We start from the raw sequence: 66,556 nt of genomic DNA on the forward strand, positions 1-66,556 counted from the left end.
AACCAAAGCATATATTAGTTATCATACGATGAAGAAGCCCCATTCTTCACAAATCTTGACAAGATCGCGGACGATTTGGGCCCGCTGATCAGGAGAACCAGAGATGAGAAGTGACATATCAACAATGGGAATAGCAAACTCAGGGTCATTTGGATCAGCTTCATCATTGGGGTTTATGTTGAAGGCGTAAGCGGAAGGGACAGAGCTGAGAGCTGGTGACTCAGCTAGTGATTTGATGCTTGTGACGTTTGAGGTCTCCAAGGCTTGAGCAACTGCAGCCATCTTAATTGCGAGAGAGATGACAGAACAGACTGGGAGAATATACTGAGAGAGATATATGAGAGGAACTAGGAGAGGCTGTGTTGAGTAGTTGTTATGACCAAAGAAATGGTTTCAATTTATAGGCACTCGGCAATAGAATTTTTTACACATTGTTATTATTATATGAAAATTAATAAGAAAAATTCCAAATGATGCATTGGGAACTAGTTGAACAACTATGTATCATAAAAAAAAAAAAAATTAGTTGAAGTGTTGAACAGCCGCCTACCACATATGGCCGGACATAAATTATTTGCAGACGATCTAACTAGCTAGTAATTTATTAAATTGGATATATATATATATATATATATATATATATACACACGTCAATTCCATCACATACAAACTAAAGGAAAACCCAGATTGGAAAAAGCTAGAGCCCCTGGTTCTAGAGCATCCAGACTTCAAGTTTATACAACATATTTTCCCAAAGCAATTACCATCATCATCAAAAGAAGAAGCATTATTTAGCTGGGTTTTATATATATAAAATTCAATATATAGTAGTTAAACAATGTTGTTTGTGGAAAATTCTAGCATATGTTGACGTATGCCATACATCAAGTTTTTTGAATATTTTAGACCGTTAAATTTAATTAAAAGTTGAATATATTTAATGGTCAGAAATATTCAATAGTGGTGACCTGCTTACCAGGTAGCCTTTATAAACCTTTTTTTTTTTTTTTTTTTTTTTTTTCAAAATTTTGAATTACATATCTACAATGAAATTTTTTTTAAAAAAAAACCCTAAATTGAAAAAGAGGAGAAGACGAGGAAAAGAGGAAGAACGACAGTTTGTTCATTACAAGTCATCAGCCTTTATCGCTGCCAAATTATTGATTCTGGGCTTGAAAGTTTGTCTAATTCTTGCTCAACTTTGAAGGATGTGAATCTCTTGTACTGCCATGCTATTTCTGACTCTGGTTTAAGGGATCTTTCACAGAGGTGTCGCCAGCTTCAGGCAGTTAGGATATCAAATTGTAAGGGTGCCACTGGTATTGGCTTTCAAGGTTGTTCCTCGACTTTAGCTTATGTAGAAGCTGAATCTTGCAAGCTTGCGCTAGAGGGCATTTCGGGAATCGTCAGTGGAGGTGGGATTGAATATTTGAACCTATCTGGTTTGATTTGGCGTAGTGGTGGAACTGGTTTGGGAACAATTGGAAGAGGGTTCGCCCTTAGGCTTAAGATTCTTAACCTCCGGATGTGTAGAACCGTTGGCGATGAGTCTATTGTAGCAATTGCGGAAGGTTGTCCACTACTTGAAGAATGGAACTTAGCACTGTGTCATGAGGTCAGGATAGTTGGGTGGTCTTCTATTGGGACAAACTGCAAAAGTTGGAAAAACTTCATGTGAATCGGTGTCGCAATCTATGTGATCGTGGTTTGGAGGCATTGCGAAATGGTTGCAAGCAGCTCTCTGTTATGTACATGAACGGTTGTGTTAAGGTTACATCTACAGCAGTAGAGATATTCAAATGTTATAGGGGTGATGTTACTGTGAGGTAGAAGAAAAGATGTGTATACGGCCTAGCTGGTAATTATGTGTATGATTTATTTGACATGAAAATGTCAATATTCTCAAGACTTGCTTGAACATGATGTGTCTTTGAGTTAGTGCTTTGGTGATCAACAACTTGAGATTTTCACTTTACTTGCACTGATGATTGATGAAAGCAATAAGAGGGTGTTTGGTCTGATGGTTCTATATTTGTACATGTATTTCCAAGTCTAAATTTAATTGTCTCATTCAATTAGAGTTGTTTGTATGTGTTTTCTTGTCCTCTCCTTTTTTTTTTTAATGTTTTTATTTTATTTTAGTAGTCTTTTGTTTCTCACTTTTTGTACAGTTCTACGTTAAGTTCATATGATTTGTGGTAAAAAGTGGTAATTTAGTTATAATAAGTGTTAATACTTCATTATTACAAGTTTTCAGAACCACTTTACTAATAAAACAACGAGTCTGTTGCTATAATAGTAAAACTTTATATATTTAAGTAAATTTGCAGTGAGTCCTTTATGGTGTAATAATGTTGTCTATATCTTGTAACTACTGTCCTTTATGAGTTATTTACTTATTTAACGATGTTTTTCCTGATTTTACGACAATTGAGGTCCAAAGTAGTAACTAAGGTTGTATTTATGGTAATTCTTTAATATTACAAGTTTGAGAACCATTTGACCGATGAGACAACGAATTGTTGTAGAAGTAGTAATCAAGCTCTTATTTGTGGTAATTTTTTATATTACAAGTCTGAGACCCATTTTACTAATGTGACAACGAATTGTTGTCAAAGTGGTAAAACTTTATGTATATGTTGTAAATGAGGCGCGAGTTCTTAATTGTGTATTAAAGTTCTATATTTTGTAATTTAATGCTTTTCTTGTGTAAATCTCATCATCCATGAGATAATTACTCGTTTGACTATGCATTTTACTATAAATTACAACAATTGAGGTATGACGTTGTAATTATGGTTGTTTTTATGATAATTACTTGAAATGTAATTCTTTTACAAAAAAAAACGATCATTTTACCACTGCTACAACAAATGTTTCATTTATATGGTAAATAATCATATTAGACCTAAAACTTTTCAAGTCCTTATTCTTGTAATCCAGTTGTTCTTTTTGTATCTAGAGTCCTTTCTTTTGTAAATTATATCATCGATGAGACATTTTACAACAAACAACCACATTGGACGTATTTAGTGATAATTATAGTTGTAATCAAAGTAATTACTACATTTACGATCTTCATTACAAGTTTTTGAACGATTTACGTATAAAACAATAAATGAATACTTAGTATGATAATTTTTTATTTTTTTTAGTACACATGTCAAATTATAAGTGGATAACCTGTTGACCTGTACAACAGGTTTCACCAACTAATTTAATTTAATATATATTTATTAAAAAGTTGATGTATAACAAATATCAACACACCTTAGACTTCCCCGTTGTTTGTAACCTAGAACCCAGCTAAATGATGCTTCTTCTTTTGATAATGATGGTAACTTGCGATATTGGGTGGTTGTGAAAATTGAACCATCAGTTATGCGTAAAGGTAAATATTTATGAAGTACTACTAAAGCCACAAGCCCACAAGTTTCCAATCTGTTCAACTCTTTTGTTCTAGACTTCTAGTCCTTCGATACATTTTTAGTCCAAGTCCAAAAGTAGTTTACCAATGTTTTAAACTAATACTATCCCCATTTCCTTTAAAATATCTGGTTCTTTGGGGAACTCGGTTTGTTTGTGAAGAAGATGCAGTTTACATGTATACTTTCTTCTTTTAAATCCATAGTTGTAACAAGATTTCAAACCAACACACTATTTTATGTTAAGTACGTTATCTTACTGTGGCAAATTCATCATGACATGTGAAAATCAATGTAATCAAACTCCCATTCTGCAACGGTTTTCTTTTTATTTTATTTCATGAAAGACAATGACTTTAGCAATCTGGTTTTTCTGAATTAATGAAGTAAACTAACAACAAATCCACAAAAAACTAAAGAAAGATGACGCAATTCGGAGAGATCAACAAAAATGATAGAGGTCGTGGCTTTGGAATTTGTCGTTCTATCTAGAAGAGTCTAAAATCTCATATATCAAAGCAGTACCTGGGGGATAAAAAACCATTATAGACAATTGATGGATGGCCAAGAAAAAAATCCACCAGTATCATCCAAGGTAGATAGAAACAGATGCATGAGTAAGAAAAGGGTTCTGCAACACTTGGTTAGTCCAAAAGTGACGAAATGCATGAGGACAGATAGATAATAATGGTTCTTCTACCACACTTGGTCCAAAGGTGACGAAAAATTTATGGTATTCTTATCTTTGTGATCAAAGAATATGAAGGATGGTAAAAAAAACATTAGCTAGCTAGCTATTGTGACCAACAAATTTATGGTATTATATTCTTCTCTTTGTGATCAAAGAATATGAAGGATAGTCAAAAAACATTAGCTAGCTAGCTATTGTGACCAACAAATCAGCTTAGCAATCAGGTTTGCGGGGCGGTAGAAAATAATAAAGTTTGTCATGTAAACATAGAACCTCAAGAAATTCTATACCATGTGGTGGAGACTATGGTGGTGGTGGAGTGCTTGGACTTCTGTTTTTTCTTGGTCAAAGAGAAAGGAACTTAAGCTGGATTTTAAAAAGACTTAAAATAGAATGATCTAATTGGTGAGGATTAATAACTACATCTAATTATTACATCTAAGAAGGGATTTTTTTTAGGCTTTGTTGTTCTTTTTAATCATTAAAAAAAATACATCCAATTTTATAATTGGAGTTGGGCTGCATGATCAATTGCTTACAATTTTGTAGGGGTGGCTGAAAATGCCGGACGTACCGAAACCGACCGGAAACCGGCCGAACCGCCGCCTTCGGCGCCGACAAATAAAGTTGCCAGTCGATCGGTACCGGTAGTACCGTACCGGAGGTAGGTGCTCGGCTCGGCAGTGGTACAGCCTATCATATAGGTTCGGTAATACCGAACCAGCCGACATAAAAGTTTTTGGTTTAATTCCAAAAACTCCCACTCTTTTGGGTCTGCCAAGAATCGAACCCTTCCAGCCTCAATGAGAATTCAAGCCACTTACCACTGGACCACAAGCTCACTTCTGATAAGTTAAGCAAAAGAGTTATATATATACACTTAATTTAAATTCATAAACAATTAAAAGGTTCTCACCTTCCATTTCTTCCATAAACATATCCGGTGTCTCTCTCTCTCTTATTTGCTATTCCTTCTTCTTCCAGAAACGACTCTCTCTCTCTCTCTCATGTTCTTCGTTCTCTCTCTCTCTCTCTCTCTCTCTCTCTCTCTCTCTCTCTCTCTCTCTCTCTCTCTCTCTTCATTTTTGATTTCTATTCTTCTTCCATTCTATTGCTTCTTCCTCCATTTTCTTCTCGTTTTCCTTATTCATTCTTCCATTTCTTCCTTCTCAGACTTGAATCAAAATCAAATCTATAGCTAAATCTCTTGATCTCGAATGAGGAGGGTCGTCGTGCCGTCGTTTTAGCCACCGTTCTTCCTCGCTGCCGGCGCTGTTGAGATAGTCGGTCGACAAACCGAAACCGACCGCAACATCGGCATACCGATTCATCGGTAACCGATTTATCGGTATCGGCAGCGGTTGTAAAAAAAGGCAAACCGATGAGTTTCGGTTCGGTAACGGTGATGGCCAAAAAATGTCGGTTACCGGTACCGAGCCAGCCCTACAATTTTGAGTTCGATTGTGGTTAATTAATTGAAATTATGTCTAAGATATATGCATAGGTGGAAAAAGCTATGGTATGTTAACATATTATGTAATCTCACCTTGAGGTGATTCTTCAATGGGAAACGACTTGCTCACAGTGAAGTGAAAAGTTATTTGGCTCTTGAAACACACATTACCATTGTAATCTCACCTTTCAGGAAATGCAGTTTAGTAGGAAAAACATTTTTGATTTAGTGATTGTAGCAGAGACCGTTTCAAATTAAGGAACTAAAGACTAAATATGTCCGATCTTTGAAACTAATAACCACCCATTACTATGTCAAATCGATAAATGGTAGATCGCTAATGATCACCTAACTACCTAGAATCAATCTAATAAGCATAGTCTTTGGCTAGCAAGCTAATTCATGGAGATACAATTCTCACGCAATAACGCATGGAATTTTGACACCAAATGCATCAATTAATTTTATGGAAAGAATTCTTGGGTAACATACGCATAAGTTTGATCTCAAAAGCAATGACAATCCTGTACTAGCTATATAAGTCGGCGACCACGGCTTCAATGTATTACCAGTTAGTTGAGCATAAGCTGAAGATTGGTGAGAGCACCATGGCCCATCGGTCTAGGAGATGCGTCAACGAGCCGACGAGGTTACTGAACGAAATGACCATGCATGCCACAAACGTTGACCGACAATTAGGGTTTAGGGCCTTTAGGTCAGGTAATATAGTTTTACGCCATAAGTATTACTTCTTCCTCAAGGCACATCAAATTTCCTTTTATGAACCTGCTGGATCTTTCATCTATCTCCCCCTAACAAACATCCATCAATGATTAATTACCTTTCATTCATTATATTTGATTTATGTACAAATACCTTTTTACACCATATCTGTATTAATATGAAAATGCGAGAGTTCGCTTACTATTCTAATCATTTTGAGACAAATTATATTTTATTTTCATAATTTGAACAGTTAATTTCATAAATTATTCCTGAAGTAGGACAGAAAATTAAATGGAAAAAAAAAAAAACACTTAAAGAACTGAAGGAAAAAAAGTCTAAAATATGCAACTGAAAATGTTTGGCAGTGAACTTGGAATTTGTATATACTTGCTATTGTGAACTTAAATAGTAGTTAACAATAAAATAAGCTCAGGTCGAGGACGAATTTACAATCAAAACAGAAAAGAAATCATACAGAATCTATGGTCTGGCAACCTCCGCATATATAAAACCATAAAACTAAAACCTTTTCATTCAAAGAAACATCTCATCACCCACAATGCCTCCAAAATAACACCATTTCAATCTCACGAAATCAATAGATTCTAATCATGTATTGAATCATGAATCTACACAAAGGAGACAGGTAAAATTTAACATATTGCAGGAACTAACAACGTGATGACTAGCTCATGCGTCTATCTGCGTGTCAACAAATCAAATTATCAACTACAAGGCAGACTATCCTGTCATACTGATTTTTTTGTCAACAATGAAGGAAGAAAAAGAAAGAAGATCATCATAACTTTGCATGTGTAAAAGTTAGGAGCAAAATTACAAACAAACAGTTCAAAGTGTAAACGAAGTTCCATCCATCTAAGCATTGGAAGACTCTACTTTCGCCTTCTTTAATTTTCTTCTTCGATTCCTTTCCAATAATGCATTCACAAAAGCATCCACAATCTGCTGGTGCAATTCGATCATGATCTCATTACGCTTCAGCTCCATCTCTATTCGCATCTTCTCAATCTCCATTGTCATTTCCATCTTCATTTTCTCCATCCTCACAAACCCTTCTCCAAACAGCATAATTGATGAAGCCAAGTCTTCAACAGGATCTACATCTCTCTTATTGGATTGAAGGTTATGGAATATAACGATGTAGGTTCGATGAATAGGCACAGGCTCATAACCCATCTCAGAAAGTCTCACAACGCCATATTGGATTGAAGGATTTAATCACGGCTGAGAAGCTGAGAAAGTCCAGGCTTGGAAAACTTCATTCCCATAATGATGACAAGAGGAATGAATCCATAGAGAGTGACGACCTTCGCCTTATTCATGGCCCACGAGCTCCACACCTTCCGGGATTGACTTGTTGATAGCTCATTCAAACCATTGGAGCCGCTGTCCGTGCCCCGGTCTGTGCCTCCAACATGCTGAGATGTAAATTCATGTAAGGGTCAGGGCTGTGATACACATTGCAGCTTGCTCTCTCATGTTTTATTGTGGCATAGAGAAAGGCCTCTCTCTTTTTATTTTATTTTATATTTTAATAATACATGTTAAACATTTATCATGACTGAGGAGAGGATAGCAACTTACATTGCCCGTAGTTTCTTCTTCTTGGTTCAGCTGGTTCATTGGGGTGGTATTATCATCATTACGTCCAATATCTTCACATTCTCTGAGTCAAAGACAAAATCAAAATTCATACAAAAGTGATTTGCCAAATGAAAGAGACTCCATACATAAATTCTTTAAAGAGGAAATAACCAGAAAAGGTGACTGAAGGAATTTACACTGGGAAGCAGAAGGCAACACTGAAAAAAGAGCCCGCAGTATCCATATAACGACTGGTTGAATCTAAAACCTTGATAATGTTTCCTTCCTCAATTCGGAATGTGGTGATATAAAGAGATTGCCGATCCATGACATCGTAATTGAAGCCACTCTGGACAAGACAAAACCGCAGGTCACCCAAATGAGTCAAGTATTGTGTTGGCATATCACAACACAGAGGGAACTGCATCCCCATGCCTGAAAAAAAATAAAAATAAAAACTTGTTCAAAAAAAAAATGGACAACAAATTTTAAACAGTATCGATCTTATTTGGACGTTAAAAAACTCAATAAATCATTCCCTTTTTTTTAAAGTATCTTATTTGACCGATGAATTTTTTTATTTTTTTGTTAAATCTGGTTAGGCATCTACCTTTAGGGATTCAGGCTGGTCTCACCAAGATTATATGGTACTTCGGTGATTCTTTTTTCTAATGAATTGATCAATTGATTTTCCTTTAGCAAATGAACAATTTTTGATTTTTAAATCAATCAACAACTCATAAGTAATAATTAGTCTTCCATAAGTCAAACTCACAACTTCCCATTTACAAATGCAAGACTTAGAACATCTTTAGCAGACTCTCTATTTTGACTCCTTAACTATTTTGGAGAGCATGTTTAGCTTTTTATATAGTTTGAGCCTTTAATTTTATTTTGGGTCTATGCCCAAAACAAATTGGACGACACACTGCAGGACCCAAATTAAATTGTGCTCATTACAAGCCTGTTAGATTCTGTAAGGCCTTTGGATTCGGTCCAGATGATAGTTAATTTCACTGCTATATAAATAGAATTATAAAACGTTTTTATTACATTTCATATTTTGCTTGTACCTCTTTGTTTTTTTTTTTCCTTTAGTTCGAAAATTTCACTTCTTCTGCCTCTCTGATTTCTTGTTATGATGGTTGCTACTGTAACCCCATCACGACCTAATGGCCCAACATAATAAATGATGGATGTTGCAAGTCTTGTTATACATGATCATGAACTCCAGACTTGCAACATCCATCATTATTATTTTGGGCTAAATACTAGTTACAACCCTAAACTTTAGAGGTAAAATCATTTCAGTCCTTGTTGTTCTAATTTCATCATTAATAAACATGCATCCATGCATTTTCAATTTTGATCCAATAGGTCTAATCCAAAGTCTTCCATTAAGTGAGTCTGTTAACTTGCTGATGTATCTCATGTGGAGCGCATAATTTATGACACGGCGATGAGATGACATGCCTTGTTAGTGTAGGAGTTTACATAGACTTCGCATGCTCTTTTTGATGATGCGTCACCTTGTGATTGAATGAGTGGGTATCATTATTAGAAATCTATCACAAATAAAATTATCACAAGGTGTGGGTATCATTATTAGAAATATATCGCAAATAAAATTATCCTTGCATGATATAAATTGTCCTCAGTTTTATATTTATACCATGCCCCTTGACTTTTCTCTTAGTCGAACTCTCTCTCAAAATTTCAAACAAAAATTCATTCACAATTTATTTTATTTTATGAGAAATAAAATATTTTTTCTAGCAATGGATAAAATTTTCATTAACTGGAGTTTTTTTGAAAATTCTCCATTCACACAACTTCTTGTGTCGTTAAAGGGAAAAAAAAACCAGCCTTCGTGCTCTACAGGCCGGATGTAGCCGGCGCTTCTGCCGCTGTGTCTCGGTCCGGGAGGGGAGCTTTGTTTTCCTCAACTTTCTTAGTTTTTCTAGTTTTTTTGCCTTCTTAGTTAGTACTGGTGTTTGTTTGAGGGTAGCAGGGGTCGAGTTGAAGATCCATTATCGCCGACTTGGTTGTTCTGAGTATAGGCAAGCCTTGTCGAGGTAAGACTAATGCGGCATGGAGGGAGGATGGCGAGATCAGAATCTTTTCGCCTTAGATCTATTCGTGGATGACGAGTGGGGTGGTCGATTGTTTGGTAATTAAGGAACCCACAGTTGGTTGCCTTTCAGGCTGGGATCCCGAGGCTCGTGTTTGGTTCGGGGTTGATCAGATCGGATCTGGTTCTTCATGGATCCAACCTGGGAATCAGTGATTTTGGATGCGGAGACTCATCTTCTGGGCTTGGAGATATTGGCGGAAGGCTGTGGATGGTGGTCCGATTAGATTGAATGGGTCGTCGGCGGCGGGCGGCGCGTGGGGGTTGTCTCTCTGCTTGGTGTTGTGGTGGGTCGACGTTTTACCCTGGTGCGGTGGCATGGTGGAGGATGGTTGGTTTAGGGTTTGGTGGTGGATGCGGCGGCCTGCAGGGTTGGTGTTCTGAGTTGGGGCAAGAGGTTGTTGGGCCGGGTTTGCGTGCTTGGGCCGCTGTCACTAGTGTTTCAGGGCTTGGTTTTGTTTTGTGGTGGTTGGGTCGGGTTAAGGTTGTAGTCTTGGTTTCGTTGGATTTGGTTTGTGGTTTTTAGCTGGTTTGTGTTAGGTCGGGTGCACTGCAAGTTGTGGCAGAGACAATCATCACTTTCGCCTTCCTGAGGGTTGTTCCTGCCTAATTTAGAGTCTGCAAAAAGTCTACCTGTGGCATAGACGAGCATTATTGGCTTTTTAGGAGGTCATTCTTGTCAGGTTTTGGGTTGGAAGCGATGGCGTTTTTGGAGTAGTGGTGGGATGACGATGTTGGATTTTCTTTAGTCCTAGGTATGACTGTCCAGCAATCCCTTTGGTCGGATTCAAAGCAACGACAAGTGTTGGCTTGGTCAATCAAATGTTGGCCAGGTGGATTCAGGGTGGGAGTTCGTGTTCTTGGTTGATTCTGCTCCAACACGTTTTGTTGTTTCTGCCAGTTTGTTTGGTGCTAGTTTAGTCTTTTTAGTTAAGTTTTTCTCTAGTCCTTTGATCCTCTTTTGTAAAGAAGAAAAAAAAAAAAGTTTTTCTCTAGTATGTTTGGAGTCGGGGCCTAGTGTGGTTTCCACAGTGCGTCAGTATAGACGTACGTCTACCTTGACGTCTAAAGTGGGAAAAGTTTCGGTTGAAGCTTTTATCTCCCATTCTCATTGTAATCTTCGTTTTTATTAATGAAGTTCTTATTTGATCAAAAAAAAAAAACTGGAGTTTTTTTGTGACTTGATTAAAACTGAAATATTTATTCATCTCCATCAAAAGTACTTAGAAACAAAATAAAATAAAAATTAAAGATGAAATTTTGTAAGTGCATTTATTATTTCAAGAGATGGGAAAATTCGTGTTAACGTATGACATGCATACAATTGCCTTAAAAGTGGTAAAATGAGTCCTCAAAATAGTAATATTAGTCCTCAAAGTGGTAACATGAGTCTTTAAAGTGGTAAATTTTCTTAGTTATCACATGAGTCCTCAAAATAGTAATATTAGTCCTCAAAGTAGTAACATGAGTCCTTAAAGTAGTAAAATTTTCTTAGTTTACCATATGAGTCCTCAAAATAGTAATATTAGTCCTCAAAGTGGTAACACGAATCCTTAAAGTGGTAAAAATAGTTGATGCATGTATGAGAAATGTTAACATACCATAGTTTTACCCCAAGAGATGTAGTATTAATATAAAAATTAAAGTTAACGAATATCATAAGTAAATATTTTGTTTGAAATTCTAAAGAATATAGTATAAATATAAAGACTGAGAAAAATTATAACATTGTGAGCACGGAAGGAATCAGGATTTGCATCCTGCGGGGGTCCAATTATAAGTTTGCAGATATAACAATAATATTTTGGTAGGTCTTTTTATTTTGAAAAATTAAAAGAGTTCTTTAATCAAAACCACCCTATCATGTAAAGTATTTCATCATTAAGAAAAATTTATTGAATATTCAACAGTAAACTAAATTGTTGAAAATTTATTATTGCCAATGAATATACCACGCCCCTTGACTATTCTCTTTGGTACAGTAAATCAATAATGATATGAAAAATTATTATTGCCGATGAAATCCAAGTATATCAATTAAATTTCAATTGTAATGAGTCGTTACATGGTTAATGAGTTTTAATTTTGCCATGCTCATCCATTGTCATACCAACATCGGCCCGAGACTGAAGATGGCATGGCGTGCTTATTGAAACAAAAACTAGACCTACAGTTTCAATACAATACATAACGAGCCAGATAGGCTAGGCTCGGATGTGATCAAATGTGGACTTCATGGAGTTCTTGCCGCGTTGGAACCAGTAATACCAGCATATCGGCCGGAGATTGAAGATGGCATGGCATGATTATTAATACTAAAACAAACATAATGAAGTGCAACAGTTTCAATACAACACATAACGAGCTAGATAGGCCGGCTAGGCTCGGATGTGATCAAATGTGGACTTCATATAGTTCTTGCCGCTTTGCTGAAGTTGTATGTATTCCTTGTAGTTCATTGCAAGGTACTTTGGAGCTTGGCCTTCTCTTTCACACAACTCTGGTGCTGGTGCGATAATTGTATCCACAGACGGTCCATGTGGTATGGCTATCGATATTCTTGTAGCTTTGTTGTTCACGGTGGCGCGATGCATCACACTCTTGTACTTGCCATTTGTAAGAATCTGCAGAAATTTTACAAATTAAATTAGATTTAACAGAGGCTAGAAACAATCACCAATCTTATGGATGTGCCGGTGATAGTTACAATAGATATACGTACAGAAGTACGACTGTACGAGCTAGACTACGAGACTAAGAAAATTTCAAGTAGTACCTGCATTTGATCCGCAAGGTTAACAAAAAAGCCATTCTTAGGGCCATTGACAGTGAGCCATTTTCCATTGTGCTCGACTTGGAGGCCATTCATTTCATTTTGGATGAGGAGAGTGACTAGACCATGATCGGTATGATGGGGTATACCAATGGCATGTTCAGGCTGAGGACAAGGTGGGTAGTAGTTCCCCGCTAGCATTTGTAAGCCGCGATCCATGTTCATTGTGTTGTATATGTAGTCCGGCCCCAAACCCAAGCTTTCCGATATTGCTCTCGTTATTTCTAAGGCTACTTCTCGGCTTCTTTTGCTAAACTCCAGCGAAATTTCACTAAAACAAAAAAACATAAAAAAGGAAATCATCAACAATTGAAAATTAGGAGTAACAGAATGTTCTCTTACTACACAAATTATGAGACTGTGAACTTGATTGGATCATTAGTCAATTATTGTATGATCCAAACTCACAGTATGATTTAATTGACAGATTATAGTCCAGTAAGAAATTATTATCCTCAAGAGTTAGTTATACCTGAAGCTAGCCGGTTTGTAGAGGGAGTAGAACTCTGGATGTGTTCGGACCTTGAAGAAGTCTCTCCATAGAAGTACTTTGTCCAACGCAAGATTATAGCTCGTGCCATACTTGAACATCTCAAGCACATCATTTCCTGATTTAAACTCCCTCTTCTCCTCGTCTGGAAGACGGAAAAATCCATGACATGCGTCAATCATCGCCTTCATTAGGTTCTCTGGTACTCCGTGGTTAATTGCCTGATATCAAGTGAAGTTAAAAGAGGATTAGCATCTTGAACAAAACATCCATGTATAACAAGAACCAAAGCTTATATATTAGTTAACATACAATGAAGAAGCCCCATTCTTCACAAATTTTGACAAGATCGCCAACGATTTTTGCGCGCTCGTCAGGAGAACCAGAGGTGAGAAGAGACATATCAACAATGGGAATAGCAAACTCAGGGTCATTAGGATCAGCTTCATCATTGGGGTTTATGTTGAAGGCATATGCAGAAGGCACAGAGTTGAGAGCTGGTGACTCAGCTAGTGATTTGATGCTTGTGACATTTGATGTCTCCTGGGCTTGAGCAACTGCAGCCATCTTGAGATTGTGGTGATGGAAGTGACTACTGAGTAATATGTGATCGAAGAAGAGAAAGAAGAGTGTTGAATTGGGTTGTTGTTTTGGAATGAAAGAAAGAAATGGTTCCCATTTATAAGAGTAGTCAAGCAGAAGTGATATTGAATTATAAATGTGGTCAAAATCCTCCCGCTAAACATAGAATTTCTAGATTCTTTTAGATAAGTTAATTAATTAAGTGGAATAGCCTACCACATGGGACTACACGTGATTGAAATTGATGCATGCATGTAAAATACTTCTACATAACGTATAGAATATTAGAATAAGTACACTGTATCTATGTATGGTACGTGCCAACGAGATCATGAAGAAAAACGTGCCAACGAGATCATGAAGAAATGAAGAAATCTAAGCTTTCATCGTGTAATATAATTAATTCTAATTGAGCGAGTTTGTTCAAGTAAATTAGGGTCTATTGTTTAGAAATAGTCCGATTCAAATATAATTATTTTCGTGAAGTAACTCGTAACTGATAATCCAAATTCGCTAACTTCATGTCGGATTCGGATTGTATTATATGTATCTACATTGTGTCAATTAGTATGTGTGTGTATACATAATAAATGTCCAGATATTAGTTAGGGTCTGGTTTTTCAAGTCACTGAATTGATGACCCTTTTTTTAAGTCATCTCATGGCCAAAATCATAAGTCATCTCATTACCAGATATTAGTTAGAGTCTGGTTTTGTATGTCACTGAATTGACCAAGATCATACTGATCGCATGCATGCATGGGAAAGTAAAGTCCAATTTCTGCAACGCATGCAAAGTCCCATTTCTGCAACGATTTTCTGTTTCATTTTAATACTTTTGTACTATGAGAGACTATCACAAATCACAATAGCCGCATATTTTTGAGTCATATTTCAACAGAATCATAGCCACTAGAGCAACTAGCTAGAGGAAACGCGTGACAATTTGGACTTCCAATTTCCAAAGCATTATTACACAATTCTTATTCAACCTGTAAAACAAACCGGTCTTAGCAAATGATCTCGACTAAGTATGAAAGGAAGACCATTCAATAAACCAATAATAAATTGAGAAATATAAACTTGAATCTCGACAAGATCAAGAATCAGAAAAGACTGGTCAAAATTGGCCTGTGGAAAAAGTCTAGAATGTTGATTTCATTCTGAAAGACTAAAGTTTGGTTACGTATATTCAATTAGGTGTTTGCACGAGAATTATATCAACTTAGTTAGGGTTCTGAAATATAAGATCTATATATGCAGCTTCGAGGCCAAAGTTATATTTTTCTGTGATAAGAGAAACATGCATTATTCAAACTGTACATATATGTGCTCACACTCATAGATATATTACAAGAACATACAAATGAACTCAATCTAATAGAGATGATTAAATATGCATGTAATATGTTTAGAGCGAGGCTGCGAGAGAGCTCTAACAATCTCTCAAGGATGTCAAGACAAAACGGCAGGAGTCTTCCGAGTAGGAAGATCTCGAGTTTACCTTTAGGACGGTGTTTAGGTCAGCGAGGATGTTTTCTAGGAGTAAACGGCCCTTTAGGAGATTTCTTTCGTAAGGTTGGAATTTTCGTAACAATTATAGGAAGCAGCTCATAGGGAATTTTCAGGACTTCACGATGTGTGAGGTCAATGAGAAGGCGATGCGGAAGTTTAAAACCGAAGGGAGAGAAAGCAGCAGGATCGTCTTCCCCATCGGCTTGCACTGCAACAAGCACAAGTAAAATCAATGTCATCATCATCTGTCTTCATAACAATCCTCATAGTCATAGATGACGCTCCTTCTCTCAACAAACTAGTTTTTACTTTTTACAGTGGTACTTGTCCCGAAACTTTAGTAATTTGTATTCTTTCTTTTTCTTCCGGGTTATTTTATGAGGAAATTCAGGAGGCAAAATTAGCCATGTTGGATAGGATTCAATCCCTAAATTACTTCTACACCTGACACAAGAAAATGGCTGTGTCATATATCTTCTATAAGTTTACCATCATAGTGTCGTTCTTTAGTTCATAGGGGAATAGGGTTCATGATAATTAAAGAAACATATCCGTTATTTTTCTTAATCTTTACCTACCAAGTTTTCGTTTTACCATTTATCACTTGGCACAGCCCAAAAAAAGCAACTGTTTTTTTTTTTTTTTCGATTAAGAAAAACAATTACAAGCACAACCACCCTTAAACTGATCAAACTAGAACGCAGAGCTCGCAAAGAGAGGAAGACTGCCAAACCAAGCACAAACGGAAGAATAGGAGCGGCCTAAATTAGCTATATGATCAGCCAAAAAATTGTCCTCACGCCACACATGCAAAAACGTTGCAGACTGAAAATGCGAGGCCAACTAACTAACGGATGTCCTGGATATTGAATTGGATCCTCCAAGGAGTTGATATACAGCTATTCAGAGCATCGATGAGGAGTTGGATCACCTTCCACAAACAGAGGTTGAGAAGTAATATGAGAAAGTTGAGCTAGACCTGACATCCAAGGAGCCAAGTTTCTTACAAAGAGCCAACAGAAGGTGGCCAAGAGAACCACGGACAACAAAACCAGCAGCTGCTGGCTGAGGAGGGATAACAGCCATCAAAGATCAGCTTCAGAGTGGAAGGAAGGGGTGGCTGCCAAACAAAAGAAACTGTTACAAAATACGATTTGAACCGTACAATGAAGAAGAAGAAGTCTCTGTCATATGGTCTCAGGTGTGGTGAGGGTTACGCATACAATTAGAAAAGAAAAAGAAAAACAAGAATCTTGTCAAAATGAAGTAATTTGATTTGACAAATGTACTAACTTATAAAACTTGAATCTGGAACACAGAACTACCAACTCATTAGAACGAATATGAATGTTAAAGCATTGTTCTTCAAGGCATAGTTATCCTGTTATGCAGTTCTGTAATTTACCAACAGATTACACAGCATAAACGAACTTTATCTAAACAAAGGGAAAAGAAAACAAAGGAGAACTTGCAAAAAGAAAAGCTTAAATCCGAGTTGTCACAGCTCCATCTTAAAATCACATGACAATGCTTCTGGTTGCTTTCCCATAATATGCGTGCTAAAGCTCATCTACATCTTCACAAACCCTTCTCCAAACACATAATTGATGAAACCCTCTCTCCAATAATCACCCTTTTCTCAGACCAACAAACCCATACCTCCTTCGAAGAAGGTGAATAACCCATCCAATTTTGAAAACAACAATCTCACAATCTATAATTCTCAAATGGACCTCCGGATCAGGGTCTTCCCTTATTTTACAACTGTTGAGCACAAAGGATGAATGAACCAAATTCTCATACCCAGAGATCTGACAGAAAACCTGGCCACTAGCACCAGCATTTCCTTGTCCAGCAATATGCACAAAAAAGTAATAAAAAAATAAAAAACAGGTAGAAGGTTGAACTTTCCACAACTTTATATGAATACTCCAACCCTACCTCCAGTTCAGTGCCTCTGTTTACTGATATGGAGCCTAAACCAAAGTAGACTAAAATTTTCATTCCCTTTATGGTTCCACTTCTAGTTTGTTTCTATATTTTTCCGTCCTCATTAATCTTAGCCTTTCATGTTCTACAAATAAGATCACTGGTCATTCTTTAACAAACAAAAACGTACCAGTGGAGAACCAAGCTTGCAAGGAACAAGACTTTAAGAAAACCAACATTGACAGTCCCCAATAGGACACCGACACCTCCTGATGCAAACCACTAAAAGTTGGAAGGCTTCAAGCCTTCAAATGACAATAGGCTTTTGGTCCCTTTTAACCTCACCACACCTGCACCATATAACACCCCGCAACATGATCTTGTTAAAACTAGCACATGAACTAATGGAATCAAGACAACTTCAGACTACGAATGTGGAGGTAGCAGAATCAGTAATTCTGATTCTATTGTTAGGGGCATCCATCATCATTTATAACATCAACAAATGATATATTACTGTAGTTCCAAATTGGGCAACATAACATGCAGAGGTAAGCATGTGTAGCAGAATAATTCCATTAGAAATATAATGGAAAGGAGACCAAAAGGGTTACGTGTCACAGAATAAATCTTGGACATGCATATGTGATGCATCTAAAAGTACGCATGAAACTAGGTAAGCTTTTTATTGTTAGAAAATAGTGAGATAGTTCCTCAATATACCAATTAACATGTTTCAGACCTTTGAACAGACACAAAAAGAAAGTAGTAAAATCTACCAACTTAACAGAATCAGCAGCACAACAAGTTTTAGTTCGCAAGGTACATCCCAATATACAGCACAGTATACAGAACATAGACAGTTTTATGTAATTGAAAAGAAAAAAAAAAACAAAAACAAAAGTGAGGAAGGCCATGCATAGTTAGCATACTCAACGAAAATTGAAATAAAACTCATAGAAAAAAGACCTAACCTGTTGTTTGTTTCCACCATCAAGGAATCAGGTGTTCTCCTTGCTTTCCAATTACACATTAACACAAAGCTACCACAATCTGTTTCTGTGATTCCATTATGACCAGATTTTGCTTCATCTCATCTCCATTTGCATCTTCACAATCCCTTGGGCCATTGCCATCTTTGCAAACTTTTAATTCACTGCTCAATGTCTCAACGAACACCCATCCTCTTTCACCCATTATCCCCACCAAAATTCATTAACTAAGAATCGCTTACAAAAGGCTGGAACTTGGTTTTTCTTACGCTATACATGAACACCATCCTTTATCCAAAACCTACCTTCAAACTCGATGCCTTTACTTGTCAATCGATCAGGGGCTCCCACACCAAAAGTAGACTACTTCCATATGCGGTATGGAGCCGGATCCGCTCTATATTATTTCTGTCTCTCCTTGTAAATCAGAGCCTTTCAAGTTCTTAAAGTAAATTCAACCAAAAGCGAAGCTCTTAAATTAATAATACTGGTCATTCTCAAGAAAAATAAATCTTACCATCAGAGAACTAAACCCTGCACGAAACAAACTCTCTGAGGAAATCCAACACAGACAATAGTCAATTGGCCACTCATACCAATAATAACCATTTCCTGATTCAAGCAAATGAAAGTTGTAATGCTTCCGAAGTTAAAATGCCTTTGGATCGCTTATCACCCAGCCACTCCACAACCAAACAATACTTGCAAGTTGCAACACGATCTTGTTAAATCTCACACTCATGAAATAATGGAAAGACAACTTACAAACATAGAGGTGGCCGGCATTTGCAGTTGTGATTCTATTGTTCGGTGTATCAATCGCCCTTTGTAATATCATCGATAATATAAATGACTGTTTGTAGTTGTGATTCTGTTGTTAGGTGTATCAATCCTATTTGTAATATCATTGATGATATTAATTACTGTTTTTAAGGTTATGGCACAACAAATATCAGGAGGTTGAAAGTCAAGGGGAAGAAAAAAAAAATTATCTTTAAGAAGTTATTGTTTTGTATTGTAATTACTCCTATCATGGCAGTATTAATCTGAAATGTGATAACAGTTCATTCAGTATAACACTAATCTGAAGATATGAAGCAAACATAGATGAAGGTAGATACAACAAGGAGTTATGTCATATAAAAGTTATTTGAGGCCTTATGCACTCTCTAAGGAATCACTTAACTATACATGTTGAATAATTCCAAATGTTTTATTGAATTAAATGCTCCTGAGGTCATTAAAACTGAGGCTTTTTGCCTCGACGGACAGTTTCAGAAGCCATTTTGTCACTTAAAGTCTCTAACTAACCAAAGGTATAGTCTGAGGTTTCTTTCCTAGCATTAGCCTTCCATCATCATTATACTTTGTAATATATGATATAACCTAAACATACCTGAAACTCTGTGCAAACTACCATGTCATCCTATATGGTGAATTAGGATCATTGATTTATGATAGACCAATTAAAATGGAAACGAAGCTTGCACCATACCTTCAAAGTCGTTCATTGCTACTAGCCACAGCTTACTTTAACTTAATCAGTAAAAGTATACTTTTATGGTAAAACAACAATCTCTCTACCCTTCTCTCAACTACTGCTTAACTAAAAGTAATGGATTACAACACCTATGCCTAGGCCATTATGAGGGAAGAGATAAGAGTCCATTTGGCATCTTAATGAATTCCTCTATTGTGGAATTCCAGTGACATTCACAAGAAGCCTTTTCGATTTGCCTCAGTTGTAATTGTATTATTGTATTTCATTGATGAAGTATATCATTTTCTATGAACTCATGCATGTATCAAGGAAACACGTGAATAAACTCGCATATTCATAAACTGTGAATGAACTTACAGATACTCGAGAAATTCTTGAAATATTCATGCAAGTATAACCATGATTTGATTCATAAATTTGATGTACTCATGCTCAGATTGTAATGTGGGAACAATACAATGTATCTTCCAAATTCCTGAAATCCCTAAACATTATTATTGCCCCAAAGGTACCATCTACCAGTATACTTTCATGGACACACACTAATCATTCAATAACCTCTCAAGGATGACATTTACAAGGCTCTAGTGAGTCTCAGGCTGAAGCTTTCTACATCAAATCACTACCTAGGTACTGTTTCCAATAGTTCCCTTCAATATTTTTACTTTTATCTGAAAGGCATGAATTGAGATGCGGCTGCAGCCATCCTAGAGAAACTAACTAAAATTCTTCTTCTTTTTATGTAGTCTATAGAATTACTTGGAGATATTCTTTGGGCAAAGAATACGGCATGTCATGGTGAGTTTTATTTTAATGTGTAGTACCAAAATGGTAACACAACATGCAAAATATCTGACAAGAGAATACCAATGTTTTGGACATAATGCAATCAATAAACTGCTCAGGTGCCTAATTTTAGAAGATGTCTCCAAAAGGGACAGTAGAAGAGTTAAACACAAAACAACTTAGACAGGCACATAAGTGAAATATGACAGTACGTAATTGAAACCCAGAAGCACTATATTGTTAGAAAATTGGTATATATTGCAATAAATCTACCACCTTACATGTTTCAAACGTTCCATCCGAGTCATTAGATACAAAAAAGAAACTAGCCAAATCTGCCAGCTCAAAAGTAATAACAGGCATGATTATTAACCCCAAAAATCTTACTTCTTGTTAAAACCAGAGAACCCTCTTCTTCGAGGCACATCATCCTAGTACACATTTCTCGTCATTTACCTACGGATTACACAAATGACGCAAAGTTAGCACAATCTAAAACAAAACAGAAAGACCATGGTACTTTAGCATGCTTTTAAAAAAGACCTTACAGCATGAACAACTACGCCGCAGCTCCATCTAGGAATCAGTCGACAAGGCCTTCATCTTCCTCTTCTTCTTCTTCTTGCTGTCCAACAATGCACTGACACAAGCATTCACTATCTGCTGCTGCGATTCCATAATAACCTGAGTTTGCTTCATTTCCATGTCCATTTGCATCATCACAATCTCCCTAGCCATCTCCATCTTCCTCTTCTCCACCTTCATATACTTCTCTCCAAGCAACTGAATCGAAGAAACCATCTCTTCAACCGGATCAACCTCTCTAACACTCCTCAACAAACCCGAACTCCCTCCCAAATCGTTAACACCAACACCACTAGACTCCACTCCTCCGAATTTTCGAAGAAACCCTGAGCTTTCATTCTTCTTCAACTTCATCTTAGGATTAAACAAAGGCGCCAAATTCCTATGACCTAATGATTTCACAGGAAAACCAGCATCACCACCACCACCACCACTCCGTACATCAACAAATTCATCCAAATCAGCTAAAAACCTAGAACTCGAATTCCCCTCACCTTTACGGGCCGTGTGGATCGGCTTCTTACCAGACTCGCCTTCCAATTCCTCCATAAACCGATACAAAGCCCAAGGCGAGAACCGACCGGGTCGGGTCGAGGCCCGCTGCTTCTCGGAGCGGTACCGTTTGCGGAGCTTCTCGATCTTGTTGTGGCACTGCGCGGCGGTCTTGGAGGGGGAGACGAGGGGGAATTGGGCGGCGAGGGTGGCGGCGACGTCATCCCAGTCGTTGGCTTTGAGATTGGTGCGGCCGAGGGAGGACCACTTGTCCTTGAAGACGGAGATGAGGGCTTGGGCCTCGTCGTCGGTCCAGCACAGCGGCGGGAAGCGGCGGCGGGGAGTGGGTGAGGACATTGGGGGTGTAGGTTAGGAGAAGAAAAAGAAGGGAAGGGAGGCGTAGGTTAGGAGAAGAATGAGGGTTGTGATGGTGGTGGTGGTGGGTGGTCGTTGACATTGGTTAAGGCAAGAGAGAGAGAGAGGTGGGGAATGCTAGAGTGCGCAGGTGGGGAGGAGTGGGCACGCTCTCAAGGTCACAACCACTCCCCGTCACTAAAGACCAATACGACGACGCCACCGCTGTGCTGTGCCCACACAGCTACCGAATGTGTGGGGTTTGGAATACAAAGCGCACCTTCCGCCGAGAGGGCAATATTGGTATTTTACCAGTTCTAGGGGTAAATCGGACATTGCATTGATCATGTGCACCTTAGTAGGAACTAGTATAAAAAGAGTGAACCTGACGTGAATCGAACACGCAACCTTCTGATCTGGAGTCAGACGCGCTACCATTGCGCCACAGATCCATTGCTGACAGTTCTCTGTACTATCACTACATTGCTCTTCAGTGTTTCCAAACCTTCATCTGCAAGGCATGAACATTTTTCTCATGTAATTGGCTTAAACCAATCTAATATGACCACCAGACACTTTTCTCAGACCCAAAAAAAAACCAGATACTTCTCTCAAAATGATATTCTTGATGAAACATAAATGGGATGTGTTATCGGTGTTGTGTGCAATTCAGCCAAAATTTGCTATCTCAAGTGTTAATAACAAACAAAATGCCACTCAAAAATGGAACATCTCAGGCCATATCATGGTTTAATCCATTACAAACATACACAAGGAAGAGGATAGGTAGGTCGCCAAAGGCCTCTCTAGAAGCCATTGGTTTTTAATACCAGCTATTGTATATAATAGGTAATCAATGTCAGACTCTCAACTTAAGATTCATCCTTTTTGGGTTCTCAAACTTTTCATATATCTGTTATGGTTATGGATTGATAACCAAGGTGAAAGAGAGAAAGAAAACCATCAAGGCGCAAACCTTTCATGTTCACGAAAATGTCATTATCCTTACAAGACCCTTTTCCCAACTCAGAACTCCGAAAATAAATAAACCTAAATCCAAGGACCAACAACTCGATTGTAGAAGCTTACGCTTGAGCACTGCCATTCATCTGATAATCAGTCCTAGATGATTTTAACCTGTCTTTCCTCAGCCTATCTGATATTAAAAAGGCCAACTCAAGCGACTGCGATGCATTCAGTCTGGGGTCACAATGTGTGTGATAACGGGAGTTCAAGTCACTGAAGGTTACAGTCTTTGACCCTCCAACGCACTCTGTCACATTCTGCCCAGTCATCTCCAGATGCACTCCTCCAGGATAGCTCCCTTCTTGGTCATGGACGTCAAAGAAGGCTCTCAATTCAGCCTGAGGCAAAGAGTATCACCACCACATAATCAATACACGGATTAGTCACTCAGATGGTGATAAAATCATACAGGATGACTAGAGTTTTATTTCCATTGACTGTACTTACCCTGATTGCATCAAATGGCCGTGTCTTGAGCCCACATGGAGCCTTTATGGTGTTCCCATGCATGGGATCACTGACCCATGTAACAATAAGCCCTGCCTGGCGCACAGCTCTGATCAAGTGGGGGAGCTTTATCCGCATATTATCTGCTCCCATCCTGGTAATTATTGTCAGCCTACCAGGTCTGTTGTGAGGGTTAAGAATCTCACACAGTTTCACAAGCTCATTTGGGTCCATCTTATCACTCACCTGCACAGTTCAAACATTAGTACCTAATTTAGGCAAACAATTTTGGAACATTCTTTGCCTCTTACAAACCACAGTTCCGTATTGTCAAATTGATGTCAAAAACAAGACTCAAACTACTATTTCATTCAACTCATTCAAATCTTTTATTGCTTCTTTGTATTCTAGAAGTAACAAACAATTTACCTTAATGCCAAGAGGATTGGATACACCACGAAGGAATTCAACATGTGCCCCATCCAATTGTCGAGTCCTCTCCCCTACCCAAAGCATGTGGGCAGAACAATCATAATAACGGCCAGTTGTGGAATCCTCCCTAGTCAAGGCCTGCTCATATGGTAAATGGAGGCATTCATGAGATATCCAAAACTCAATTGTATTCATGATTGGATTGTCACCAGTAACCCCAGCAGCACTAAGGAATCCAATAGCTTCATCCACTCGCTGTGCAAGTTCCATGTACCTATTTTCAAACAGATAAATTTATTACAACACAATATAACTCGTTGGAGATGTGTATGCTAACAATTGTTTCCCTCCAAAATTTCAGTACTAGGGAACATGATGATAGAAAGTCTGGTCACATATATAACAACCTAAGTAGAAACTTCAACATTTCTGACTACACCCATCTTGTTTATCAGATGAAATTTATTGTGGCAAATAACACTGGAGGAGCTTTAATTAAATGGCAAGAAGAAAACTTGAGCAAACTGTAGTATTGTTGCAATAGCAGCAATACATAAGGATCATAACAGTTTAGACCACTCAAATGGTGGTGCTAAGTAACTCTGAGGAAATAGAAATTTCCTGCTTGTACTTGTAGCTTTTTGTGTCAGCCAGAAATACAACATGGCCAGAAAGGCCAGGCTAAATGGAAGAAAACCAATAGATAAATCTTGAAAGTATCAGATGAATGTTGAGCTTTGTCATAAAACAGATACCTGTTCGCTTGCTCGCTATGCTCTACGAAGTCAAGATTCCAATCTGAGACTCTCTGCATTGCAGCATAACCACCAGTGGCAAATGCTCTAAGGAGATTCAGTGTGCCAACAGATTGGAGGTATGCTCTCAGTAACCTTTGTGGGTCTGGTATTCTAGATTTCTCATCAAAAGCATCACCATTGATATTGTCTCCCCGATAACTTGGGAGCTTCACACCATCTCTAGTCTCAAAATCATCAGACCTAGGCTTTGCGAATTGGCCTGCCATTCTCCCAACCTGTCATAAAAAATAAATATCATATTAGAGCACTTTTCAGTTGTCCGTGTAATCAATCACTGAGCCCCTAGTTAATGACAACGTTGCAAAGCACGCACAGTTAAACATGTGAGGCCGTTTAGAATTTGAATCTTGGATCATCACATAAAAAATTTGACATAATTTACTTTATACTTTATCAAACCAGGTAGAGACCTGCATGTGATCATTTTCATGGGCATGTACTCCTGCACACATAGGCTAAGACACAAGAACTACTTGATGAAGTCACTAATTACCCAAATCACCAACACGAGAAGCAAACTCAGAAATGTTTTTTTTTTTTTTTTTCACTTTTCAAAATAGTAAAAGGGAAGTGCAGTATTCTATACCAAAAAGAACCATGATGCAAGAGAGAAACAAGACCGAGGAAACAAAAAAAAACTATATTACGTTGAAATGATTTTAAAGTAGAGTTATAAGTTCAAAAGAATAATCCAAACAAAAGGGTTTGATATTATTAGAAGCCTGAGATAATGCACATCATCCTGGCAATTACCAGACAATATCTAATGCAAGGATAGGTGCAATCAAATCCTCAGAGTTCAACAGGCAGGGTAGAACTACAAATTTCCTATCATTACATTGTCATTGTTCATTAAACTTGAAGAATTCCATCATAGCACCTTGTACACTATACTCTCTAATTCTAACTCTCCATGACCAATCTATCTGAACACACAGAACAACAAACCTTCTATCTCGTAATGCTCCTCTCTAGGAACCTAAGAAAAAAATATTCAAAGAATCTAAAAGACAACCGTGAACTCAACCATCATCGTTCAGTGCATGCAGACAACCCAATACAAGATTCAAATGGTTCATGTCATTCCTGTATATTCCCAGCTACCAAAATAGTCATTTAGGAGATGATTTTTCAGTCAGAATCTAATTAACATGATAGCGAGAAATCAAAACAGCAAGAAATGTATTGAATTTTCTGTCAATTTTTTTTTTAAAAAAAAAAAAACAAAACAAAACAAATTAGGCACATTATCCAAGAGCATCTAAAATCCCAATTCAACACTAGACAAAATATAATTGTTCATGTTGGAAGAGCAAGAAGCAAAGGACCTTGATGACGGGCATTTGGGCCCCATAGATGAGAGTGATGGCCATCTGCAAGAAGACTCTGAAGGTATCCCTAATGTTATTAGCATTAAACTCCTTGAAACTCTCGGCGCAATCACCTCCCTGAAGCAAAAAGGCCTCGCCTTGAGCCGCCTTTCCGAGCAAGGTCTCCAGCCTCCTCGCCTCTCCGGCGAAGACAATTGGCGGGAAGGTCTCGAGGGTGGTCAACACGGTCCGGAGCTCGTCCGGGTCCGGGTAAACCGGGAGCTGATGGGCCGTCCTGGATTTCCATGAGTCCACGGCCCAGTCGGAGGGCCCGGCGGTGGAGGAAATTGCGGAAGGGGAGGAGGAGACGGCGGAAATTGTGGGTTTGGGGTTTTTGGAGAGAGTGAAGAGTTTGAAATGGGTTGTGGGTTTGGGGGTGGTGGTACGGGAGAGGAAGGGGTTTGGGGTGGTGAGAATAGCAGAGCCTGCTGCTGAGGCGGCGGCTGTGGCTGTCAGAGACATATCTGACTGGAGATATTTGTGTTGCAGGAGAGTGTCAGAATGTGATGATGATGGATAGGAGAAGAATGGATTTGAAGAAGGATCTAATCCTTCTCAGTCTCTTTTCATGGGTAACGTACCCGCACCGATGTTACTTGCGACGCGCGTGACGAGGTGGCTAGAGAAGACGACGTCGTTTTGAGATAGTGTGGTCATAGTTTGCTTTGTTTTTTTAAATCATCAGTCGAATTTTTGACATGGACTCCACGTAGTTTTACGTTACATTTGTACCATTCAACCAAGCACTCATGAATCGAAATGGTATCGGTTTCTTTTTAGTTCTTATACACATTCCGAGCAAGAAGACATGTCACTGAAGTCGAGGAACTAGACACGGAAAAATTGAGCTCCAACAATGCAACGGTGAACCTGCTATTCTGTACAAGTATCCTCCCAAGACAAACACTCCCTTAAAATTCAGGCCAGAAGAAAATGCCACTACCTACTACTGTCAACAGATGTAGATATACAAAAGGTAAATTTGGGAAACGAAAAACCGAACATTTGTATTTATATTATGCGTGCTACAAATTCTAATTTCTATTAGTATAATGATTTGCCAACGGCATGTTCAATTTTGTAAATTACAATCTTACTTGAAAAAAATTTGTAAATTACAATGAATGACACAATGGAAAATGCTAGGCAAAACTTCAATACAACAAGAAGATGCAAATGAAAATTTTCTCGATGAATAAAATAAATGGCGCTACTTCTTACGTTCTAAGCTCTAACTGTACAATTGCCATGGTATGAGGAAGCTTCACAACAAGGTTGGATATTTGGCATCAAGGAACTCTCTCAACGTCCGAGCTGCTTTATGACCACCCATTAATTCGGCTAGCCTCTCCACTGGCATAAGAGCAAGTTCTGCCAAGCTCTTACAACCATCCATTATTGCCCTGTAATTCGAATCTGTCACACCTGGGAGTCGCCTCAAGAACTCCACGGCAGATGTATTGTAATTTTCAGCCCTGAGTACAGAACACAATATGCATTAGAATTTAATCATGAGTATGCCAATAAATTCAAGAATTACTTATTTCCACATTTTGTCTTTACATCCCAAAATATAGCAGACTTTACCTCACGTCATCTTCTATGATCCCATCTTCAGAGGGTACACCGACTCTAGTTGCTTTTGTCTCGTCAGGTTCATCCTGATTTGCCTTGAGAGTAGCGAAGATTTCAGCAGTAGCATAGAGACTGCGAGACCAGATGATTCGTAGCCGAGGGAAATGTAGAACAAGCAACGACAACTTTGAAATAATACTATTTGGCGTGACATCATCCCCAATATCACTTGCAGACTACAAGAAGACATCAAACACTTGGTCAAAATAAAAAATAAATAAATAAATAAATAAAATCCAGCAAATGAAATCAACTTAGAATTAAGTCTACCCAATTACTAATCCCCATTGATATTACTCGGATTACCTGAAATGAGAAGCTTTTGTCTTGTGAAAATTCAATCAGGAGGACAGGAATTCTATAGTAGCGCACCATAGTCTCGACTTGGTTATATAGGCGGCCTGATGTGAAGCTCATAAAAAGATCTTGAATACTCTTTCTCTCCACACATATTAATGGAGAAAGGATATAATCCCCAACTTCCAAGGTCACAGGTATTATGCGCATGCCCTTCTGGTGGAGAACATTTGGAAGGCTGCTCATGAACTCCCTCATGTCCACTATGACCTGAAATGGTGAGAGTTTTTAACAAACAGGCTGCTGCTAAAAAGGGAATACAAAGTATAGCAAAGGTCAATATACTGGACCTGCATTTGTTTCTCAACCTCCCTTCTTCCCCCTGCTTTTCTAGTTATAGAGTTTTGGGAAGACACTTCGGGTTCCAGAGAAGAATTCAATCCCATGCAGTTTCCATCCTGATGTAAATTAAGGGCAACACCAGCACAAATATGTTAACTTAAGAACTAAACAATAAACATCTATATGCAGGAAAAAAGAATAAGGACACCCCAAATGTTAATATGAGAGAGAGAGAAAGAGATGAAATTAAATTCTTTTCTGTGCACTCAAGCAGCAATTCGTAGCCATAGTAATTAACCAGTAGTTAATAGTCCATGTAGAAGGCCACAGTAGGCCAATGGCCGACCAATAAAAACAAGGCAAATAAGCACAATATGAATACCAAGTATATCTGCAACAGACAGTTCCAGAGAGGATTCTACCAAGGAAAATAAGCACACCTGATCAACTGGTATCATCATCAGTGACTTCTGCCTGATCAAAGATTCAAATGCTCCATTCTCCCTTCTAATGCTTGCCTCAAACTTTTGACCCTCAGAAGAATTTTCATAGAAAAGAAAATATACTTTCAACTTCTTTGAGGGATTCTCAGCTTTATGGACTTCAATTTCCCTGACAAAAGTCATATCTGGATGGTAAACAACAATCGTAGAGGGTCTCAAAATGTCAAGTATAGGTTGACCACTTTCGAGAGCATAAAAGTGCACCGGAGGTAGTGGCTTAGCAGTTCTCGATTCAGTAGAATGAGGCTGTCCAGTATGCTTCCTCAAAACCCCTTCACCTACAGGGTCACCCTGGAAAGCAGCTTCAATGGAATCAGCTGTCACCGCCTGATGGATTTCATCTGCCTGGCCTTCATTTTCTGAATCAGAAATAACTAGTGTATCATTTGTTTCTTCCTTTTTATCATCACTGCCGACTTTATTCCCCAAAGTCTTAACACTAGCTGCGCCTTTTCTGTTCCGTACTTTTCCTTTTCCCTTTCCGCGCCCCTTCCCAACAAGAAGTTGAGGATCATCTCCAACAGCATTATCTTTTTTAGTTTGATTTCCAACCTCTGATCCTGAAGCAGGTTCCTGCTTGTTTACACTGCTAGCTTCTGCATTTTGTGGAGACTTCACAGGAACCACTTTTCCCTTTCCCTTTCCACGTCCTCGGCCACTAACAATTGGCTGGGGATCATCTCCACTAGCATCTTCTTTTTTAGCTCGATTTCTAATTGCAGAAGCTGCAGCCAAAAGAGCATCATGTTCCTGCTTGTTTATGCTGCTAGCTTCTGTATTCTGGGGGGCGGTTGTCTGAACAACTCCATCAAGAATACCAAAACCTTTGGCTTTCTTTGGTTTCTTTTTATAGCGTGTGTGCAAGTCACGCAGTTGTCCCTTGCCCAATAAGTAGTTTTCCCATTCTTCCCGCATGATCTAAACAAAGAAAATAAATCACTAATTGGTTCATAATCTTTCTACAAGCTTCTACAATAGAAATGATTATTTAGGTCCAACCTCTAATAAATCAAATCAAGAGCACAGTAGCATATCACTTCCTTTCTCTCTACCTTTGCACCCATTTTTCATCGAGAATAAGAAAACATGTCCAAAAGAACAAAACTAACTGAACCAGCAGAGTTGTCGGACAACACCACACAGGCAAGTTTTCCAAATTCAATTTATCTGAACAGTAAAGATGAAAAACATAACTGAACTAAACACAAACGAAAGTAAGAAACCTTTTGTGGACCCTTATTGATGAGATCCTCAAGCTGCATGCATGATCGTTCATCTTTGCATGCCACTAGAACAATGTCACTATCTTCTACATCATCTTCGACCAGAAGTTCTTCTCTTGATGAAGCATGTTTTTGTCTTTCTTCTTCTATCTCTTCTAGAACCTCCTGCAGTTACATGAACACGTGGAAACGTATATAAAATTGTCTTAAATCTATCAACTTCAGTATCTTCCACATAGCTATTCAAACTGAAATAAAAGAAGCAAATGAAACAATTTTCTCTGTCATATGGCATAATGGTAAAGTGGTCCAACAGGTTGTCATCTAAAATAAACTAAGAACATTATGGCCACATAGAAATGGGAACTCACTCACTCACACGTAAGACCTTCCACTTTGGTGCCTCCTCTAAAACTTCATCTAAAACTACACTGGTCGTTGAAGTGCCACCAACATCTACATACGCAAATAAAATAGAAATTCAGGAAGAAGTGAAAACATAAAAATAAAATATAAAAAAAGTGATGAATCCGCACCTTGCTCTTTATCATCATCCCCCTTCAGTTTTCTCTTCTTGCCCTTCAAACTCTTACTCTGCTCACTCAAATCCACCCCACTGGATGTGACAAATCGATAAACCCTTTTCTTTGCATACTCAAATATTTTATAACTCGACTCTGCAAATATCCAGACCGATCGAAAACTCTCCGACACTCTCAGTGTATCCAAGTACTTCAAATAAGTTACCGCATCATATCTACCAAACAACAACATTCCAAAAATCAATCACCATAACCATTACTAACCCAAACAGCATTCCCAAATCCTAGTTAAACTCAAGATGACATAACTCAAATCGCAAACTAAATGCAAAACAAGCCCGAAAAGAGAGTAAAGCCAAGTATACCTAACAAGGTAATCCAAGAGCTTCCTGAGAGTCTTCAAGTCAGAGACAAGCTGCTTGGTCTTCTTCCCCAATGTATGCCAAATCGGATCCAACTGCCTCCTCACAATCTCATCAAACGACTTAAACAGCCCGTTTTCGACAGTCAAGTCCTCCACATCGACCTTGTTCGTCTTCCTCATCTCCTTCAAGCAAGCATCCATGACCTCAATAATCGCCTTCTGAATCCCCACCATGTATTTCGTCATCGGAACCCTAATATCCACCACCTCCGGCGCGTCCCTCTCCAGCTCATTCGAAACCTCCACGTGGAACCTCGGCCAGAGATGCAATCTCCTCATATACAAACACTTCATCGTCCTCTCCGTCTTCGCAAAACCGGAGACCATCGCGTGCGGCTTATCGGAAAACGCGCGGACGAACGCCGTCTTGTTGAGCGACCGGAAGATCCTGACGATGAAGGCCTCGGTGGAGGTCTCGGAGAGGGAATGGACGGCGGGGATGACGAGTCCGGCGATCTGAGAGGTCGGGATTCGGGAGGTGAGGAGATCGACGATGAGGATGCGGGGGGTGATGAAGAAGGGGTTGCCGGAGGAGTAGAGGGAGTTGCGGTGGGTGGCGGGGAGGTCGGCGGTGATTTCGGGGATGGGGTTGGGGTGGAAGTGGTGGAGGAGTTGGGATTTGAAGGAGGAGGGGTTGTGGGGAGAGAGGATGAGGAGGGTGCCCTGAGAAGGAGTGTGGAGGAGGAGAAGGGAGGAGATGAGTTTGGGGAGGGAGAGGCCGGAGGAGAGGATCACGAGGCCGGTGCCGTTAGGCGGCGCGTCGAGCAGGTCGGCGATTATGTGCTCGTGGAATTGGACCATTTCGGAAGTTGTTGGGGGTTTCACTCTTTCAGGGTTTGGGAGAGTTTGTACTTTGTAGGCGCCACTCTTAACTGACCATCGCGCCCTTTTTTTTTCAGCAATTTGAGATTTTTTTTTTCTTTTTCTTTTTAGTCCCCGATAATCTTCTCGATCAAATTGGAACTAGAAACTGGACATGTATAAGTGATCGAGCACCTATCAAGTGATCGAGCACCTATGATATTTATAGGTAATTTTTTTTAAATTACTAAAAGATGCAATTGATGTTATAATCATTCATTCTCATTAGTGCAAGTGCACGTCGGTGCTTTGAATCTCTTCCTGTTTTAGAATAAAACTGTGGAAAGAGTTGTTAGCAAAGGAGAAATGGATAATTTTTTGCTACCGAGAGCTTAGAAAACGACCAAATCAATTAGTTGGAGGAACACACAATTAAATTTCAGTATGAGGATCGATTAATTTTGTATTGTTCTGTACCCTATAAATTTTCACTATTCTTTGGGCGTTAGACGTATGTAAGTGTCATATTATGTGTTGGAAATTCATTTTTATTGAGCCATTCCTTTGTAATATTAGGACATTATGCTATAAAATTGACGATTCCAAACTATGGAGAGTCACTTCGGGGAATTCGATTTCAGCAGGTGTTAGCAACTCAATTGGTGCTTGGTTTCCACCTGCTAGACGGAAGTAGCTGAAGTATGTGCAAACATGAGTTTGGCTTCTTCATCTTACAATACTGCTACATAAACAGTACCCTCCGATTCAGCATTGCCATCATCAACTGGGTTAACTATTCTCATGCTTTGTATTTAATCTGATACATCAATGAAGTTTGGTACATGAAAACAAAAAAACTTTCTTGCTTTCCAGAGTCTGTTACTATTCCCTGCTTGGTATATGGTCTGATACATGAATGAAGTTTGTTACATGTAAACTCGAAAACTTTCTTTAAGTTCCATCTAAGTCAGTTATCTCTCCAAGAAAGCAATGCAAACTTAAGTTAGAATACGGAGAGGAAACCGGATAGAGGGATCAAATTTCATCATATGCATACCAGGATTATATAGGCTTTTCTAATCTTATTTTCCGTTTCTGGTGAGATCCCCATGGCTTGTCTTGATTCTTCGCAACATCAAAGGAACAGGCTTCTCCAACACTGACACATTGATATTGTTCCAAACATCAGGGGTGGTGGGAAGCTGGGTGATTTTCTCAGCGATGTACATGTCTTCTGGAAGAACAGAAGCAAAGACAGTGTATTCTTTTTTCCACTCCTCATGGTTCGCAAGGCTTATGAAAAATTCAGGACCAGAGCCAATCCATGCTACCGAACCCCTTCTTAAGGTTGGGCAAACTTCAGTTGGAAACTTCTTAAATGTGGCTCCTTGGGCTTCCAGTGTTCCCTGAACCAGTGCAAAAGGTGGGCCGAAAGGAGCCTGGGAAATTCACAGGAGAATGTTAGTTACATTGAACACCCGAGTACACAAAAGTGTTTGTGACAGTCAATATGTTCATCAAATTACTTGGATTCCAGCTGAGGCTGTGATAGAATTTGGTTTCTGTAATCAAAAAATTAGTTTAAAAGGAACAATTCATCACATTTCCTCCTATGAAAGAACTAATATACATCTTACCACAAGAATGAGTTTCTGTTTTTCATTTGTAGAAGGAAAACATGAGAACACATCAAGAAGGTATGGAGAGATTTATAGTATTGAAATTAATCAGGAGAAAAATTACAGAGAAATTCTCGTCAAATCTATTTCTCCTTTTCCAGGGCTTTTTTGTTTTTTTTTTTGTTCTTTTTTTCTGGATCTTCACATTGCAAAGTTTAGAAAAGCTACTCCCGTAATAAGCACGTAGTTAGATATACAAGGGTATACATGTTACGCAGCTAAAGACCAAAATGCCAAAAGCATACAGATTGCTCCATGTTGATCCATTACATGCAGAAAAATAAACTTTAGACAAACTAATGTACTTTGGTAAAGTCTTACATCTTTAATGTGGTTTCCTTCTGAGTCCCATGATTCCCCACGGCTCTCTGCACGATAGAATTGGCAGCCTGCACAATGACGCAATTCCAACAACTCAAGAATGTAGGCCACAGAATGAGGGGCACAGTCAGGGAAAAGCTGCACAAATGAGTATTATTGGAAGAACTAAAAACTGTTAGTGTGTGGCATTAAATCAAAGAAAACATATAAACCTGCATATATGACAAATGGAAATATAATGTTTGTTTCAAAAAGGAGAAAATCAGCATTGTGGGAACCGTACATCTCTCCAATATGTAAAATAACAGAAACTTGTATTTCTTTTGATTCATTAAATCAAAACCACAATTATTATATTCTTTTAAATTGCAAAGACTTGCCTCTACACAGCCTCCATCAGATCCAAACATAGTGATCACAAGCTCATATCATTTAATGTACTCCTATCAAACAAAATTGAACAGATTTACCTAATATAAAGCCTAAAAATTTAGTTCTCAAAAGGATTTGTCATCTTGTAAAGTAAAACTTCCAATCTTCAGTAATGCTCTGTCACGCTGTTATGCAATAATGATGAAAACAACAGTTAAGAGCCAAACTCAGAATCAAGTTTCATTACACTAGAGTTTCATGCAATGCCTAAATAACCAAGCGACATATATATACCATGTTGTATGAGCATTAGTTTATGTATGCAAAAGGTTAACTCCAGAAGTGGCACTGACTTCTGATTTGAAATCACCCTCAGGTCCTAAGAATTTGTGTTTTTGCAAACAGTTACAACGTAACTTTATGGGGTGGGTGTGTGTGTGATTTTTCTATAGGCAAAAAAAATATATATATATCTGAGGGCATTAACACTTACTTTTATATGTAGAGTCCCATATTGTGTTTCCAAGCCAACAATGCCCTAAAAGGAGAAAAGAACGCAAAGTTAAGTTGACAATAGAACTAGATTCTGGGAAAAAAACAAACAAACAAAGAATATATAACTAGTGAAAGTGATTCAAACACTGCAAGAATCACAGAAGCCAGTCAACAGTATCAGGGAAAGCTACTAGGAACCTTTCCCATGGTGCTGTCATCCAATCTAATGTTAGTCAACTGTTATGGATTCGAAGGTAGACCCTAATTGCAATTTTGCAGGAGGAACAACACCCTGATCTAATCCTGTAACAGTTCATGCTCCTGCTCAGGAGGTAAAGAAAACGATACAGAACAAGGTTGCTTACCCTGGTTCACAGCCCAGTCTTGCAGAGTGACCCCACAGGCCCACATTCAATTGAATTTTATTTCACTTTACCTAATGGTTGTTTATCTTTTGAACACAGGTTTTTTTAGTAAAACCTAGAAAGATGTTTAACAGAATAACTATACAAACAAAAAGTAATAAACAATCGCTCTCTTATGTGCAACCCTTTATGGTCTACCCATCTGTGATTAAATATTTCTAGCTACATTTCCTATTAGCATTGGCTTTAAAAAACAATGATAAGGCAAGCAAAGTCAAGAGAGCACCACTTTTGAATATACTCAAACTGAAAACAACATATTCACAGTTGCAACGGCTAAGAAGCTACAGACCTTCACCAAAAATGAAAGTACTGGAAGGAACAAAAAACTAAGTTGTTGGGAACAAGGCATCATTCTGTTTCCAATCTAATGAGTCCCCAAAGTTGCATTACCTCTCCTCTCCCAAAGATGATTCCAGATGTCCAACTAACTTTCTCCCCTGTTTCTTGGCGCTGAGGGGACAATGTATCCTTCTGCTTCTTCAACCAGCACTGAATTGACAAAGTTAACACAAATAAGAACCTTCTGCACTTGTACATATAGAATAATATCAAAATACAGAAAACTCAAAAACTACTTTTCCCCTGCTTCATCTGATGTGAAAATGCAGACTTCAAAAACAATACTCTCCATTTGATCTCTCAATTAACATACAAATTCCTAACAGAATCAAATGCATAGCTTAAGAGTCACTGGGATATCATAAACACCATCCAAGTCAACCTCAACTTGTGATCCATCAAGATAGCACACAAAATCACCTTCATACAGTAATATTTCAGACTATATCCAAACTTATCTATATGCTATCATTACATCCATGGAGCAACTCAGAAACACAAAAAGCATCAAACTTTAATCAATTCTGATAAAAAAACACCAGGCTCTAGATTCAACTCACCTCACCAAATTTAGAGCCACAAGCCTCCTTCTTCCCACAGAAGACCCAACTATCACACAAACAAGGCCCATCAGTCCCAGTACACATTGCTTTACAAGACTGGCAACACTCCTCAGAAGAATTGAACTTAAACTCAGAACCCCACTTCACAGCTGCACCCCACAGCTCCAAATTCTCAATCCCTCTGCAACACCCCCTATCACTCTCTCCCTTCTCCCCACTCTGTTCCACCAATGCCATTGACCCGAGCTCAGGCGCATTGGGTTTAAGCACCACAGAGAGAAGAGCGTAGACCAGAGCACAGGAGACCAGACCCACCCAGAGGAGGAAGGGAGTGGAGTAATGGGTGGCTTCTGGGTCGTTCTGCCTCCGACCCATTTGAGATTTGGTAGGGAAGAAGGAGACCCAGAAAGGGATTTAGGATCTGTGGAGTAATGGTAAAGGTATTTTGGGGTTGGAAGATGTGGACGTTGACCTTTGACAAAGATTGATCATGGAGTGGAAGAGGGAATTGGTATTCAGTAAGTAACTGAGTCAGTGATCTTTGTCCTTTTATATTCCAATTTGTATGATTCAGAATTGACATGCCATACGTAGCTAATAATAATATATACCATTACAATGAACGAGTTATTTAACTAAAAAGAAAAATTTTGGACCCAAATTCTTTCCAAAAACACCTCAGTTTATCTAGGATTTTAAAAAGTATCTCCCGAAATTTTATTTTTTTTCATTGTTAAGGTAAAATTTAAATTTATTTTGATGATAAAATACGTGTCTCTAAATATAACATTAAGCAATTTTTTTTTTTTTAAGAATATCATGTTGATATATTAATATTTCTCAGGCCAGAATGGACCATTACATATCCTCCCTCTACCATCTCTGGGTAGATAAAGAGTTTGTGGTGAAAACCACAGTGATACATAGATTAGGTTCGATTATTTGACAGTACTCATACTCACTTATTTAAAGAAAGCCTAGAAACTATGTTACAATGACAATTAAATAGGCTTAGTTCAAAAGAAAAAAAAAACTAAATTTTTTCCTTGCCCTTAACACTAGGGCTAGGAGGTTTTACAGGGCAAAGCATGCTAAGCACCTCTTCAGTTGCAATCTTCTTACCCTTTGAAGAGTTCTTGTTTTTTTTTAGCCCAGAGGTCGGCCTCTTTTCTTCTTTTGTTCCACTTTGACTAGCTGCATTGATTCCTTAGAGAGTGATCCTTCCTTAGGAACTAAGACACCTCCCGGAGCTTCAATGAGACCCAGTGATTTAGCAGAGAATTTGGTGTGAAACTCTAGAACTTTCAGTTTCTTGGGCATCATAGTTGACCTAGCAGCAGTCTCACCATCATTAAACAGAAATTTCAGTTTCTTTGGGAACGTATACGGTGATGCAGGCCTATTTCTTTTCACAGTTGATGACTCCACGTCCACAGGAACTAAGGCTAGCTAGGGCATTTCCTTCCTCAGCAAGCCTTAGGTTTTCACTACGCACTACAATAGGCTTGCGGTGCTTGTTCAGAGCAGAAGAGCCAAATAAGTTACGCACTACTGGAGACAGTAGCAGTGTTTGCAGGCCTTGAAATCAGAACGATCCATTCTGGAAACGAAGATCAGACAAACCTAGAAAATGGGATGTGAGCGACTTCCCTGATGTCTCCTATTGTGTAGTGGTGTTATGCATAACCTGGGCCTCAACAGTAGGCAAACGTCCTGTTCATGAAACAGAAGATGGCAATCTTTGCATATTCCATGCAAATTTTCATAGAAAAAGTAATCTCTTTCACCACTCCAGGGATGATCTTGAGAGTCCGTTTCAAGAAGAATGGATGGGAAATAGCATGAGCTACATGAACTCGAATTTGATTCTTATTGTCATACAGTCTTTGATCAAAATTCAAATACTTACCCGCAACAGAAGCAACATTCATGATAATCTTTTTCTCGTCCAGGGCTGGCGGGATACCTGTGATTTTGACCCAAAAAAAGAGCAAATTCATGGGGATGATAAGAGGATCTTCCAGGCCATCATATTGCTGCAGCAGAACCGGAGCTTTGTTAAAGTACCACGACCCTCCCCGTAAAACCTTATTTCGATCACATTTCATATCAAAGGAAAAAACAAAACGGCCTTGGGTACTGTCTTGAACATTGAAGGCTCCATCAATGACCCAGATGCGTCGGAAATGGCGCTGCAGATCCTGAGTGCCAAACTGTTTCTTTGTCATTGGTTTGGCCAGAAGGAAAGCCTGAGAGTTTGAACGCCTGACGGAGCCGTTCAAGTGCGAGATGTCAACGACATCAGAGCCCGCTAGGGCGAGAGATGCCGCGAAGCTTGCAGTAATGTCATCAATGGACGTCATTGTGCAGTAAACAGGGGTCGTAGGGTGTACCGCCGTAGGAGGAAGAATAGGGTTTGGGAGCGGCTAGAGTCGCATTAGGGTTTTTGACCTTGAGGGACCTTGAAAGAGACTTTTACTAAAGTAAGATGCCAATAGTTCAATATAATTGTAGCAATTATATTTTACTAAAAAAAAAAGGTATGAGTTTTCACATGAACTAAATTGCCATGGGACAAATTACATTAAGCAATTATTTGAACACTCCGAAACACAGTTAAAGACACAAGAAATTTTTTAATGCATCATAGTTATTTTGTTTAGAGCTCAAAACAAATACATAGGTAAAATTAGTCCAAAAAAAATGTTTTGATGGAGAATAGAGCATATATATTGAAATGAGTAAAAAGGACTAAATGAAACATAAAAGAAAGAAGAAATAAGGCCCTTGCTTAGAAATCACTCAACGTAGCAGCCTCGTGTTCCAGATTTGTCAAAAATCACCAATTTGAGTTCCAACTTTTGGGTACCAGATCAATGCCCTAAAGCTGCTTTTAGTCTCACATGTTAAGGAACATCCATTGTTTTTGTGCCTTCCAATATTGATCAAGTTACGGTTTACAACTTACAAATTAAGATTAGCCTCAAAAACTATAGTTATGAGCGGTGATGAACTCATGAAAGCTAATTAACGAGGTTGTAATGCAAGCATGCATGGTTTAAACAATACTATATCCTTACAACTTACAAATGGAAGACGACCCTCAGTATGCAAGCCGGCAACACAGCGGCGGAAGCTGCCAGCCATACATCACCGGTCGGCATGTATGCTTTAATGGCAAGCTCCAGCTATAGTGCACCACACGTACTAGCTAGTCATGCTGCACCACCCATAACTAGAAGTTTTCTCTCCTCTCCAGCTCCTTCCTCATTGTAGAGACTACCTTGACACAATAGTCAGGTTATGATATGTACGCTGTAAGGAAGTGGAAGTTGGATGGTCGCGCGCGGTTCTTTAATCTGTTCAAAACTCCACTTGTATTGGTCTTAGCTCATTTGATCTCGACATGGAGCTGAAGATATACATGCCAATCCATTGCAATATTTCAACCGGACATTACATATATGATTGCTCATCCGTATTGGAAATATGAACGATTCTCAGTTCATTTTTGTGTTTATCTATGTTAATTTTGTGTGTTTACTAATGTTTATAAATCTTTGATGCTTATCAATTAGGGTTTAGTATTTAGAGTCAATATTTCAATGTGTCAAGATCAACCCCGACATAGGGCTGTCAATTCCGACACGACTCGAAACCCGCATGAAAATTATGAAATAAAGCGGGTTGAACCCGCACGATTAAAAAGCAGGTTGGCTGTGGGTCAACCCGTCATGACCCATTTAATAAATGGGTCTGTCACGGGTCAAGCCGCCAACATGAAATGAACCTGTATAACCCGATTATGCTATACTTCTTCTTGACATTTTGGACGTTGGGAGTATTTGATCATATGATTAGACAATTTGAAATATTTTGCTTTATAATTATTGGATTTAATTATTTATGAATATATATATTTATTTATATTCTTCATCTTGTAGAGTTTTTAGTTAATTTAATCAATTTATGCATTTTTTTTAGTTAAATGGGTAGCATTGTTAACCCTTAAATTGGTTATTATGTCTAACACGACACGACATATTTGTTAAATGAGTTAAGCGGGTTGGAAACGGGTAACCCGTTTAATAAAAAGGTTGGGTTTTGATTTAAATTTTTGACACGATTATTAAATGAGTTGGGTTTGAGTTTGTAACTTGCGACACGACTAATATCTTGACCCGACACGACCCATTGACAGCCCTACCCCAAAAAGGTTGTAAGAGAATACATTCATGACACGATCATCGTATTGATAATTGTGGGGGTAAAATTTTTTAAGAATAATCTTTGAGCACAACGACAAAACACGAGAAGACATCTCATTAAGGAAGGGGTGTCTAGTTGGCGGTGGAACATTTTGACGAGGACCATATCCCTTATCTGAAGAGGAAACATCTCGTCCAGGAGAATTTAGTTACAGCGGAATTGTTCAAGGAAGACTTACTTGAAGGGGGATTCGGTCGAAGAGCGTTACAAGTGAAATACAATCTCCTTGAGGTGAAGAAGATTCCTTCAAGGTGGGGTTTGGTTGAGGTGAAATGTGATCTCCTCGAGGTGGGTTTGGTTGACTTGAAATGTGAAACCTTTGAGGTGGAGAAGAATCCCTCGGGGCGGATTTGGTTGAGGCTGAAATATAATCTCCTCGAGATGGATATGGATGAAGCAGAATTAGTCAACGGATCTAGCCAATTTATCTGAGTCCCAGGTAATCGGAAGCACTTCCCCATGATGTCCGAGGAGTGACGTCGTGGATCCACTCGTTTATGACTTGCTAATCAAGCATACCACTATACACACTAATTGAAATATCCGCTTGAGCTCGCCTATAAATATCCGGTGAAATAAATTTTCAAGGTAAGCAATCAACCCCATACACCTATTACTACTCAAGCTATTACTGACTTAGGGATCAGAGTACCTTTTGCAGGTACCCCCACCAGGGCCGGTCCTGAGCTTTTTGATGCCCAGGGCGAAATTTTTTTTTTTGTGCCCAACTAGCCTCAAATGTCATACTCTAAATCTTTTTTTAAGAGCTATTACATAAAGAAACATTACACAATAGGGGGGGGACATAAAACCAAAACCCTGTAATATAAAGGAGTTACAAATCATCTAAAATGATGTCTTTTTGCATTTCTTGAAGCAAAATCATCAATTATCTTTTTGTAGTCAACATTTGCCAACATATTTCTTTCAATGGTTAAAATAGCTAATCCATTCAGCCTATCTTGAGTCATGGTAGTCCGAAGATAAGACTTTAATAACTTCAATTTTGAAAAACTTCTTTCGGCGGATGCTACTGTCACCGGTATAGTCAATAAAATCATGTAGGCAACCATAACACTTGGAAACATATCCATTTTCTTAGCAAACTCCATAATTTGAATGGATGTCCAAGGCCTATCTGTTTCATACACCTCATTCGGCAGCATCTCCTGCAAAATTTGTAACTCCATAAGCAAATATTTCGCATCAATATCAGAACCATCACCATTTCTCAAAGCATTTTCAAGATTCAAACAACAACTTTTCAATTCATCATCATCCAAGTGAGCTAACTTTGATGCATCAAATAAGAAGCCAAAAATAGATTCAAAAGTTTTCATTGTTGAAACCTGCTTTTTAATTGAGAAAGAGCCATATCAACTAAAATAAAAAAGTAATCAGTTCTAAAGGACTCTTGAGCAGATTGTTGTTCCCTTTCATCCTTAGGAAAGTTGATATTAGTTTCTGTAATAGGCCCTTTTTCTACAAGCAAGTCTCTCATTTTTTAATCTAGACTATCCCAGACTCTAGGATCAAAAATATTCAAATCAGCTGATGATTTCAAGCATTCAAGTTTATTGGCAATAATTTCATCATGGCAAAGATTTTCTTTATTTTCTGTTTCGTTACTTTCATTTTCACCTATATCATCAGGTTCTTCGTTTACCTCATTCTGATTTTCTACAAACTCATTAGAATGAATTTGTAGTTCAGGTTCATTTACTAAATTCTCAACATGATCTTCAACAGATTCATTTGTTTCTTTAACAAAATATTTATCTAAAAATCCCCGTTGAGATTGAATAATTTCTTCGTCTCTTTTCTTTCTTTTTCTTTTTTGAGAACTCGAGAGTTGTTTCCGAGGAAACATTATTGAAACAATGAAACTAGCTAGACAATACTCAAACAAGCAAGCCAAAATACTAAACTTTGAATGATAAACACTTTAGCATAGAACTGATAGAAGTGATAGAACAATAAAACCTGGAAATTTGGAATCAATTTTTTTCTTTCTTGTTTTTTCTTTTCTGATCGAGATTGACTTGCATATCCACCTTCCAATTGCTGAGTTGCACCTAATATTGAAAATTCAAAATGGAAAACTGATGAATGAGCAGGTTGTTAGAAATCACTTTGAATGATAATTGATAAACAGTGGAGCATAGAACAATACCTGGAAAATGGAAATCTGGATTTGAGCAGCCATTGCAACCAATTTAAAGAAAACGCTTGCTGGGTTTCAAGATTTGCCCGTTTGAACTTGGGACTTGGGAGAGAGGCAGAGAGCAAGACAGCCGTGACTCTTCACTCTTGCAGTCTTGCGGATAGTATGCTTTTCACACGCATGATACCAATTCTCAATAGAGGCGTGCTCAAATGCCGGTCACTTTTTCTGCACATTGTGGACTTTTTTTTCCAATAACCCTATAAACTAATAGCAAATGACAATTTTTTCCCCTCCTTTCTGTACTTGTGGATTTTTTCTTCCAATAACCCTATAAACTAATAGCAAATGGCAGACAATTTCTCCACTCCTAACATATATAATTATAGGTAATTCAATATACAATTATATATATATATATATATATATTTTTGTATATAACTACATATATATATAGTTTTATATATAAAAATTGTGTGCCCCCACTCTCTTTGTGCCCTGGGCCGTCGCCAAGCCTGCCCTTGGGCAGGGCCGGGCCTGACCCCCACCCATTTTCTTTTGAAAGCACAGTTCGTCAAACACAAGACTCAATTCCAAAGACCATAACTTAGTTCCTAGAACATGAAATACCCTCACTCCCGCTCCAGTTAAAAAAAGTAAGTGAGGAAATTTTCTATTGAATTTTTCCGCACCAACAATAATCCTAAAATTTCATAAGCACAAGATCTTTAATCTTTAGAAAACTCATATAATTCTCCAAAGACAAACGGTAATGAGAACATGAGTGCGTGATCTAGACTTGTACTTGGTTTAAGACACAAAATTGATTACATAATGATGCCTGTAATTTTCAGTGGGCAATCAATCAGCCTAATCTGAAGCTAAAAGGTGTTAAAACATCATAGGGTGTGGAAATTTCCACTCGTCAGCCTAATTATTGTTTAGGTAGAAATGGGACCAAGCTGCTATCAAATTAATTGTGGCAAAAACAGCTCTGATTTGCTAAAAAAATGGGTGAGAAAATTCAAAATTAACCTTACTGAATTTTAAGAAAAAAAAATTATGTGCGTCTGCCGGGAGTCGAACCCGGGTCTATTGCTTGGAAGGCAATTATCCTAACCGTTGGACTACAGACGCCGTTGATAGATGTTATCCGAATTTACTATTTATTAAGATTCAATATTTTCTGAAATGCAGTAACATTATACTACTATGTTTGCTACGAACCCTTCTCTGGAAATCGGGCCAAGGTTTGTTCCTTCTCTGATCTAAATCATGTTCTACACATTTCAATGCAGCCTCATTAAAACAAGGACGATATTTTTCATGACTGTAATTTCGAACAAGATAATTCCATAGATCGGTAATTAGAAGCAAATGTATATCAATTGAAGATGGTGAAAAAGTATGAGAAGGAAGTGAAGCTGATTGAAAGGAACATTGATCGTCTTTTGCTTGCACTAGAACATGGAGAAGGATGATAATCGATCCCGATATCAACATGAGAAAGATGAACAAAGGATTTCCCCTGTTGTCATTGCACTCATTTGTTGAGTGTTATTTGTTTCAAAGATAAATATATACTGTAAGACAATCTTTTACTTATTTTGATCGTCAAGAGTTTCAACATGTGGAAATTATCTAACAAAAAATCAACAAAAAATAAATAGTTCAACCATCCAAAGTGAATAAACCAAGACCAACCGCCCCTCAAATCAAGATTTACATGCAGTAACTAAAGGAGATGATGATCAGTCAAATTTGAAAGATGGTTATGATAGTGATTCGAAAACGCTTGCACTCAAAACTTCACAGTTCACAGTAATCGTCCAAAGATATTACAACCAATAAGAAGTTACAAGCCCGAGTTCAATATGTACCACTATCTGTACAGATGTGTATAGCATATGGTCTACTATACAATGTGATGAACATCAATAATTCATAAAAAAAGCTTTTCTTTGTTGTTCTGAAGAAACAGAGGTTTTGATTCTGTGTAAACAAACTCTAAAACAAATCTTCTGGATATCATTTCAAGCAAAGTCACCACTGAGATCAACTTCTGAGTCCAAATCTACATCATCAGAGTCGGATGGTCCTGCTCCTGCAACAGCGTGGCCAACTCCTTTGGAACCTTCCCCTGGTGTCCTTGCATCTTGTATGATCCTATTTATTTCTTCAATGCTCTGTGTTGGGTGGTCACGTTCCACTTCTGCAAAGCTTTTTTTCTCAACCTCAATTAGCTCTCTCGCCAAATTTTTCAGAAACCAGGGGTGCTGTTTTATCTCAGGAAGACTCATCCTCTACAGTGAGGATACAGACAGGAATGTCAGTAGAGAATCCACAGATAGTTAAGATGGTGTTTCAAAATCAGACTAATTAGAATGGTCCAATTTAATTGTAAGAGCATTTTGAATGCTACTTTTATGCATCACAACTCTCAAGTGAATAAGAAACATTTAATAGCATTTATGGTAGGAAGAAAAATTACCTTAGAAGGGTTGGCAACAAAAACACGAGAAAGTAGGTGCTTGCAGTCTGCTGAAATACGTACATAGTCGGGTATGGTGTACTGGACACTCATAATTCTCTGTTTCAGGAATTGCAACAAATTAATTTTTGCGGAAGCAAGTTGATAGCATTTTGGAATCAACTATGTAGTGTTTGGATGGCTCACCTCAATGGTCTTACGAAAATTTCGAGGATCTTCAGGATCCTCAAAAGGATATGCTCCAACCAACATCACATATAGTGTCACACCACAGGACCAAACATCTGCAATCTACCAAGTTTTTCACCAAACATCACCATCAATAAAACCAATATAATGTCTACTAATAAGTTTTAGATGAGATTATAGCTGATATTTGCCAAACACAATGACAGTCAGAACTTATAATCTAAGATTATTGAATTTCCAAAACTGGTACGGAAACAATATGGACAACTAGATACCTTTCCATCATATTCCTTCCGTGACAGAACCTCCGGAGCAATGTATGCAGGCGTTCCGACAGTTGATTTTGGTTGCGAGTGCAAAATAGCAGACTGCAAGGTAGTTAATAATTATTATATGTATTATATCAAATAACTACATGCACCATTAGGAATTAATTTGAATATCAACCAAATAAAGTCTTATTTCAACTAGAAAATCATAAACCTTGGAGTATCCAAAGTCACAAATTTTAAGACGTGGTGTTGCACTTCCGTCCAAGAGTGTGTTTTCCAGTTTCAGATCCCTGTGACAAATTTCCTGCAGTATAATCATTGGCTAATGTAAGAAAAGAGGCGGTATTATTTTAAACAAGGAAAGCATTTCACAATGTATCTGCATCAAATATAATTTACCATGGAATGACAGTAGCTGACTCCAGATATCAGCTGCTGAAAGAAAAATCTTGCCTGTTGTGTGGAGGAATTGCAGTCAACAAATACTCGTGAATCAAAAACTTCTAAATAGATAATTCCTACATGCAGAGAAACCTAATGATTATCATCTAACATGAAAACTGAAGAAGCTAACCTCATCTTCACTAAATCTACCAGCACTACATATCCTCTCAAAGAGTTCACCACCAGCTGCATATTCCATGACAATAGCTAAATGACTTGGAGTCAACAAGACCTGCAGCAAAACAAGTATACTTCAAGCATTCATCTCAAGACTGCCTTATCTCAGCTCTTTGGTGCTCCCTTCGAGTTTTATGATTATCATCTTGGATTACATAAGATCAGTCTAACATCACTGCCAAAACACCACAATAACACGCTGGAACACTCAAAACACACCACACACACTCCAAGGTGCCTGTACGCACACAATTAACTCAACACTAGCTAATTACCTCTTTGAACCTGACAATATTTGGATGCCTCAAGGATCTGTGATTTATGATTTCCCTCTGAACATTCTCATCAATCTGCAAACCAGAAAACCAAAACAAGGTTCATATCCATAATAACATTGACATGTACATCCATGGGAAGATAATGAGAACAGAATAATAGGTATCATATCAGATTTGAGGTGCAGTAAGCAATTCGGGCCTTGAAGTATGTAAATATAGCCTAACAGCATAACTGGCTTGGATCAATGATAAAGGGATATAATCATATTCTTAGAAGTCACAATGATATAAAAAAACAATCATGTGCATGATCATAAACATCAAACACACGAAATTCAGATAGGAGCCAAATGTAATTCAAAGTCTACTATTAAACAACTTGATTTAGCTATGGTTGCTTAAAATTAGTTCAGAACGGTAACGACTTTTAGGCTTCTAGCAACAATTAACTGAAAAGCCAAATAAACTTTGATAGGTGGGAGCAATATTGCAGAAAAGAAAGAAGGACATGGTTAGCACATGCATAAAGCTTTGGACTTGAATTTCAACTGTTCAACATTAACATTGGTTGGTGCAAAATTTGAGAATCAAGATCTGCTTTTACAGCTAAAACTAATCTCACACAAAAACTACGACTTATCTATTATGCATCAGCTGAAACTAGAAAGCAGAAACAAAAAGCAGAACACGGGTTTCTGATTAAAATGAGAGTCAACTTCAGCTAAAATCTCACCTAACTAATATGCAACCACAACAACATCATTGATAAAACGAATGAGAAACAGAATTCCAAAAACAAAACACAGGTGAGGCTTTTCATCACAAACTCGGTCAGCAATTCCAATCCTCACCCAAAAAAGCAAAACACTTTCCACACATTAGAAACCAAAACAACCAACCTTCTTCCCTCTCTCTATGTACTTAACAGCCACAAGCTCCTTGGTCTTCTTGTCTCTGACCAGCCTCGCCACTCCAAAGTTGCCAGACCCAAGATCCTTCATTGGCTCATACCTCTCCTCCATTATAATCCAAACCCAGGAAACCAAAAAATGAACCAAAATATCTCAAGGAGAGAAAACAAAAGCAAGAACCCAATTCAAAAAAATCTAGCTGAACCCAGATAGGGATAGACAGAGAAGACCCAGATTAGAAAAATGAGAGAAAGGTTCAATTGAAAGCAAAAGGAAGGAAAGAGTAGAGTAGAAAAAAACAAGACCCCACAAAAAGAGCAAGTACTATGAGCTTAACAAGCCAACCCCCAGCGCACCCTTTTATAGGAAGACCATAGAGAAGTCTTCAACTTTTTTTATTTATAGTGAAAAAGAAGATAAAAAATGAAATCTGAGAGCCTTTACTGCTAAGAAAGAAGTCGATATCTGAGAGACACGTAAGCCCTACAGTTCTTGAAGACATGAACACTCCTGAGTCTGACTGACAGGGGCGGTGGTGCGCAGGTTAGGCCGCGGAGTCGGACTCAGTGTCACCCGGCTGACGTGCGCCGGGTCGGGCCTACAAAGGTCTTGATCTTTTTTTTTGGTTTACGGTAGTTGGAGGGAGACGGTCTGCGATTTTTGGATAAAGAAGATTATCCGGTGAGGGGTAGTTTGGGAATTTCGGTGGGGTTTTGCCGACAAAGTGGTGCGGTTGATGTCGTTTTCTGGTGTCTTGGAGTCAGGGGCAGTAACGAATAACGTTTTTGTTTGACGGGAGAGGTTCCCGCGTGTTGGAGATCGTGAACCGACGAGATTATTTTATTGGATAAAAATGTTTTGTGATGCCAGAACAGTTAATAGTTAGTTGATAGTCAAAAAGTTTGTTTGCACTCGGCTTAATTTATACTGACATTGAAACTGGCATCATAAATGAATATGCGAGAGTGTTTTTTTTGTTTTTTCGGATGAATATGCGAGAGTGATTTGTAAAGGAAAAATGTGTCAATTTCAACTCTTTACGTTAGAATCTCAACTTTAAAGAGAAAATTTTATAAAATTTTTAGTTATTATTGACCGTGTGAATACTATTCTTATATTTATTTAAATATTATTTTTTAGTGTAATAAATAAAACGAATATCAAAAATACGGAATACCAGTAAGGAAAAATTATCATTTTCGTCACTTAATTATGACCTAGTCAACATTTTAATTACTATAGTTTTAAAAATTTCACTTTTAATTATTTAATTTAAATATTGTCTATCTCTTTGGTCACTGCCATCAACTTCACTGTTAAATTCTTGTAAATAACTCATATGTTTAGAGCATTTTAGTAAAATTGAGTACTACATTCTTCTTTTTGCCTTTTTATTGTCAAGGTATTTTGGCAAAAAAAAAAAGGTTCAAAACTTTTTTATTTTACTATTCTCAAAGAGAGACTAAGCTTGATCCTTCTAGTTTATTCAATAAATATTTTTTTTAGTAATTCGACCAAAATATCCTTAATTTTAACTGTGTGTAATTTAGTATTTAACGGCAATTTGCTAAAGTGAAAAATAAATCTAAACTTGAGTGACTAAAGTGATATTTTTAAAGATAGAGTGATCAAAGTGTCGATTGAGTTATAGTTAAATGACTAAAGTGATAATTTTTCCTTCTAGTAATATGAAGAATTGAAGAGTGAAAATGGTCATAGAAAGGCTAGAATATGACTAACTTGGAAGCGATCTCAAATTGAAAAAAAAAAAAAATAGCACCCCTAAACTCTAAATTTGAGCAGTAGTTGAATGATGGAATTGGAAAGTTGAGATCTCACGCTAAAAAATGTGACAAAAAAAATATTATAAGTTTAGGTGGCTCATTAAAGTGGAGAAATCCCTAATCTTGTTTGGCCAATAACAATGTTAATATTAGAAGCAGATAAACGTGTAAAACCCATGCTGATTTGAGGAATAAGCTAATAAGTCATAACATAAAACAGAATTGGCTTAGTAATTTGAAGAAAAAAAAATTACAAAGATAAACCCCTAATACTACCAAAACTAAACTGATATAAATTAAAGAAATCAGCACCAGAAGAGGAAATCTGTTGGACCAAAGTTGCGGTGCGGAAGAACTGTGACTCATTTATATAATAGAATCGACGAAGTTAGCCTCACAAAAAATATGACAAAAAGAATGTCTTCAAACTTGGAAGCTAGCTCCTTAATGTCTCGAATGAGAGAGTTAATGTTGGAGAGAAAATATCTCACATTAGAAAAATGACAAAAGATTATATAATTTATAAGTTGGTGGCTCACACTTAATTGTACCGAGACCTTTAGTAATTAAAATTCAACACTTAACGGGTGGTTAAGTTAAGATAATATAGGTATAATGGTGGACTACGGGCCACGCTTGTCACTGTTTAACATGATATCAGAGCGGGTCCCTCTCCAATTATGTCTCTAATTGTCATAGACCCGATTTTGGTTCATTAAATTGGTCATCAGAAAGATTCTGATTGGATTATTACCGAGTGTCCGATGTGGGACTTTGACTGTTACGTGATTGGCCAAGTCTCCAATATGGGACTTGTGCCCTGTTGATATCTAAAAGTCCAGCGGTAGCTGGACCCTAGCTAACGCTGATCCGGTGAGCGGATCGGTACTTGTGTTGTTCTTCGAAGCTCCCGTTACCTGTCAAGTGAAACACAATGGGCGTCAGAGGGAGACCGCGCCGGGCGGTCTTCTGCTCTCTGATGCCTAAGTTAGTCAATGTATTTGTGTTGACAAAGTAACAGTGGATAAGTATTGAATGCGTCCTTAATGAGGAGAGAGGAGAGAACCTTTTATAGGTGAGGAAGAGGTTGATCTTCTCTTTGTTTTCGATGTGGGACTGATATGCTTCAGTTCCCAGTTTCAGAAGCTTCTGATGCCATCTTGGCGTGGCGCGTGGCGGCGCGTCGGCGGTGATCTGGAGGTGGTCCGACGCTGGGGCTGTAGCCTGCCTGGCGGTGTGTCTGCATGTCATTCCTTTAGTTGGAATTAGTACCTTTGACGGTACAACGAGCGGGGCCCATTATAGCTAATTATGTTTGCAAATGTACATGCATGTACAAGTCCCCCAAGTCCCCAGTCAAGGAGGGCAATCTTGGTTGGGGAGTTGCTCGGCGGTTTGAAGCGTTTTTCTTCCGCTAGACTTGCAAGAGCATAATTAGCGTCAGTGCGTTGTCAACCGTTGGTTTTACTGAGCAAACGCTTTATACCCTTTCGGGTGGGCCCCTGCTGGGCCCCCAGGGAGTCCCCCACTCCCCGGCGAAGATAGACCTCCGGATGGTCGGCAAGTTGTTTGTTGAGGGGGAGCTGCACGGAGCAGAGGGTGTTGGGTAGCGAGCCCAACGTTTAGCACCCAGATGACGGGGGTCAACGTGCCTGATCAGGGCCGTCGTAGACTGTTGACTAGTCCCCGTGTCCCGTAGGGACGGTCTGACGGTAACGCCGCGTGGCAGACGTTGACAGAGAGGCGTGGCCTTGGGATACGCGTTTTGGCGGATATCCCCCCGCTAAATGTAGCAGGAAGCAGTGTCCGGCAGACGTGCCTGGCGGTATTTTGTTTGAACGACATTGCGTTTAAACAAAGCACGCAGTTTGCAAGATGAAAGTGGGTTCCGCCAGAGGTGTACAGCGGAAGATACCCAGCTTGCAGGACGGTATAGGGAGAAGCTCTGCCCGCGGAGTTTCGCTCAGCGGAGACTTCGTCTCTTGGAAGATAACAAGTGAGAAGTTCTGCTGCCGGGGTTTCGCTCAGCGGAGACTTCATCACTTGGAAGATAACCAGTGAGAAGTTCCGCTGGCGGGGTTTCGCTCAGCGGAGACTTCATCACTTGGAAGATAACCAGTGAGAAGTTCCGCTGGCGGGGTTTCGCTCAGCGGAGACTTCGTCACTTGGAAGATAACAAGTGAGAAGTTCCGCTGGCGGGGTTTCGCTCAGCGGAGACTTCGTCACTTTGGACGATAACAAGTGAGAAGTTCCGCTGGCGGGGTTTCGCTCAGCGGAGACTTCGTCACTTGGAAGATAACAAGTGAGAAGTTCCGCTGGCGGGGTTTCGCTCAGCGGAGACTTCGTCACTTGGAAGATAACAAGTGAGAATTTCCGCTGGCGGGGTTTCGCTCAGCGGAGACTTAGTCACTTGGAAGATAACAAGTGAGAATTTCCGCTGGCGGGGTTTCGCTCAGCGGAGACTTCGTTACTTGGAAGCTAACAAGTGAGAAGTTCCGCTGGCGGGGTTTCGCTCAGCGGAGACTTCGTTACTTGGAAGCTAACAAGTGAGAAGTTCCGCTGGCGGGGTTTCGCTCAGCGGAGACTTCGTCACTTGGAAGATAACAAGTGAGAAGTTCCGCTGGCGGGGTTTCGCTCAGCGGAGACTTCGTCACTTTGGACGATAACAAGTGAGAAGTTCCGCTGGCGGGGTTTCGCTCAGCGGAGACTTCGTCACTTGGAAGATAACAAGTGAGAAGTTCCGCTGGCGGGGTTTCGCTCAGCGGAGACTTCGTCACTTGGAAGATAACAAGTGAGAATTTCCGCTGGCGGGGTTTCGCTCAGCGGAGACTTCGTCACTTAGAAGATAACAAGTGAGAATTTCCGCTGGCGGGGTTTCGCTCAGCGGAGACTTAGTCACTTGGAAGATAACAAGTGAGAATTTCCGCTGGCGGGGTTTCGCTCAGCGGAGACTTCGTCACTTGGAAGCTAACAAGTGAGAAGTTCCGCTGGCGGGGTTTCGCTCAGCGGAGACTTCGTCACTTGGAAGATAACAAGTGAGAAGTTCCGCTGGCGGGGTTTCGCTCAGCGGAGACTTCGTCACTTGGAAGATAACAAGTGAGAATTTCCGCTGGCGGGGTTTCGCTCAGCGGAGACTTCGTCACTTGGAAGATAACAAGTGAGAATTTCCGCTGGCGGGGTTTCGCTCAGCGGAGACTTCGTCACTTGGAAGATAACAAGTGAGAAGTTCCGCTGGCGGGGTTTCGCTCAGCGGAGACTTCGTCACTTGGAAGCTAACAAGTGAAAAGTTCCGCTGGCGGGGTTTCGCTCAGCGGAGACTTCGAACGGTATTGTGAAGTCGTCCCCGTGGTGGTTAACACACGTCGAACCCATAGAGGGTTAGCGTGCGTAGGCTTGTCTCCTAAGCCTGTCCGTCTTCTTGCATTTAATGATAGTAAATGTGGGTTTCGTAACCGAGGTGACGACTCGGGTACTCCGGAGAGTGAGTAGAGACTTACGACACGTGTACGGCTGGTATGTGATGTCGTTATGAAGCGGACGGCTTAGGACGCGTTGACGCTGACATAAAAGGGGGGGAACCTTGGGAGATTTCATCACTTTGTGAAAATTTGAAAACCTAGTCATCGTCTTCAAGCTCTGTTTGTCCGAGACCGAAGAAAGAGTTTGCCGAAGCTTGGGTATACCGTTCCCGGAGAGACGACGATCGCAGCCCCCTAAGATTACTGTGCACCACTGTGTCGTAGACTTCATCACCGAGGTTGGTATCTGGATTTCCCCCCTTTTATTTTGTTTCAGTGGGTCTGCTATTTTCTGGGTCTTGTTTTTGTCTTTCTGGGATGATTGCTGGTTTTGTTGGGCGTGTTCTGAGGTGTAAAATGAGATTTTTTTTTTGGGGGGGGGGGGGGTTGAATTATGGTTGGCAAAGCGTTAGTGCTTAGGGATTTAGATGGCCGAATCTGAGTTGAGTGCGTTTGTTCGTATTTTGGCATTTTCTGGGTTTTGTTCTTGATGCCCTTGGCTATAACTGATGTAAGAATAGGCTAGATCTGTGTTTGTGCTAACTGATGTGGGTTTTAGGGTTTGGGATGGCTAATGTCATAGAGATTTCGAGCAGTGAGGATTCCGGGTCTGACGTGTCGTTCAGCGCGGCGGATAAGATTTTTATTGATTCGTTGCGTCCGTCTGCCCATGCAGGAACCTCACTGCCAGAACCGCTAGAAGTTGAGCCACTACAGACCATCCCCTGGGAAGTAGCTATGGGTCGTGGTTCGCGTCCAGAGAGCTCAATGGCGGGTGAGGCCGCTGCTGCCAAAGCTAGGCACGATAAGCGTTTGGCGAGCAACAGTGCTGCTAGCGGCTCCGCTGGAGAAGGAGAAGTAGCGGGGCAGAATGCTGAGTCGGCGTGGTTCCTCTCGGATGGCACCGCCGTCGACGAGGCAGGAGGGCGGATGGACGCCGCCGCTGTTAACCGAATGAAGCAGACGTTCCGGTTGCCGGGCTCTGTGAAGCTGCGCCCGCCGACAGCGGATGAGAAGGCCTCGATTCTCCCGGCGGGATTTGCTGCCGTTCATGAGGCGATATTCCGCCAAGGAGTGACATTCCCGCTGGTGCCAAATCTCCAAATCCTGGTGTGCGAATTTGGCCTTGCCTTTGGTCAGATTTACCCCAACATGTGGCGGTTGATGTTGGCCATGAACTCACTTTGGCGGTTGTCCGGGTGCGAGGGGCCTACTGTGGCGGAAGTGCTTCACTTCTACGAGCTGGTGTACGTGAAGCGCCGAGGTTGCAAAGGGCAAGTGAACTTGAGCCGCCGGCAGGGAGCGCCCAAGCTGATCGAGAATCTAAGGGACTCAATGTCCTACTGGCGGGGGACCTTCTGCGTCGCCACAGAGGGTTGGGAGTATCATGCCAGGTCGAACGAGGAAGGGCCGACATTTAGGATTAAGTCGGAGTTCCAACCCATTCGAGGTTGGTAACCGGTTTCCGCTGAACGTAGTTGGCGGGTTCACGTATTTGCACTTGTATTCTCACTAACGATTACCGTTTTTGTGCAGCGGGACTGCGGTACACGCTAACGCGCGAAGAAGAGTGTCGCGTAGCGAGGATCAGAGGTTGCTGGCCGAACCGCAACTTGCTGGATTTCCGACTTCTGACCGGTTGGGAGTTGCTGGTCGACCAGCGGTTAACGCGTTCCATTGGTGAAAAAATCTCCGCCAAGCCGTTTTCTCTGTTTTTTTTTTTTAGGTGTGATCCGGACTGACTGGTAGTTTTTTTTTTTTAGAAACCCCGCCGGGTAATAAATCAAGTCGCGACACTTTTGAAAAGGCCATGGACAGCGCGGAGATAGACAACTTTCTGGAGGCCATGTACGCCGAGGGGCTGGCGGCCCAGCAGACGCTGGTGAACCCCGAGACACTGGCGCTGAGTCAGTCCGAGGTTCCTGTGGTGCTGCCTATGCCGCACCACTCCCATCTTGGTGAGGATGGTCTGCCGGTAGTGCAGGCGGGGACCGAAGCGGCTGGCGGGGAGAGGGGAAGCGTTGCAGCTGGGCAACAGAAGGAGCGGATGCCTGCCCACAGGCGTGGCCCTCAAAAGGGGAAGGTGGTGCAACCGGCGGATAGTGTCATTGTGACAAGGGAGGAGCCGCCAGTGAGGGTGACGAGGACCGCCGCCGGGACCCAAAAGGCGCTGGAGAGAAAATGCCGGCAGGTTGATTCTCCTGACGAGGAAGAGGGAGAGGAGGTGGAGGTGATTGGGGCCCGCCGACAGAAGAAGGCTCGACAAGTTCCTTCGAAAACTGTTGCGGTGGAGGGAGAGGCGCCCGCCGCTAGTGAGCTAGACTCATTTGTCAAGTATGCTGCGTTCATGACAGATGGTGAGTGGGAGTTCCTCTTCCATCTATGCGAACGGCTAGGGTTCAGCGGCCTAGCGGGTATCTCGCGCCCCACGGCAATTGACCAATCGCCCTTCAGCTCGGCGTTTGGTCAAATATCGGCGGGACTGCACGACATGTTCGTGGCGGCGTCGAAGCGGCCCCTAATTGAGGGGGAGCTCAGGGAGGAAATCCAAGGTCTGCAGAGGGAGTTGGCGGAGGCGAAGGAGCGACTGGCGGAGGTAGAGCGGGGGCTTGCCAAGGCGGAATGTGATTATGCCGACGTCCGCGGTAAGCTCAACGTAGCCATTGAGCGGGACTTGGAGAGGAATGAATATGTCTCCAAGTTGGAGCAAGACATCGTCCTGCTGCAGGAGCGGATAGCCGCCAAGGATAAAAAACTCATTATTGTGCAGCGGGAGTCCGCCGACAGAATGACTGAAGTGAAGCGGCTGGGGAGTGAGGTTACCCGGCTGAGGGCTGAAGGGAGTACCGCTGCGGCCGCCGCTGTTGAGGCGTTCAAGCAGTCGGCGGAGTTTAAGAAGGCGATGACCGAGTCGGCGAAGGCTGGGGCCCGTGCAAACATAGACATGCTGAAGCGGAAGGGCGCCATTGACTTCGCCAAAGCGTCACAGCCTGACGCGCCGCCAGCTGAGAGTATCCCGCCGGAGACAGACGTCGTGCCTGCCCCAACTGGAGGTGCCCGCTAGGGCAGCGGAGAAAGTGGCGCACATCCGGCGGAAGGGTCCCAGCAGACTCCCCACCCCACCCCGTTGGAGGTGTCACGTGCTGGATTCCTGGAGGCGCACACCCGGGCGGATGGTACCATAGAGACCCCCAGTCCGACAGCCCGAGGGTCTGACCAAGCGAGTCGATCGATCGTGCCGCCGCCCCCTGAAGCAGAAGATGTCGAAGGCAACCCCTGAAGCCAGCTGAGACCGCTAGAGACTTTCCTACTCTTTTCTTTTTGTTTTGTGGCCGCTGAGGCACGACAGTTTGTAAAGAATGTTGGGAAGTGAAATAAATTTCTGAATTGGTTTGCCATGATGTGTTTGCAGTGTTAGTGTTTTGAGTTATATTTTTCTTCTGTCGATCAATGAAACATTAAAGGAATTAAGATTGGTCCAAGTGCACCACGTGGCGGACGAGGTCCGCCTACGATTGCTGGCGTTGCCAGTTGCCCTCAGTGCTAGCCTTGGTAACAATGGTTTGAATAATTCCTCGTTGCATTGATAGCTGACGGATCAGTGTACAAAAGTGGGGTAGTACCCGTTGGGTAGCTTCCCTTAGCTAAATATTTGAACAAAAATTTAGCTAAGTCAAGATGCTCCTGGGTAGCGGTCTGACTATTTGTAGTAATACCGAAGGTGTTCAGTATTCCAAGGGTGGGTCGATGTGACGTCGTCCTTGTCCATTAAGTAGAAAGTGCCTGGGTTAACGACTTCCACAATTTTGTACAGGCCCTCCCAAGTTGGGTGGAGTTTTGTTGGTGGCGGAATGACTTCCTTCATGACCGAGTCCCCCAGTTGTAGGTTCCGGGCCTTGACTCTGGCGTTGTAGAAACGCGATACCCGTTGTTTGTTTTGTAAATTGTGTAAATGGGCCTTGTGTCTTTTTTCTTCTAGGAGGTCTCTGTCCAAGTTGACGCCGTCGCTGTTGGTCTCTGGGCAGTAGCCGTCGACCCTAGCGGTAGGCTGAGTTACCTTAATAGGAAGGACAGCTTCTGTGCCGAACATCATACAAAAAGGAGTTTCGCCGGTGGCGGTAGTTGGAGTTGTCCGGATGGCCCATAGGACTTCTGGAAGTTTTTCCGCCCACAAACCCTTGGCGTCGTCGAGCTTCTTTTTTAGCAGCTTCTTGATTATCTTGTTTGCTGCTTTGACCTGGCCGTTGGTTTGGGGATGGGCGACAGATGCAAAACTTAACTTGGTGCCCAGGTTGGCGGCAAATGAGATGAGTTCCTTATTGTTAAACTGTGTGCCGTTGTCTGTAATGATTGTATGTGGGACACCATAGCGGCAGTAGATATTCTTCCAAAGGAAGCGAATTACCTTTGCGGTAGTTATTGCCGTCAGTGGCTCCGCTTCTACCCACTTACTGTTGTAGTCGATGGCGACAATGATGTACTTGAACTGGCCCTTGGCGGTTTGGAACTTTCCCATCAAATCAAGGCCCCACGTGGAATGAATCCATGGGCCGATGATGACTGACAGTGGTTCCGCCGGTGCGTGTGGGAGATCTGCAAACTGTTGGCATTTGTGGCAAGACCTCGAAATCCGTCGGGCGTCATCACCAAGCGTGGGCCAGAAGTAGCCTTGTCGCATTGTGCGGTTGGCCAAGGATCTGGCGCTCGAGTGGTTTCCACATTCTCCGCCATGGATTTCTGCTAGGACGACATTTCCCTCCTCTGGGGTTAGACAGCGGAGGTTGGGATGGGTGAATCCCTTGCGGTAAAGCTTGCCATCCTGGATGTTGTAGCGGGTTGCTCTGCGCTTGAGCTGTCTTGCATGGACTTTATCTTCTGGAAATGTGCCGCTGCGCTTATATGCAATGATCTCGTCCCTCCAGCTGGGATTGACCTGAATGTTGAAAATCTCCGCCAGGGTCTTTGTGATACTTGGCTTGTCAAGGTACTCCACCCTTGTGTCCGCTGGACTCTGATGTGGTTGGGCGGTTGCCAGTCTCGCCAGTGAATCAGCCTTAGCGTTCTTTTCCCTGGGGATTTGTGTGATGGTGTGAAATTTGAACTTTTTTAGCAACGTTTTGACGTACCCCAAATATGCCGCTAACTGCTGGTCCTTGGCCTGGAAGCTGTCGTTGACCTGGTTAATGACTAGTTGCGAGTCGCTGAATATATTGACACTGTCAGCTCCTGAGTCAATGGCGAGGAGTAGACCGGCGACAAGTGCCTCGTACTCCGCCATATTGTTTGAAGCTTTGAAGTTGAATTTCAACGCGTACTCCGCGTTCAGTCCCCCGGGTCCTGTTAAGATGACTCCGACGCCGCTGGCCTTGGCGCAGGCGGAGCCGTCCACATGCAGGTTCCAATCTGACTGTAGGGGAGTTGCCTCTTCACCGTTTTCTATTTCTGGTCCGGGCTCTGTGCTGGGCGGTCGGTGGCCGCCAGCGTCTTCTTTAGTTCCTCAAAACGTGTCATTAGTGTAGCCACCTGCCTTTGGGCTTCAGCCTTTTCCCTGCGCTCCTCCTTACGTTCTCTGTTCGCCTTGTGAAGATCCGCCAGTGCTAGCTCGTACATGGTGACGAGATCTTGGCCTGATGGGCGGCTGCTGCCTGGATTTGCCTCACCGCAGGGGTTGGCAGGGGTTGTGAATAGTGCGCGGTTCACACCGATCGCGGGGTCGGAGGGTTGGGGGATGGCGGGCTGTTCTGCCTGCTCCTCAGCGTTTCCCCCGCTACCGTTAGTCATGGTGATTGTAGTGGGATGACCTTCTGTTCAAGGGTTCCCACAGACGGCACCAATGTTGATATCTAAAAGTCCAGCGGTAGCTGGACCCTAGCTAACGCTGATCCGGTGAGCGGATCGGTACTTGTGTTGTTCTTCGAAGCTCCCGTTACCTGTCAAGTGAAATACAATGGGCGTCAGAGGGAGACCGCGCCGGGCGGTCTTCTGCTCTCCGATGCCTAAGTTAGTCAATGTATTTGTGTTGACAAAGTAACAGTGGATAAGTATTGAATGCGTCCTTAATGAGGAGAGAGGAGAGAACCTTTTATAGGTGAGGAAGAGATTGATCTTCTCTTTGTTTTCGATGTGGGACTGATATGTTTTAGTTCCCAGTTTCAGAAGCTTCTGATGCCATCTTGGCGTGGCTCGTGGCGGCGCGTCGGCGGTGATCTGGAGGTGGTCCGACGCTGGGGCTGTAGCCTGCCTGGCGGTGTGTCTGCATGTCATTCCTTTAGTTGGAATTAGTACCTTTGGCGGTACAACGAGCGTGGCCCATTATAGCTAATTATGTTTGCAAATGTACATGCAAGTACATGCCCCAATTTTCAATGTGGGAATTGGATTTGTTAATTGATTTCAAGTGCAAACTTAAAGTTAAGTTGCACATGAGGAAGCGTGTTGGAGAGTAAAGATCACACATTAGAAAATGAAAAAAAATAATATAATTTATAAGTGGGTGACTCGCACCCAATTGTACCGAGATCTTTTGTGATTAAAACCCAACACCTAACGAGTGATTAAGTTTGGACAATATCGGTACAATGATGGGCCATAGTGGCCACGCTTATCACTGTTTAACAGCTAAGACACAAGGAGTCTCACACGTGCTGTCGATGCAGTTAATGATTAACTTTGAGTCACCTTTCACTTGAATTCGTCTGGAATTCTTGCTAAGGGCATGAGAAAAGCCATACTTATATAAGGGCACTGCACTCAATAATAGACATATTGGAGAAGCCAAGTTTACAAGTGCTAGCAAGGATAAGAGAATCAAAGGGGTCTCTAATGATAAATTCAGTTGCAGTAGCTTTCTTGTTAACAACTTGATCCATTGAAATTGAGCTTGACATGAACCTCTGAAGGGGGGGTGCCAATGGATGGGATCCTGATGCGCTTGATGTGGAGGGGGGGTGCCAAAGGATGAGATCCTAGTGAGATTGATGAGCATAGGCCATTTTGAAATTATGGCTCATACAATCATTTTCAATAGTAGTAGCAGCAAACACTATACATTCAAAGAGGAAGGGGAGGGGGTGCCAATGGATGAGATCCTGGTGAGCTTGATGAGCATTGGCCATCCTGAATTTGGGGGAATTTGATAGGAGCATTTTAATGCGACGTTTTAACTGCATTTCCCTACATTTTCTGCGTTATTTCCTTAATAAAACTCTGTATAGGAAAGTTTCCATTCTTCGATTGGGAAAGTTCCTATTTGTAGAAAGTTTCTATTTTTCATTTTTGGAAAGTTTCCATTTTCAGTTTAGGAAAGTTGCCATTTTTCATTTTAGGAAAGTTTCTATTTTTCTTACTAGTTTCTATTTTCAGGACCTCGGAGCTAAAAAGTGGAAATGAACTCACAAATGGAAAGAGGAGCTCGCCAATGTTGGAAGGAGACAAAATGAGATACAAAGGGCTGCATAAATAAGCTGAAAAGAAGAAATGAAGTTTTCCTGGTTCAACCAGGAAATCCTGTTTCAACCAGGAAACCTTGTCCAGAAGAGGAAACCCTGCCAAAACAAGACTCTTGAGTCAACCAAGAAAGGAAAGCAGAAAAATGAAGTGTCATGGCATTGAAAGAAGCTTCTTGAAGACATTAGAAGATGACATGGCTTGAAGGTGACGCACAAAGGCCCAAGAACTCTCAAGAGGTTATGGATTTCGGCAAATGGATAAAGGCCCATGGAAATTAGGGTTTGTGACACATGAGAGATATTTTTGGAGAATATATATGTGTTTGCCGTAAAATACAAAGAGGAAAAGGAGGAGGCAACATGAAAATCTGAAAATATAATTGAAGATTTTGATTGGAGTAATTCAAGGGAGATTTTTAAGGGCAAAGAGATATTCTTGGAAGATTTAAATGTGATTTTTGGCCGAAAATGGTGAAGCAAATCAGCATTTATTTATGGAATTTCGGCAATTACTTTCCCAAGGATATTTGTGGCCGAAATTGGTGAAGCAAATCAGGATTTATTTATGGAATTTCGGCAATTACCCTCTCCTAAGATATTCTTGGCCGAAATTAATGAAGAAAATCAGAAAATCCTTATATAATTTCGGCAAGGATATATATTAAAGGAATTTAGGGAATTAATTTGGAGAGTTTTGATTGGTTAGATGACACACCAAGGCTTACTTGGCATTCTACGATTGGTTGGACCACATCACAAGGCTTACTTGGCATCATACCATTGGTTGAAGTGATGTGGAAATTTCTGATTGCCTGGAGAACCCTAGCCGTACCCCTATATATTCTCCCCTTTTCTCAACGTCAAGGTTCCTCTCCCCCATACAATTTATACTTTAGAAAAAAATCAGAAAATCTTCTTAGCATAGCCGTGAGTTTCTCCATCCTCTAGTCATCTCCACGAGTTCAAGCAAGGCCAAGGGAGAAGAAGCATAGCCGTGAGCATCCATCATCCATCTCCAACCTTGAAGCTTGCTTTCGAGATTCAAGAGACCACCACATCAATCGTTCATCACCATCCCCATCTCACGGTGTAATCCGATTCTCCTTTGTAACCTTTGCTTTGAATTTCGTTGGTTATGAACTAGTTGACATATGTGTTTGAACAAATATTAATTTCTGGAATTTTTATGATTAATTGAGAATCTTCAGATTCATATTATTGTGATTCGAGAGTTGCTTATGTGGGTTTGTTTAATTAAATTTGCGTTATAGATAACTTTTGTATTTTAATCTTATGTGGTTGCAAACACTTAGGGTTTCGATATAATTGGTGCTAGGTTTAAGAGCATGAAATCGACTTTTCGTTTTGTGTAAACTTGAATCAAAGTAGTAAAGGTTTTGTACAAAAATCGAATTTAATTAACGAGGATTGCAATTAGGTGGACTTTTCCATACTAAGTTGTACACTTGAGTTGATAGCCTTTCTCTATGTATAATGCGTTAAACATGACATGATTGACTAGCTTTCTAGGGTTTGATTGCATGTTTGATAGGATTAATCTAGGTGCTTTGGCTTAGGTTAATTAGCATTGAAAAGTAAAAAAATGGGAATTCATTTGCTTTCGAATGTTTCACATGATCAACTCCTTTCTCATGACTTAGATGAACAATATTAGGGTTTGAGTCAATTTTAATCATATGTTTCGATTTTGATCTTTGTTCTCTCATTCCATTCGTATTTTTATGTTTTTGCATTTTAATTGTTTTGTTAACTTAGTTTTATTTTCGAAAAACCAAAAACAAAATCCCCCTTTTCGTGTACAATGTTTATAGTTGTGAATATCTTTGTGAATATTATACTTTGTTTTAATTTTAATTGTTTAGTTGTTTGCCAATGACAGGTGTACCCTCAATCCCCGGAATAGAACGATCCCTACTTGCTTATACTACTATGATATTTTTAGGGTTAAATTATGCGCTTGCTTTTGGGCGCATCAATTTTTGGCGCCGTTGCCGGGGATTGAAAAATCACTTGTTAAATATGTGAATATTTGTTTTGTTTATATGTTGTGTTCAAAAAAAAAAAAAAAAAAAATCTCTTGTTAATTGTTGGTAATTCTCTTAATTGTTAGTTAATTAGTTAATTAGTTAGTTAATTACTTAGGTTGTTATTTATATTGTTGAACACGAATTTTAATTGTGGGTTGTAAATTAAAGAAGGAATAGGTGAAGTCGTGTTTATTAATATTGGCCTAAACCCCTTATTGGTACCTAGTCCAGGTCCCTTAAGGTTGAGGGCGGCCTTTATTAACATTCATTGAACTGTCTTCACACTTAGGACCTTTTTCATCCAAGTAAGTATAGCCTATGTGGGATGGTGTCTAGGAAGGGGACAACGTTCATAACGGGTTCTGGATTCAGAAGTGCTTACAAATGGGCGTAAACCACTATGTGGAAGTAGCCTATGCCAAAATGGATCCTACCTCTTGTGTTCGCCCTCCCCTACCTGGCCATTTCAGTAAGGTTGCCCAAAGGGTGTAGGAGGGACTTTGTGTCTAGGCGACTATACTTGGGCCGCACGTCCACTTGATTTACCACTTAGAATTAGATTTGATATCAATGATATTTATAATAAAAGAAAATGTTGTGATACACTAAGGTAAAAAAAAAAAAAACACTTGTGTAAATATTTTTCGTGTTTTTTTTACTCACTTGTGTACTTAACTTGTGTCTTATGTACTGATTTGTTAACTTGTGTACTTATCTTGTTAATATTACTTGTAGTTTGTAATTCACTAACTTGTTATACTTGTTTATATATTTTTTTGTATTTCTTTGTTAATTATAGTCGCTAACTTTATTTAATGGAGGTACCGTCTGGCTGAAAGACGTTAAACTCAAGCGCTGCTTGGGAGGCAACCCAATTCAGAAGCAGCTGTGAAGGAGTCAATAACACAGATTTGCTTTCTCTTTCGCTATTTCTTTCACTTTATAATTTTCTCCTTTATTTTTGTAGTCTTTTCGTAAATTCCATTCCTACATGCTTAATTGTTTCATTGCATGCTTATGATTGGTTACATTGAGGACAATGCAATATTTAAGTGTGGGGGAAGGGATTTATACTTTTGTTTTTTATTTTGAGTCATATATATTGGAAAATACAAAAAAAATCAAAAAATGTCAAAAAAAAAAAAATCGTTGCTTTTATTCATTGAGTCTTAGTCTTTTGTTTTTATTTTTGAGTCATAGGATGCCCTTTCAACTGTCTAGGATGAGCTTATATCTCCGAAATTATGGCTAAAAGAGAATCACAATATTGAGATGATTTTTAAATGGTATTCTTTGGTTAATTGAGATATATGAAAAATGTATGCATGTGTAGTGGATATGGATCTCGTGACCTTGGTACAGAATATGAGCATGTTAAGATAAGTTTTGATTCATAAAGCCATGTGAGATATTTGAGCCATGTCCCTTTTTCTTGGAGAGAAATGAAAAATATATTCTTATTTTCTTGGCGATGTTTTGATGATCTCATTATTCTTTCATGTTGATTGACTGCTTGCCATAGATTAAGTTTGATGGACTAGAGAATGCTAGAATTCGCTCTTGTGCTTGTTGAGACGTTTATCAATACATGGCCCTGATTCTGGAAGGGATAGAGGCAACCTAGGAATTACCACCATTGCCAAACAAACCTGTGTCCTTAATTGTGCCCGTCGTGGGACCCCCCTAGATAAACCCCTTTGAGCCTACATTAAGCCTTTTCTTTCATCACCCTTAAAATCCTTAACCCTGAACCTTAGTATAGCTACACTCTTACCCTTTGTTCTAAAAACTTAGTGGAGCTATCTTTTGGGACTTTACTTAAGGATTTGGCACTGAGAATGAAGATTGAGAAGAGGTGAAAGTTCAAGTGTGGGGGTAGACTTGTCCATGGAAAAATATATGTGGAGCCGTAAAAAAAAAAAAAAAAAAAAAAAAGAAAAAATTTACACGGCTAGAAAGAAAAAGGAAGGAAAGAAAAATAAGTCTATGGATTTTAGTCCCCCATACTTGGTGAGTTTGGAGTTTGTTTTGAATTGAAGGCCCATTACAAAAATTTGGCCTTTGTCCAATTCACTAGAGTTCAAAGGAAGTTTAGAGTGAAGTTAGGGCCCAACATGAAGACATTAGGCCCTTTTATAAAACCTCTATGGGAAGTGACGTTTTTGCATAATTGGTGGATTTCTAGAAGTCTCTTTACATCTGCATGAGCTCTACTAGGTTTTTAGGACACCTTGTTAAAATTCCTTACCCTTCGTTTCTTTAAACCTTGAGCCATGGCCCCATTACAACCCTTGAGAAGACCTTCTTGATCCTTAAGATGGGACAGCCCTTGATGTGGAGATGAGTTACAAGAGTTGAACATATGGCTTGGGTCCATCTGTGCAAGTAGTTGGTACCTTTCATGAGATCTTTAAAAGAAAAATGTATGCATGTGCTTTCGTTTCATATAATATGTGATATACTTGCTATCTTTCACATATACTTGAGTGTATAAGCTTTTAAGCATTGCCTTGAATTCTGAGAGAAGAAAGAGTGGATATGCCTTGTGAGGATTGAATCAAACTTGTTTGAAACATGCTTGACAGAACCCATCACCATTGTTACAACCAAGTCCTACTTGTGTATGTGTAAATTATGTGTTTCAATTAACTCTCGAATGCTTAAACATTGACTCTTGGTTAAGTGCTAATCTTGGTGTTGTGAAAGTAAGAGATTGCTGAGACAAAAAGTTGAAGGGCAATAGAATTTTCATTTGGTTGAGTCTTTAAATTTTCGTTGAGTCTTAGTGTGTGTCTTTGTGTGATTTTGCTAAGGGACTAGCAAAAGCTAAGTGTGGGGGAATTTGATAGGAGCATTTTAATGCGACGTTTTAACTGCATTTCCCTACATTTTCTGCGTTATTTCCTTAATAAAACTCTGTATAGGAAAGTTTCCATTCTTCGATTGGGAAAGTTCCTATTTGTAGAAAGTTTCTATTTTTCATTTTTGGAAAGTTTCCATTTTCAGTTTAGGAAAGTTGCCATTTTTCATTTTAGGAAAGTTTCTATTTTTCTTACTAGTTTCTATTTTCAGGACCTCGGAGCTAAAAAGTGGAAATGAACTCACAAATGGAAAGAGGAGCTCGCCAATGTTGGAAGGAGACAAAATGAGATACAAAGGGCTGCATAAATAAGCTGAAAAGAAGAAATGAAGTTTTCCTGGTTCAACCAGGAAATCCTGTTTCAACCAGGAAACCTTGTCCAGAAGAGGAAACCCTGCCAAAACAAGACTCTTGAGTCAACCAAGAAAGGAAAGCAGAAAAATGAAGTGTCATGGCATTGAAAGAAGCTTCTTGAAGACATTAGAAGATGACATGGCTTGAAGGTGACGCACAAAGGCCCAAGAACTCTCAAGAGGTTATGGATTTCGGCAAATGGATAAAGGCCCATGGAAATTAGGGTTTGTGACACATGAGAGATATTTTTGGAGAATATATATGTGTTTGCCGTAAAATACAAAGAGGAAAAGGAGGAGGCAACATGAAAATCTGAAAATATAATTGAAGATTTTGATTGGAGTAATTCAAGGGAGATTTTTAAGGGCAAAGAGATATTCTTGGAAGATTTAAATGTGATTTTTGGCCGAAAATGGTGAAGCAAATCAGCATTTATTTATGGAATTTCGGCAATTACTTTCCCAAGGATATTTGTGGCCGAAATTGGTGAAGCAAATCAGGATTTATTTATGGAATTTCGGCAATTACCCTCTCCTAAGATATTCTTGGCCGAAATTAATGAAGAAAATCAGAAAATCCTTATATAATTTCGGCAAGGATATATATTAAAGGAATTTAGGGAATTAATTTGGAGAGTTTTGATTGGTTAGATGACACACCAAGGCTTACTTGGCATTCTACGATTGGTTGGACCACATCACAAGGCTTACTTGGCATCATACCATTGGTTGAAGTGATGTGGAAATTTCTGATTGCCTGGAGAACCCTAGCCGTACCCCTATATATTCTCCCCTTTTCTCAACGTCAAGGTTCCTCTCCCCCATACAATTTATACTTTAGAAAAAAATCAGAAAATCTTCTTAGCATAGCCGTGAGTTTCTCCATCCTCTAGTCATCTCCACGAGTTCAAGCAAGGCCAAGGGAGAAGAAGCATAGCCGTGAGCATCCATCATCCATCTCCAACCTTGAAGCTTGCTTTCGAGATTCAAGAGACCACCACATCAATCGTTCATCACCATCCCCATCTCACGGTGTAATCCGATTCTCCTTTGTAACCTTTGCTTTGAATTTCGTTGGTTATGAACTAGTTGACATATGTGTTTGAACAAATATTAATTTCTGGAATTTTTATGATTAATTGAGAATCTTCAGATTCATATTATTGTGATTCGAGAGTTGCTTATGTGGGTTTGTTTAATTAAA

General features: G+C 39.9%; 8 protein-coding genes, 1 long non-coding RNA gene, 2 other non-coding genes and 1 pseudogene across 13 annotated transcripts in view; 1 reads left to right on the forward strand and 11 right to left on the reverse strand.

The window, feature by feature from the left end:
• LOC112180047 (2-oxoglutarate-dependent dioxygenase 19) overlaps positions 1 to 357 on the reverse strand; it is a 1,917-nt gene extending 1,560 nt beyond the window's left edge. Inside the window, exon 1 of the mRNA XM_024318546.2 lies at positions 28 to 357. Within this exon, the coding sequence (XP_024174314.1) occupies positions 28 to 282 (255 nt within the window). The 5' untranslated portion in view covers positions 283 to 357. The remainder of the gene's footprint in view (positions 1 to 27) is intronic.
• A 30-nt stretch (positions 358 to 387) lies between these two features.
• LOC112177620 lies at positions 388 to 1,917 on the forward strand (annotated as a pseudogene).
• Positions 1,918 to 7,501: 5,584 nt separating this feature from the next.
• Positions 7,502 to 8,322, reverse strand: LOC121050375. The gene is made up of 3 exons (XM_040510079.1): positions 8,098 to 8,322; positions 7,901 to 7,982; positions 7,502 to 7,734 (listed from the first exon to the last, which is right to left on the reverse strand). Exons 1-3 carry the CDS (start codon positions 8,301 to 8,303, stop codon positions 7,531 to 7,533), a joined length of 492 nt encoding a protein of 163 aa, XP_040366013.1. The 5' UTR covers positions 8,304 to 8,322; the 3' UTR covers positions 7,502 to 7,530.
• A 3,686-nt stretch (positions 8,323 to 12,008) lies between these two features.
• Positions 12,009 to 14,015, reverse strand: LOC112178988 (2-oxoglutarate-dependent dioxygenase 19). Its single transcript, XM_024317273.2, has 4 exons — positions 13,667 to 14,015; positions 13,337 to 13,575; positions 12,808 to 13,135; positions 12,009 to 12,655 (listed from the first exon to the last, which is right to left on the reverse strand). Exons 1-4 carry the CDS (start codon positions 13,919 to 13,921, stop codon positions 12,410 to 12,412), a joined length of 1,068 nt encoding a protein of 355 aa, XP_024173041.1. The 5' UTR covers positions 13,922 to 14,015; the 3' UTR covers positions 12,009 to 12,409.
• A 6,878-nt stretch (positions 14,016 to 20,893) lies between these two features.
• On the reverse strand, positions 20,894 to 22,575 carry LOC112178708 (trihelix transcription factor ASIL1). 3 transcript variants are annotated; one of them, XM_024316902.2, is made up of 3 exons: positions 21,738 to 22,575; positions 21,207 to 21,632; positions 20,894 to 21,114 (listed from the first exon to the last, which is right to left on the reverse strand). In XM_024316902.2, exons 1-2 carry the CDS (start codon positions 22,090 to 22,092, stop codon positions 21,235 to 21,237), a joined length of 753 nt encoding a protein of 250 aa, XP_024172670.1. In that variant the 5' UTR covers positions 22,093 to 22,575; the 3' UTR covers positions 20,894 to 21,114; positions 21,207 to 21,234. The 3 variants fall into 3 exon arrangements, with proteins under 3 accessions (XP_024172670.1, XP_024172669.1, XP_024172668.1); XM_024316901.2 differs by having other exon boundaries at positions 21,202 to 22,575; XM_024316900.2 differs by having other exon boundaries at positions 21,207 to 22,570.
• On the reverse strand, positions 22,470 to 22,541 carry TRNAW-CCA. Its single transcript has one exon. It is a non-coding gene; the product is annotated as a tRNA-Trp (tRNA).
• A 229-nt stretch (positions 22,576 to 22,804) lies between the features above and the next one.
• LOC112178968 (phospho-2-dehydro-3-deoxyheptonate aldolase 2, chloroplastic) lies at positions 22,805 to 26,726 on the reverse strand. Its single transcript, XM_024317252.2, has 5 exons — positions 26,141 to 26,726; positions 24,750 to 25,027; positions 23,992 to 24,268; positions 23,563 to 23,808; positions 22,805 to 23,453 (listed from the first exon to the last, which is right to left on the reverse strand). The coding sequence occupies exons 1-5, from the start codon at positions 26,642 to 26,644 to the stop codon at positions 23,175 to 23,177; spliced, it is 1,584 nt and encodes a 527-aa protein (XP_024173020.1). The 5' UTR covers positions 26,645 to 26,726; the 3' UTR covers positions 22,805 to 23,174.
• A 444-nt stretch (positions 26,727 to 27,170) lies between these two features.
• LOC112178839 (DNA repair endonuclease UVH1) lies at positions 27,171 to 32,077 on the reverse strand. Its single transcript, XM_024317079.2, has 9 exons — positions 31,090 to 32,077; positions 30,719 to 30,939; positions 30,562 to 30,638; positions 30,183 to 30,347; positions 28,897 to 29,877; positions 28,465 to 28,572; positions 28,124 to 28,384; positions 27,770 to 27,993; positions 27,171 to 27,657 (listed from the first exon to the last, which is right to left on the reverse strand). Exons 1-9 carry the CDS (start codon positions 31,947 to 31,949, stop codon positions 27,447 to 27,449), a joined length of 3,108 nt encoding a protein of 1,035 aa, XP_024172847.1. The 5' UTR covers positions 31,950 to 32,077; the 3' UTR covers positions 27,171 to 27,446.
• Positions 32,078 to 32,734: 657 nt separating this feature from the next.
• On the reverse strand, positions 32,735 to 36,675 carry LOC112180496. The gene is made up of 5 exons (XM_024319055.2): positions 36,144 to 36,675; positions 35,635 to 35,733; positions 34,815 to 34,859; positions 33,950 to 34,087; positions 32,735 to 33,388 (listed from the first exon to the last, which is right to left on the reverse strand). Exons 1-5 carry the CDS (start codon positions 36,519 to 36,521, stop codon positions 33,032 to 33,034), a joined length of 1,017 nt encoding a protein of 338 aa, XP_024174823.1. The 5' UTR covers positions 36,522 to 36,675; the 3' UTR covers positions 32,735 to 33,031.
• A 4,469-nt stretch (positions 36,676 to 41,144) lies between these two features.
• On the reverse strand, positions 41,145 to 42,862 carry LOC112179993. The gene is made up of 2 exons (XR_002928022.2): positions 42,589 to 42,862; positions 41,145 to 42,490 (listed from the first exon to the last, which is right to left on the reverse strand). It is a non-coding gene; the product is annotated as an uncharacterized LOC112179993 (long non-coding RNA).
• Positions 42,863 to 43,644: 782 nt separating this feature from the next.
• Positions 43,645 to 43,716, reverse strand: TRNAG-UCC. Its single transcript has one exon. It is a non-coding gene; the product is annotated as a tRNA-Gly (tRNA).
• A 635-nt stretch (positions 43,717 to 44,351) lies between these two features.
• On the reverse strand, positions 44,352 to 47,736 carry LOC112179087 (serine/threonine-protein kinase SAPK3). The gene is made up of 9 exons (XM_024317409.2): positions 47,330 to 47,736; positions 46,428 to 46,502; positions 46,106 to 46,207; positions 45,931 to 45,984; positions 45,743 to 45,835; positions 45,535 to 45,627; positions 45,257 to 45,361; positions 45,071 to 45,169; positions 44,352 to 44,882 (listed from the first exon to the last, which is right to left on the reverse strand). The coding sequence occupies exons 1-9, from the start codon at positions 47,450 to 47,452 to the stop codon at positions 44,613 to 44,615; spliced, it is 1,014 nt and encodes a 337-aa protein (XP_024173177.1). The 5' UTR covers positions 47,453 to 47,736; the 3' UTR covers positions 44,352 to 44,612.
• Positions 47,737 to 66,556: the final 18,820 nt, after the last annotated feature.

The sequence above is a fragment of the Rosa chinensis genome, chromosome 7, assembly GCF_002994745.2.
Source record: "Rosa chinensis cultivar Old Blush chromosome 7, RchiOBHm-V2, whole genome shotgun sequence".
Classification (NCBI taxonomy): domain Eukaryota; kingdom Viridiplantae; phylum Streptophyta; class Magnoliopsida; order Rosales; family Rosaceae; genus Rosa; species Rosa chinensis.

Coding starts and splice junctions, on each gene's coding strand:
- LOC121050375 (XM_040510079.1), bottom strand. CDS start 8,303: ATGCCAACACAATACTTGACTCATTTGGGTGACCTGCGGTTTTGTCTT. Junction 7,983..8,097: donor GTTGCCTTCTGCTTCCCAGT/GTAAATTCCTTC, acceptor TCTTTGACTCAG/AGAATGTGAAGATATTGGAC. Junction 7,735..7,900: donor AAGAAGAAACTACGGGCAAT/GTAAGTTGCTAT, acceptor TTTACATCTCAG/CATGTTGGAGGCACAGACCG.
- LOC112178968 (XM_024317252.2), bottom strand. CDS start 26,644: ATGTCTCTGACAGCCACAGCCGCCGCCTCAGCAGCAGGCTCTGCTATT. Junction 24,269..24,749: donor CATAGCGAGCAAGCGAACAG/GTATCTGTTTTA, acceptor GTTTGAAAATAG/GTACATGGAACTTGCACAGC. Junction 23,454..23,562: donor GGCCATTTGATGCAATCAGG/GTAAGTACAGTC, acceptor TCTTTGCCTCAG/GCTGAATTGAGAGCCTTCTT.
- LOC112179087 (XM_024317409.2), bottom strand. CDS start 47,452: ATGGAGGAGAGGTATGAGCCAATGAAGGATCTTGGGTCTGGCAACTTT. Junction 46,503..47,329: donor ACATAGAGAGAGGGAAGAAG/GTTGGTTGTTTT, acceptor TCTGGTTTGCAG/ATTGATGAGAATGTTCAGAG. Junction 44,883..45,070: donor TTGTTGCCAACCCTTCTAAG/GTAATTTTTCTT, acceptor TCCTCACTGTAG/AGGATGAGTCTTCCTGAGAT.
- LOC112178839 (XM_024317079.2), bottom strand. CDS start 31,949: ATGGTCCAATTCCACGAGCACATAATCGCCGACCTGCTCGACGCGCCG. Junction 28,385..28,464: donor AGGTTGAGAAACAAATGCAG/GTCCAGTATATT, acceptor TCACCATTTCAG/GTCATAGTGGACATGAGGGA. Junction 27,994..28,123: donor ACAAAAGCTTCTCATTTCAG/GTAATCCGAGTA, acceptor GTCTTCTTGTAG/TCTGCAAGTGATATTGGGGA.
- LOC112178708 (XM_024316901.2), bottom strand. CDS start 22,092: ATGTCCTCACCCACTCCCCGCCGCCGCTTCCCGCCGCTGTGCTGGACC.
- LOC112180496 (XM_024319055.2), bottom strand. CDS start 36,521: ATGGGTCGGAGGCAGAACGACCCAGAAGCCACCCATTACTCCACTCCC. Junction 34,860..35,634: donor TCATCTTTGGGAGAGGAGAG/GTAATGCAACTT, acceptor TTCTCCTTTTAG/GGCATTGTTGGCTTGGAAAC. Junction 33,389..33,949: donor AAGGAAACCACATTAAAGAT/GTAAGACTTTAC, acceptor TGAATTTCCCAG/GCTCCTTTCGGCCCACCTTT.
- LOC112178988 (XM_024317273.2), bottom strand. CDS start 13,921: ATGGCTGCAGTTGCTCAAGCCCAGGAGACATCAAATGTCACAAGCATC. Junction 13,576..13,666: donor AAGAATGGGGCTTCTTCATT/GTATGTTAACTA, acceptor ACTTGATATCAG/GCAATTAACCACGGAGTACC. Junction 13,136..13,336: donor TACAAACCGGCTAGCTTCAG/GTATAACTAACT, acceptor TTTTTGTTTTAG/TGAAATTTCGCTGGAGTTTA.